General features: G+C 40.2%; 2 protein-coding genes and 1 pseudogene across 3 annotated transcripts; all 3 read right to left on the minus strand.

Annotated features, from left to right (window-relative positions):
• Positions 1–26,117: 26,117 nt before the first annotated feature.
• On the minus strand, positions 26,118–32,909 carry LOC143535140 (ADP-ribosylation factor GTPase-activating protein AGD4-like). Its single transcript, XM_077029484.1, has 18 exons — positions 32,781–32,909; positions 31,629–31,705; positions 31,448–31,548; positions 31,270–31,340; positions 31,121–31,183; positions 30,823–30,867; positions 30,617–30,682; positions 30,472–30,519; positions 30,275–30,370; positions 29,935–30,180; positions 29,735–29,866; positions 29,432–29,650; positions 28,894–28,977; positions 28,511–28,783; positions 28,313–28,428; positions 28,135–28,219; positions 26,815–27,251; positions 26,118–26,315 (listed from the first exon to the last, which is right to left on the minus strand). The coding sequence occupies exons 1-18, from the start codon at positions 32,907–32,909 to the stop codon at positions 26,201–26,203; spliced, it is 2,403 nt and encodes an 800-aa protein (XP_076885599.1). The 3' UTR covers positions 26,118–26,200.
• Positions 32,910–36,623: 3,714 nt separating this feature from the next.
• On the minus strand, positions 36,624–39,893 carry LOC143535120 (synaptotagmin-2-like; annotated as a pseudogene). The gene is made up of 7 exons (XR_013135659.1): positions 39,056–39,893; positions 38,453–38,694; positions 38,342–38,360; positions 38,043–38,248; positions 37,844–37,953; positions 37,525–37,623; positions 36,624–37,442 (listed from the first exon to the last, which is right to left on the minus strand). The product of XR_013135659.1 is annotated as a synaptotagmin-2-like (transcript).
• A 1,235-nt stretch (positions 39,894–41,128) lies between these two features.
• LOC143535122 (uncharacterized) lies at positions 41,129–46,210 on the minus strand. Its single transcript, XM_077029457.1, has 3 exons — positions 44,751–46,210; positions 43,440–43,879; positions 41,129–43,337 (listed from the first exon to the last, which is right to left on the minus strand). The coding sequence occupies exons 1-3, from the start codon at positions 45,447–45,449 to the stop codon at positions 42,155–42,157; spliced, it is 2,322 nt and encodes a 773-aa protein (XP_076885572.1). The 5' UTR covers positions 45,450–46,210; the 3' UTR covers positions 41,129–42,154.
• Between the last annotated feature and the right edge of the window lie 25,879 nt (positions 46,211–72,089).

Here is a 72,089-nt window from a genome sequence, read left to right on the forward strand (position 1 = left end):
ATCAGATGGTGAATTAGAGGCACTGTGAGGAGTGGTGGATTGGGTGGGTGGGGAGGATAGGCTTGGGGTTTCGTTTGAAGATGGATCAGATGTGGATAATTGGTTTGGTGGGGTGTGTTGGGTTATGGGAATATGTGGGCAGGTAGAGTTGGTTTGGTTTATTGTAGTAGTGTTGGAAGATAAATTTGGTAGAGGAGTAGAGGGGGTCTCATTTGAAGTTTGGGTGTTTGTGGAGGGGTATGTATTAGTGGGTTCAAGTTGAACAATTAGGGGTAACCAGGTGTCCGGATTGGGTGGTGGTGGTGTCGAAGAGCTAGATAAAGTTTCATAGGGAAATTGTGTTTCAACAAAATGAATATGTCGAGATACGTAAACCCGTTCGGTTTGAGGTTCAAGAATATAATAAGAACTTTGAGTAGACGAGTAGCCGACAAAAATGCATGGTTTAGATTTAGGTTGAAGTTTATGGGAATTGTAAGGCCGTAACCAGGGATAAGAAAGGCAACCAAAGCTACGAAGTTTAGTGTAGTTTGGTAATCTTTGGAATAAGCGAAAAAACGGGGAGTCGTTTTGAAGAGTAGAGGTTGGTAAGTGATTGATTAGGTACGTAGCAGTAGTGAAGGCAAAGGGCCAAAATTTAAGGGGCAATTTGGCATGAGATAGTAAGGTTAAACCCGTTTCAACTATGTGTCGATGTCGACGTTCAGCATTGCCATTATGTTCGGGTGTGTGGGGAGGGGAGGTGAGATAAGAAATGCCACAAGAAGCAAGATGAGAAGCAAGTTTGATATATTCTCCTCCGTTGTCTGAAAATAATTTTTTTATTTTACGTTGAAAAAAGTTTTCAACGAGATATTGGAAGCTAATAAAAGTGGTAAGAGAATCAGATTTCTTTTTAAGTGGGTAATCCATGTGTATTTGGTATAATGATCAACGAAGATAATGTAATATTTGTAACCATCGTAAGAAAGTACTGGAGAAGACCAAACATCCGAAAATAGAAGTTGTAACGATTCATTGGAAGTGATAGACGAAACATTAAAAGGAAGCTTGTGGCTTTTATTTGTGCAACAAGAATTGCACGACTCATTAGTATAAGAAATAGATGAAATATTGGAGGATAAATACTTCAATACTTGTGAATGCGGGTGTCCAAGCCGATGATGCCACAAGGATTATTTATGGGGTTGAGCGTGAAAAGCGAAAGGTGGCGATTTCAGACGAAGCTCGTAAATCCCATGTTTCGATGTTCCTCATAGGAGAGGGATGTGGGAATTGCGATCCTTGAGAATAAAATCAAGAGTAAAGAATTGGATTAGTATGTTATTATCAAGACATAAACGAGAGATAGATATGATATTGCGGGATATAGATGGAACACATAAAACATTATGTAAGATTAAAGTGACGGTGTCAAAAAGTGTTAAAGAACCGGTATGAGTGATTGCAAGAGACGAACCATCGCCAATAACTAGTTCTTGGGTACCATCGTATGGTGTGTGTAGAGATAAAGCGGAGAGGTCGTTGGTGATGTGGTGAGAAGCACCACTATCAAAAAGCCAAGGACGATTGCCACCTGTTGTAGTCCTTGATGTATGCATCATGTTTGTTTGTGGAGTAAAGTTTGTAGGACCTTTTGGCACAGAAGGCAAATTAATGTTTGGGTGCATTCTTTTAAAAGCATGGCACGAGGTAAGGGAATGCCCCTTGTTGAAGCAATATTGGCATTTGCCAAGAAATGGGCGGGTACTATTCGTGTTAGATGCGGTGGTCCGCTGTTTTGGTGGGGTTGGTAATAAGCCGGTGGCTTGGGAATTGTTACGGTTGTGCCAAGGATTTTGGGCTTGGCGAGTGTGGGCTGCAAACGCAGAAGTTTGCTGGTGAAGGCTTGAAGCGGTGAGAGAGGAGGGTATTTTGAGGGGAATAGTACCAATTGTAGAAGAAAAATCGGAGTTGGCAGTAGACATGAGTTTTTGTATGGTGGGAGTAGCCGGAATGTTTTGCGCCGGAGGTGTGGAGGATGGTGGCGGCTGTGGTTTATAAAACCTGCTTTGATACCATGTGAGAATATATGAGAATATCAACTTGATTGATTATTTCATTATACAATATGAATATAAATACAAGGTGATTGACTTATCTTACAAGAAACAATCACAACAAATATGAAAGTAATAAACAATACAATCTTATCTAAGAATAATGCATTAAGTCAAATATTGTGTCGGTCACAAATATATTAAGCTGGAAACCGGGCTATTGACCGATAAATCGCTCATAACCTAAGGATATTTTCATCGCAATTAACTTGCAGTCAATCTATAATAATCGCTCATAACCTAAGGATATTTTCATCGATGAAATAGGTGTAATCGCGATTAAGTATGCAATCTCAATCAATCAATCTGAATTGAATTGATGTAGAGGATAACGGACAGTGCGTCAGCCAGTAGCTCAGCATAAACTTGGAGACCACGGAGAGCATGGTTATCCATTGGAACAGAGAGAGTATTTCAAAAATATGTGGGATCGACGCCTTATATATGCATGCAAGTCAAGTCAAGTCAATTTGACCTTTTTTTTTAATTTATGAAATACACTCACCCGTCCTTATTTCATTTGTTTTTAAAACCGGAATGGTGCGCACATATAATATATTTATGTGAGGGCCTTCGGGTAGACAAAAGTGAAATTGCGCTGATTTTGACGTTATTTTACTAATTTTGTGAAAATAATGTTAAAAGTAGCGGAGGGTTAATCAGGCATCATGTGTTGGTGTTGATGGCCGAAAGACAAAGGTGCATGCACCAATCAGCCGGCGTCCGAATGGTTGAGTGTTATATGGCGTTGGGGTCTCCCGAAAACAGCCTCTCTATTCTGTCTACATCTTACCCTCCTTTGACTCTATCATAGCTTTGTTATTGGTGGAATTTACTGAGTGTAATGATGATATTGATGAAAAATTAAAATTAAAATACTATTCAACTTTTCATTTATACAAGAACAAGTGTTTAGTATAATGTCAAACAAATGAGCAATATCTATGGATATGAAACAAACACAAACCAAAAAATACATTAAAATAAGAGGAACAACTTTACCTTTGTAGACTGTACTGCAGTATAATTCCGAGACCGCCTATTCCATCATTTTAGACTAGATAAATGTTGTCATGGGTTTGTGAATCGAAACAAATATGTACAAACAAATAGAGCTCTTCCACCTTTGACATCGTAAAGTCGCACAAAACTAAGAAAAATATGAGCTATAATGGCAATTTGGGTTGTTTGGTAGAGATGGGATGTCAATGTGGAGTAGTATGGAACTTGGCAGGTGGGTAAATGAAGAAGATGATGGGTACTTTAAAAGGGCATATTATATTCTTTTGTCGTTTCCTCAACCAACTTGTTTTAAGGGAAAATTACTAAAATAGACAACTTTGAGCAAAAGTTTACCAAAATAGACATGCCAATATTAGCCTACATCTCTTCAATCATTGATTTTTTAACCAATAAACAACTGACACGTCACCGAAGCCGGCTAAGGCGGCTAAGCCTTAGCCGCCACTTTATGGACATGGAATTTTATGAAAGGTAAACGGGACCCACCTTTAGCCTATAAAAATTCGACACGTGCAAGGCGGCTAAACTTAGCCTACATATATGGTTATTTAGCCGACATCATTGACTTTTAGCCGGCTTCGGGATACGTGTCTATTCACTTAGCCGGCTCAAAATATTTCTTCTTAGCCGGCTCCAACCCGAAGGCTAAGGCTTCACTTAGCCGTCTTCTTTTTTTTTCATTTAACTACAAATTACTTAGCCAAACATGTTATGTAAATATTAAAAGACAATTTATTATATATCATTCAACTTTTCAATATAAATCATAATTCTATATAAGTGAAACAACATATGAAAGGGTCGAAAAAGAGAACGTTTAAAATTGCTAAAAAATATGGTGCAAGTCAAATAATATATCAAAAAAAATTCAAATAAAATGTATATTAGGTCGTATAGGCCTATACAACCCGTATAGGGCTATAGGCCTATACAACCCGTATAGGGCTATACGAGGCACTGTAAACTATGGCCGGCAACATCAGACACAAACCGACACGATTCAGGTGATATATGGTCAGCCCTATACGAGCCGTATAGGGAAAAAAAATGATGTGTGAGAATCACAAGTGGTGTAGGAGGATCCTAAGCCTTTCAGATTGACCCATTTTTTAAAAGATCGCAGCGGTTCGTTCTTTTTGGATTATATCATAGTTATATACTTATATTTAGGCTGATGTTTGTATGTATGAACATAATCACTTAGGTTTAGTGGGTCAAGTTTTATAAAGGATATATTTATTTATTTATTTAGAAATATATTATAGTTGTGTTTCGGTTGATGTTTGTGTGTATGATAAAAAATTACTTCACTTTATTTAATTTAGGTAACATGTATGTAAGTGTTAAGTGTTCTTAGAAATTGAGGAAATTTAATATACTTATTTGCTGCAGTTGAGCCATTGAGGATTAATTTAGTTAACAGGTATGCAATTGATAGTGTTTATTTTGAGAAAGCTTTATAGTTTATACTTCTTGGTTAGGTTTAATATTCTTAGTTTTGGGTTGGTTTAATGTAGATTTCATTGATGTATACACTTTTTTACTTTGTAACATATATTTACTGAGGAAATTCACGACAGAATTAACAAAATGCTTGCGGTTTTGGAAACCAATATTTTGTGGGTGAACCCTGACTGCGGGTTGAAGACCCGTAAGTATGCTGAGGTTAAGCCTGCACTCGAGAACATGGTTGCAGCCGCCAAGAAGCTTCGTGCTTCTCTTGCAAAGTGAGGGGATTTGATCCGACGATGAGGATGATATGACACGAGGAAAATATTTTATGTTACAGTGGCGGAATAATTGTGTTTGTTGATGACATGTGTTAGGTTTTGAATTGTGTTCATCTTGTTTTCTTTTTTTTTGTTATGGTTGTTATGTACCTTTTATGGAGGGCTTTTGCATACCCTCAATGGATCCATTTCTAAGGTGGTGTTTATCATTCTATTGATACTTGATCATCAGAATGCCAATGTTGTCCTTTCAGGTAAAAAACAAATTTTGATCTATGTGTGATTGTGTGAATCATTTAATAATGACAAATATTTCATTCATATATTTTTTAAAATTTTGTGTTTCTTACGAGGCACGACACTCCACCGATCGAGACCGGGGAAGTGATCACCAAAGGTAACAAGGGATGTATATTATATATGTTGTATAACCATATTCAAATATTAATAAGACTATATAAGCTAATTAAAATGAAAGACTTTACTCAGTTTGACTTTTGAAAGTCAAACCTTCAAGAACAAAGAAAATAACCTTGAAAGAACTTGATTTTGAGAGAGAAAATGAATTATAAGAAGGGATGGATGTAGGAGGAGGTCTTGTATTTATAGAAGGGGATTTAGAGGGTTTAACAAGTGATCTATAGTGTAAAAATCGGATTGGATAATAGGGTGTAAAGAAGAATTTTTTTTTTTTTCAATTTTCATAATCGTATAACACAAACCGAGCTACATCTGGATAATGGGTAAGCGAGCAACAAGTTGCGCCGCTATCCCCTTTTGAATCGCAAAGCCTATTCTACTAAATATAAATCCGTGGTTCCTCGGGCTCTGCGAGTCACTGTGGACCACCTTCTGCACCCGCTCCAAGAAGCGAACCACCTTGGGAGCTAGGGATCCAAATGTGTCGAAGGAAAATGGAATGAACACGTGCTGATTCTCCAAACACGCGATGGCTAGAGGGCTCCCCCATCGCGTATCGCGATGGGGTGGGCGGCCAAAATATTCAAAGTTTCAAAAATGACAATTATGGCCCATGAAGTTCGTTTTAAGCGTTTTTAAGGCGTTTTAAGGAACGAATAGGATGTTTTCGAGACCCAACAAGTGTAAAACAATATTGTAACATAAAATCCATCATTTTGATTATATCATAGGTTTCGATTTACAAAACGGGTTGGTTTACATGATAAACAAATACATAAATGAATACAAATCGGACCCGAAATTAACGAATGTTACACGACCCGTATAGACCAGGTTTCAACTTTTCTTTCTCCAAGCATGTAAGATTTGTGTGTTGCTTTGTAAGATAATACCAAAAGTTGTACGGCTGATTGTAAAAGCTTAGACAACTCATATATAAATGATGCAAATGAATAAAAGCTTAGATAACTCATATATGTGTTAACCAAAATGGATTGCATTACCACATCTAAAAAGTCCCCGAAACGCTCATGTTGTACGTAGGTTGTTATGTATGGAGCAAAATATTTACTTTTGAATTATGTGTTTCTATTTTAAACTCGGGTGTTATTTTTAATATTTTGTAATTTTATAACTAAAAAAAAGCTATACGAGTCAAATAGACCCTATACGAGTCGTATAGCACTATACGGCTCGTATAGGGTCTATACGATACAAATGAATAAAACCTGACACTCCTGATTTAAAATGACTTGACTATGCACCTATACGTGTCGTATAGAGCCTATACGACTTGTATAGGCTCGTATAGGGGCTATACGGTACAAGTGAATAAAACATGACATTCCTAATTGAAAATGACTTGACTATGCACCTATACAATAAAATGAGAAGGGTGAGAAAGAATCTAATCTATTTATCTTAAATTTGGATTATGGAGATTAATTTAAAAATAAAAATCGATGAAAATGACATAAATGTAATAACTCACTTATGATTACTTTCTCTCTCTGCATGCAAGGCGCATGTCAATTCCCCAATTATTTTAAAACATCTATAACTCTTTCATATGACATTTTTTTGGAATTTTTTTAACCATAATAACAAACCTTTTTTTGTCTTTAATATGAATCTCATATTGTTATATAAAAATAAAAAAAAGTAAGTGGGTTTTTTTATATTGAGTTATTTGGTTGTTCATTGTGTTTTTTAATTGAGTTTTCTATGTATTGTTTTATAAATTTTGGTCATTGTGTTTTTCAATTTGTACTCATATTAAAAATACAAATTAAAACAAAGATTACATCATTGTGTCTTTATGCTCAACATTTGTCTTTCTACTTATCATGTGTTTTAGTCATTGTGATCAACGTTCACTTAAGTTGAGACAAACAATATTATGTTTATTGTGTATTACGTTCAAGTCATTGTGTAATATGTAGATTCTATTGTGTTTTACATTTCAGGTCATTGTGTTACATGTTTCAGGACATTGTGTTATATATATATATATATATATATATATATATATATATTTACCATTGTGTCTTATGTTCCAGGCCATTGTGTTATATATATTCATTATTGTGTTTTGCGTTTCAGTTTATTGTGTAATATGTATTCATCATTGTGTTTTATGTATTAGATAATTCGTAGGTATTTTTTATTATATTTACATATTATTACACAATGGTGTTATTAGTATTTAGAAAAGCACAATGATCAGTTGAAAGACACAATGGCGGAAAAAAACACATTGATAAACAGAAAGACACAATGACGAAAAAGACACAATAGTAAGAAAAAAAGACACAATGACGTAAATTTTTAGTTTATTTTTATATAACAAAATCATACTAATATTAAAGATAAAAAAAACGCTTGTTATTATGGCGAATCTTAATTTAAAAAAAATATCATATGAAAAAGTTATAGACATTTAAAAATGATTGAGGAATTAACATGTGACTTGCATGTGAAAAAAGAAAATGTGTAATATTACTTTTATACCTTTTTTCCTTAGGTGTCCTTACTTGACACATGCCAATTAACTATGGCTTCTCACACTTTTTATTTTTGTTGCATTTTGTAGAATAACTCAACCCATACATCTTATAGGTGAAAATATATATTACAATGCTAATAAATAAAAAATTCAATTTATCATTTATAAATTCCTAAATACCCTCTTTGTACATGACAATTTGTTTGCATAGAAATTGGATTTGTTTAAAATTTAAATAGACATACACACTTAGAATACATAATAAATAGTGATAAGAATACACTTATGGTGATAAGAATCTAAATACAGAATACGTACATACATATAAATAGTGTCACATAAAGGGGGTGTTTGGGATTGCTTATTTTCACCAACTTATAACTTATAAACTTTTTAAGAAGTAATAAGGTGTTTGAGATTGCTTATATTGTGAGAGAAAAAGTTCTATAAGTTACACTTTTGTAACTTATTAACTTAATGAAAAGTTATAAGGAAGTAAAATAAGGAATCCCAAACACCCCAAAATATATATTACTCAGTTTTGTTTGATAATAACTACAATTTTGAAAAACGATAAACTAAACTGACTGGGTTGTTTTAGTTAACGAAAAACAAAAAATTAATTGCCTAAATAAAACTAAGGTTGTAACCAATGTTGTTAAAACCGGACCGGACCGGCCGGTCGAACCGGTCCGACCGGGATTCTGTCCACCGACCGGTCCGGTTCACATAGTTCGCTCGTCTGCCAGGGAACCGGCCGGTCTGAACCGGTTCGGCCGGTCGGACCGGAAAACCGGACCGGTTGAACCGGTTTTCTAAGGAAAAAGATATTTTTTTTTGAAAAATCATTTTTTAAGCTTGATCCGGCATTTTTTGACCAAATTTGTTCGACCGGTCCAACCGGTAGGTCAATTTGTTCGGCCGGTCCAACCGGTTCAACCGGTCGAACCGGTGAACCGGTAGGCCGTCCGGTTCGGTGTCCGGTCCGGTTATGAAAACGTTGGTTGTAACCACAAAGTTGATTCATAGTTGTCAGCCAAACTTTTATGAAGTAACATCATACTTAAGAAAAACTTTGCTATCATTTTTTGGTTTTACAAAATTAGAGTTAAAAAAATGTGTCTCTAAATAAATATAAACAAAATGTAACATCCCGAATTTTGAAAACCCTATTAATATTAATTATTGAAATATATTGCCGGGTTTAAACGAGCTACCACCGGTAAAAGGCGACACAAACACAATGTATGCGTTGTTTTTGCAAGCAAACATGATGAAAGAATTTAGTGGCTCAAGACTCACATTTAAAATCAACAACAAAACTTGCATTCTTGTGATTGGTTCAATAGTAAAAACAAGTGAACAAAAATATGTTTTGTTTGCCATTCAATCTTGCATTCTTGAACTTTTGCTACTACTGTAATGATCTCCATAAATATTGAACATTTAAAATCCAAAAGAAATGAACAAAACAAAATAAGTAAGTATCAATCACTATCTTGTCATCTCCACTAGAATCTGACCCTGAAAACAAAATTGTAAGGAAAGCTGAAATTAGGCATGCCAAAATGGGTCAGGTTCAGTGTATGGTACGTCAAACCCCGGCACAACCTTTTATTTATTATATTATGTATTATATTATTATTGTCTACTAATTAGACTCATTGGGCCGGGGTTTGTGGAGGTAACCTCTAACCGGGCCTGATAAAGGTTAGAGTTTCATGATGGTGGCCATGGGATTCATATATAAGGAGCCTTCATTATTCATTTGAAGGAACTTCTCGGGGACCCTTAGCCTCCAACATATTTTTGTGTCTGTAAATAAGAGGAAAACTCTTAGCAGTCACCTACACTCCCCCACTTTTCAATGGTTGATCTCGAGCAACCGGAGAAGAAGATCAAGGCGTCGGTTCGTTCATCTCGAAGACTGGGAAACATCGGCATGGATTCGACCGGGATTCATTCCATGTCTCTTCATTGCCACCATCCGTGGGACACGACAACAAATTACTCTTTGATTTTCATCTCGGTTCTCAGATCTGTGCATCAAATATTCTAGATCTATGATTTCTTCTTCCAGATAGTTCCATGAAGGCTAAAACAAATCCAAATATGGAAAATACTTTCAGATCTGTTCCAAGGAACCTAAAAGAGTCCATAGATTTGAAAAATTCTTTCAGGTCTATTGGATTAGAGCTAAAAAGAAAAATAATAAAAATAAAAAGAAAATTCATATATTTGTTTTAAATTATCGTATATGGATTTATTCTAGATATACATCAACACAATGGGTAAGAAAGGTGGATTCAAAGAATAAGGTCAAAACATTGGCAGTCACAGCCCAACAGAATTACAATATTTATGTTTTTATAAAAAGCACATATCTCCATATCTGGTTTGGGTGGAATAGAAAAATATCGAATACTTTAGTCTCTAGTGGATACATATCTTATTCAAAGAGACAATTTCTGAAGCAATGACAGAGGGAAAGATGGATAACACCAGCACGCGCCACGGTTGGAGAATGATGGTCGAAAAAACGAATATCATTTCAACAAAAGTTCAACGTCCACTCTGTCAGCTATCGTGTCGCCGCATAACAAACGATCTGTCACCATGCTACGGGTCAAAAATCATTCAGGTCAAAACGTGTTCGGTCAGCCTGAAATGCACAACAAATTAAAAAAAACCATTTCTTAAACCAAATTGTTCTGACCTCAACCCAGCCCGAATTAAAATACCTACCCATTTCCTGTTAACTCACCTTAGTCACAGCGTGCACATTTAGCAGGGGCGGGGGTAGAAACGTGTTCGGTCAGCTAATACACAATTACTTTTGCTCAAATGCAGTGAACACTTTCTTGATCTACCAGATGAGTCCTTGGAAGCTAGAATAAAACCGTATGACCTCAGTTATTACATTACAGAAACAATCACAGAACTCTTTTTGGTAATTCACATCGGCATCCTTCCAGTTCCCCTCACGTGTTTCTGTATACGCAATTACAGTTTTTATGTTTGCTCTGCAATTGTTATATTTGCAGCTAAGGTGGACGCTTATCATCATAGCGAACCAGAAAGTGACGGTACTGTTGGTAATTACAGTTTTTATCGTAACAAAACAGAAAGTGACAGTAGTACTGATGAGCTATGTACGCGTTCGTACAGAATGATTCCCGAACGTATTATTGGTAATTCACATTGGCATCCTTCCAGTTCTCCTCATGTGTTTCTATATATGCAACTACAATTCTTAAGTTTACTTTACAGTAGTGGAGGCTTATGATCATACCGAAACAGAAAGTGACAGTACTAATGCTGTGACATTCGTCAAATTCGGGTCTCGTTTTGTATTTGTTTTGTAACCTTTTATTATGTAAACCGACCCGTTTTGCAAACCAAAGCTTATGATATACATAAAATATTGGATTTTTATGTTACTAAATCATTTTCATTTGTTTAATTTTGAAAAACCCCTTTTACGGATTCGAAAACGCATTTAAAACAATCAAATTACATCAAAATTGAACTTCCAGGACGCGTAACGAACCACACAAGACGAGCTGGGCCAACCCACCCCCCTGGGCACGCCGCTCCCAGGGCAAGGGGTGAGGTCGTGCGGCGCCTAGGGACCCCTGCAACATATTACGGATTTCTTTGTTGTTTTGTGCTTTGCTTGTTTGTTTAACCAATCTATTTACATGCAAACATGAAAGAGAACCTTGCAAAGAAGCCTTGACCCTTACCCTATATATAAACACCCATCTCCTTCATTTTTACACTTGCTCTTACTCCAAATTCTCTCTCAAACTTCAAAGATTCAAGGTTGTTATTTTAGTGTTCTTGAAGGTTTGACTTCCAAAAGTCAAACTGAGTTAAATCTTTCATTCTATTTAGCTTATGTGGTCTTATTAATACTTGAATATGGTGGAACAACATATATATAATATACACCCCTTGTTACCTTTGGTAGTTACTTCCCCGATCCCGGTCGGTGAGGTTTCGAACCTTGTAAGGCAAGGCTTCATGGAGGACTTCGTGTCCTTGATATATATATATATATATATATATATATATATATATACTTATATAACTTGTTTATACATATTAATCATGCTTAACTTCTGCTCATTTTAGTTTGTTTGTCATATTTACAAGTTCCATGGTTATGGGTTCTAAGAGTCTAGCATCGGTTTAACCGTAAATAGCTCTAGACCGTAAACCGAACAATATTTGATTTGCTATATTTTGTTATATTTTGTTGTGACTATCTTATGAATATTGTTATGTGACATTTTCGATGTTGTGAAATGAAATGAGTTTGTTAAATATTGTCGCTTTAAATAGTGTCATGCGTTTATGGGCAATTGTTACACCTCGGCATGTTCCGCCGCCTTTGGTCGGGGTATGACAAATGCTTCCGAAGACGGTGATGGTACTGGCTACTTCAGTGATGGTAGTGATGAATCCAAAGACAGTGATGGTATTGATAACTCCAAAGACAGTAATGGTACTAATGACTCTCCTGCTGCCAAAGTGTAAGGCCCCGTTACCGGTAGCCCTACTTTCGTGTTGGATTTACTCATAAACGCAGTTTTAAATATCAGAGTTAATTAAAACATTCGCGGAATATAAAAGCTTTCATAAAACATTTCATAACAAAACACATTTTGTCTTAAAACAACATCTTGTCTTTCAAAATAAACAAAACATTAAACTTAAACGTCTTGAGTCTTCCGATGCCAGCCTCTTATTCAGTGCCACGTGTCTCCTCAAGCGAGCTGCCTCATCCTACTCACCTGCGTGCATACTAAAAGTCAGCTACGCTGAGTGATTTCTAGTTAATCATACATTATACAATACACACAAACTTATACTCTTTCATTCATACTTTCATACTTTCTTTTGTACTAACTTGCTTTCATATCTTACGTTATAAAGAGCATTACACCCTACATTCCTCGAGTATTATTAGGGCTCGGTACCCTCCTTCCTCGAGTATTATTAGGGCTCGGTACCCTCCTTCCTCGAGTATTATTAGGGCTCGGTACCCTCTTTCCTCGAATATTAGTAGGGTTCGGTTCCCTAGTTCTCGAATATTAGTAGGGTTCGATTCCCTCTTCGTTACCATACAACCATACATCATACCTCGAGTATTATTAGAGCTCGGTACCCTTTTCGTAACCATACAACCATACAACCATCATTTCCTTCTTTTATTAACTTTATCACGTTCATACACATAAGCATACATATCATACTTACCTTATACATAGCGTTACAACCTGACCGTACATGCAATATCCGAAGATCGTTCACGTACCATCAAGTAATCATTCATACATTTCACATTTTTCACATAAGGCATACACTTATCTCTTAGGATAAGCGTATTAACAAACATATTGAGTATGCACACAGCCCCGAAAACATAACACATAAATGGGGCTAGAAACTCACCTGAATCCTGTTACGCTCTCCGTTAATCGTTATTTCCTTCTTGAGCTGTGCACGGCTAACTGTATAATATTTACATGTATCAATTAACTACTACTACTCATGTTGTATTTCTATCTTTATATAACCCACAACGAACGGGGGTCCGGGGGCAGCGCCCATGGCAACGGGGTTCTAGGGGCGGCAGCCCCTAGCAGGGTCCAAGGGGCAGAGCCCCTGGCTGGGGTCGAGCTAACTCCTTAACACATTTTTCATTAGGTTTTTAACTGCCTTAACACATTTTTCATTAGGTTTTTAATTTACTTTCTAATTTGCTAACTCCAGCGAACTTATCATTAAGCGAACTTAACAATAAGCGAACTTACTGTAAGCGAACTTACTGTAAGCGAACTTAGTGTTAAGCGAACTTAACATTAAGCGAACTTATTATCTAAGCGAACTTATCTTTCAGCGAAGTTAAGCATTAGCGAACTTAGCCTTAGGCGAAGTTATCATGGGCGAACTTGTCACCAGGCGAAGTTACAGTTTGGCGAACTTGGCCTTAGGCGTGTGACATCTGCCCCATCCGACCCGACCCAGGTACCCGTTTCTCTTATCCGATCTCTTCCTGTTATGACTTAATATTTATTTATACTTATATTTTACTTTTTAATAATAATAATATATTTTCCTTTCCGCCGTCCCGTCCCTCTTCTTCTGTTTCTTTCCGCCTTCTTTTCTCTCTTGTCGCCGTCCCGCCCTAGTCTTGAACCCCTCTTTAACTCCTTGTCCTTTGTTTCTTCCCGCCTAAGGTTGTCTGCGCAGTTCCACGCGCCAGACTCCTTACAAGGAAGCCTGCGTGAAGACCATCTGTTACTGCGATACGCGAGGCGAACTGTCCCCGCAGCGCGCTAAGGATATAGTTCTTCCCGCGAGGCGCTAAGAAATATAGTTCTTCCCGCAGCGCGCTTAGAATTGTAGTTCTTTCCGCGGCACGCTAAGGTTGGTTCTGTCTGCCTTCGCGCTCGCGCACTCTTGCCTTCTGTGTCTGCCTTCTCGCGCTAAACCCTTGAGTCTTTCTGTTTAATCTAGCCGTTTACTTTTGTGTTGTCTTATCTTCTGTGCTGTTGACCTGACCTATCTTGTCCGAAAAGCCACTTTCGGCGCAGCATGCGCACCAACCCCATTGGTTGACAGAAAAAGTGACTGACATTATCTTTTGAGATCTGCTTTTCCATGCTTGACCAGTACCTTTATCTGACCCGCCCATGCCTGTTTACTGTTCCCTGTCAGCTTTTCCTTTGTCCCCTGCAGCTGCCATATCTTTTGATATCTTTTGCTTTTGGAATCTTTTACTTTTTGAGATCTTTTCCCCTTTTCTAGGGATTGTGTTCCCTAGGGTTTCCCTATAAATAATAATGCTATTTTCTTAACACTACACACACAAACACTTATTATCCTTCTTTGCTCTCTGCCGTTGTTCTCAGCCGCCTCCTCTCTCTGCCTCCGTCTTCCTCCCTGTTCTGCCCTGCTTTTCCGGTAATATATATAATATATATAATAATTTGTTTAAGTTACTTATTAATAATGCTAACATATATTCAAGACTTAAAACCAATCATTAAACCAATAATACCTTATTTATAGGTTAACTTTGCTTGTTTAAGAGTTGAATCTTGCATTATCTTTCATCGCATCTTTATCAAGTGAGTAATCTCGTACCTAATCCCTTTTTATTTTTAATGTTTTGGGATGTTCATGTGTTCGTACAAACTTGAGTCTTAAACTTGTTTATGAACTTTAGTCGCGCAGTATCCCATGTGTTGAGGACGTTTACTTGGCTGTTTATTTGTATGTGTGTATCATTAACCGCTTTGTTCGGCCTATTCCGAAGTTTTCATGGATCCATTAGATGAACACGGGAGACCTATCGTTTACGGTTTTCTTTGTTTACACTTGCACAGATGTTTTCTTGTTTTTGTGCTCATTTGGGAGCACGGATTGAACTATGAACTATGATCTATTTAGGCTTGATCACAATCTGATTACACCCTTGTTAAACACCAGACATACACGTGTTGCGCGCAGTGATTATTGTTATCTATTATTATCTATTAAACTTGATTTCTCACAAACACGCAAGTGTTTGACGTTTATTTTAACACATGTTCAGGTTTGCTGTAGCTGTTTTTGGAGCTTGTGGACACGTAGGACGTTTTTACTTTTAGACCTAGATTAAAATGTATCAAGACAAGTTATTGTTGTTCGAATGTTTTGCCTTATAATATATTGATTTATGTTGATTTATGTTATCTTGTGTTTACGTTGCGCGTGCGTGAATGAATATATTTATTAAATATTGACACCCAATAGTGTCACGAGTAATGAAACAATATGTGGCGCCCCGATGTATAATCCGCCTTTGGTTGGGGTGTTACAGATTGGTATCAGAGCTCGTTGACTTTAGGATAGGTGGTTAGACGTAACGGCCTAGAATACCTAAGAGTCCCCTCTCGCGCATGAGAGAAATCTCATGTTTACGCGCTTATTGTTAATTACTCATTATTTATAAATATGCTTGCGCAGACGCAGCGTATGGTTTTATGTTTTATTTCGCGATATTTCGATTTTTGCTGAATTTCGATTTTTATTGGTTTTACTTACATATTCGTTTGTTGGGATTGAAAATCCGAAAAGTCATGGTGATACATGAATAGTTGATTTTCAAATTCCATTTACGACTATGTTCTGAGGTTGGAGACTTGAAAAGTCATGGTGATACATGAATTGTCAACCTCCAATACTCATTTTCTTGTATATTTTATATTGAGGATTGAAAAGTCATGGTGATACCTGAATCGTCAATCTCCAATACTCGTTTACTCGTCATTTTAAATTGAGAATTCGGAAGGTCATGGTGATACATGAATTGTCGATTTTCAATTCGAATTCATTACCTTTATTAAGTTTGCATTTAAATTCATATTTTGCATTTGATAGCATTTAACTTCGCGAAACCAAGCTTTATAAGGTTATACTTTGCGATAAAACCAAGATATTAACTAAAATTAAAAATTTTATAGAATGCCTCCGCTATCAGCTCGCCATCTCAAGAAGAAAGAAGCCGCGCGCAGACGTTCGCTGCAACGTTCCCAGGAAATGGCCGCCGCAATAGCCCAAGCTTTGAGCCAAAACAATACCAACACCTCCGGTTACAACATTAAGTCCTTTAATGCGGGTAACCCTCCGAAATTCACCGGACTTGAAGAAGCCACCGTGATGCTCCAATGGCTCGAAAAGATTGAAAACACTTTCCTCCACACCCAATGCCCTCCAGACCGACGAACCCTATATGCCTCCTGTGTCCTGGAAGCAAGGGCGTTTACATGGTGGAATGGAGTAGCTCATGCGCGTGGCGCAGAAGCTGCTTCCAGCATGCTCTGGGAGGAATTTAAGGATCTCTTGACGCGAGAATTCTGCCCTCCCAACGAAGTTAAGCGCCTGGAGGAAGAATTTTTGAACTTGAAGCAATACAGTGGCGAAGCGCGCGAGTACGCGACGCGCTTCCATGAACTAACCCTGCTTGTCCCGCATCTAGTTACCCCTTCCCGCCGAGCCATCGAGAAATTCCTTGGGGGTCTCCCCATGGAAATTCAAGATTCTGTATGGGCCAGAAACCCAGTAACCCTCTCTGACGCCATCGAGTTGGCCGCTGTGCTCAGCGACAACCATGTCAGAGCAGGAACCCTGTTCCTGCGGGGAGCTGAGAAGACCAAACCTACCAAATCTGCCCCTGAACCAACAGAAACCAAACCTGAACCCTCACACCATAACAACCCGAAGCGTAGGCGCAGACAAGTTTACGCGCTTACCAACCCGCCCATAGTCCAGCAACCCACCTACCAACCTCCAGTTTACGCGCCTAACCCACTGTCAACCTACCCAACTCCCCCTATAGTCCACAGCTATGCCTTAACCAATCCAGCACTCCCTGCCCCGCCAATCAAGAAACCTTACACAGGAACCCAACCCTTTTGCCCAACCTGTAGACTTCACCATCCAACTCAAGTCCCGTGTCGACAATGTAACCGATGTGGCCGTATTGGCCACTCTGCTGAGTTCTGTAGAGTCCCTCCCGCTAACCCAATCGCGCAAACACCACCAACCTACCCGCAAAACCCTCAACCAACTTACCATACTCCACGACCCAGGTCGTGCTTTAACTGCGGTGATCCCAGTCATTTCCGGAACGCGTGCCCGAGGCTACAAGTGCAGATTACGCAAGCAAATCCGGTTAACCAAATTTCCAACCAAGCGACGCGCGGACGAGCTTTTAATATAACCGCGCACCAAGCGCAAGCAAACAATGACGTAGTTAATTGTACATTTTTACTTAACGGACAATATGCATCTATACTTTTTGATACTGGCGCCGATAGAAGTTTTATCTCTCGCGCTTTTGAGCAGAAGCTTGCGCGACCGCGCATTAACTTAAGTGAAAACTTTTCAGTTGAATTGGCTAATGGTGAAACTGTTTTAATAAACTCTGTGATCAAGGATTGCACGCTTAACCTTAATGAAAACGATTTTCTAATCGACCTCATCCCCATGCCTCTTGGAAGTTTTGATGTTATTATTGGAATGGACTGGCTCTCGAAGAATCGCGCCGAAGTTATTTGCGCCAAGAAGTTGATTCGCACTCCTCGAGAAAATGGTGATCTTCACATCTACGGCGAGAAACCCTCCAACGGTCTTAAGCTTATGTCCTGCGCTGAAGCCCAAAGACTTATGCGGAAGAAATGTGTTGCATTCTTAGCCCATGTGGTCAAACCCGATGAAGGAAAGAAGAAACTTCGCGATATCCCTGTTGTGCGTGACTTCCCTGAAGTTTTTCCCGATGATCTCCCTGGTATCCCTCCCGCTCGTGAAGTCGAGTTTCGTGTTGATCTTGTCCCTGGTGCTTCCCCCGTAGCCAAATCTCCTTATCGTCTTGCACCCGCCGAAATGCAAGAATTGGCAAGCCAACTTCAAGAGTTGACCGCTAAAGGATTCATTCGCCCTAGCTCTTCGCCCTGGGGTGCTCCGGTGTTGTTCGTTAAAAAGAAAGATGGTACGTTTCGCATGTGTATTGATTACCGCGAGTTGAACAAACTCACCATTAAAAACCGGTATCCCTTACCGCGTATTGACGACCTCTTTGATCAACTCCAAGGTGCCTCTTGTTTCTCCAAGATCGATCTCCGTTCTGGTTATCACCAGTTGCGTATCCGCGAAGAGGATATTCCCAATACTGCTTTTCGAACTCGTTATGGCCACTTTGAATTCTTGGTCATGTCCTTCGGTTTAACCAACGCACCCGCCGTTTTCATGGATCTAATGAACCGGGTGTGTAGGCCTTTCTTGGATAAATTTGTGATCGTGTTTATCGATGATGTTCTGGTGTATTCTAAGACCAAGGCCGAGCATGAGCAACATATTCGGTTGGTGTTGCAAAAGCTTTGAACTGAGCAACTCTATGCTAAGCTTTCCAAGTGTGAATTTTGGTCTGATGAAGTACAGTTTCTTGGTCATGTTGTAAACAAGATGGGTATTCATGTCGACCCATCCAAGATTGAAGCAATCAAGAACTGGATTACGCCATCTACTCCTACCGAAATCCGTTCCTTCTTGGGCTTAGCTGGTTACTACCGGCGATTTATTTCGAACTTCTCAAAGATCGCGTTGCCTTTAACAGCATTGACGCACAAAGGCAAACCGTATATTTGGGGCTCGAAGCAAGAAGAAGCCTTTCTGACGCTCAAGCGTTTGTTGTGTGAAGCTCCTGTTCTTGCGCTACCTGAGGGTAATGATGATTTTTTCGTGTATTGCGATGCATCCAACCAAGGTCTCGGTTGTGTTCTTATACAACGAGGCAAGGTTATCACTTACGCATCAAGGCAACTCAAGGTTCATGAAAAGAATTATACAACTCACGATCTTGAACTTGGTGCAGTTGTATTTGCCTTGAAGATCTGGAGACACTACCTTTACGGTACTAAGTGTATCCTTTACACTGACCATAAAAGCCTTCAGCATATTTTTGATCAAAAGGAACTTAACATGAGACAACGCCGATGGAACGAACTCATCAGCGATTACGATTGTGAGATCCGATATCACCCTGGAAAGGCTAATGTGGTAGCCGATGCGCTCAGCCGTAAACCCTGCCAGCTTAACTGTATCTTGCCGCGCACGCAGCTTCATTTTGCGCCGATTCAGAGCAATCTGGAATCACGCATTCGCGACGCGCAGCGCGCATCCATCAGCAATGGCAACCTTCGCGCCGAGTTAGCGTGTGGCGCGAAAGCGCACTTTGTCCCTAATCTGAGTGGAATTCTCTGCTATCTCAATCGCATCTGGATTCCCTTTGATGAGAATCTTCGCGCTGATATCCTGAGTGAAGCGCATAAATCTCGATATTCTATTCATCCTGGCGCTGATAAGATGTACAAGGATTTGCGCATTACTTATTGGTGGCCCGGTATGAAAAAGGATATTGCTGTGTTCGTAGCTAAATGCCTGACTTGTTCTAAGGTAAAAGCTGAACACCAACGCCCATCTGGTTTGCTCGAACAACCAGAAATTCCTGCGTGGAAATGGGAAAGTATAGCGATGGACTTTATTACCAAGTTACCTTTGACAGCAAGCAAACATGATAGCATTTGGGTAATAGTGGATCGTTTGACTAAGTCTGCTCACTTTCTGCCCATTCGTGAAAACTACCGTGTTGAGCAACTCGCGCAGCTTTATGTCAAGGAAATTGTCTGCCGCCATGGTACTCCTTTGAGCATCATATCCGATCGCGATGGCCGTTTTATATCTCGCTTTTGGAAATCTCTCCAATCTGCGCTAGGAACTCGCTTGGACATGAGTACTGCATATCATCCTCAGACTGACGGACAGTCTGAGCGAACCATTCAAACTCTTGAGGATATGCTACGATCTTGTGTTCTTGATTTTGGAGGTAATTGGGATTCGCACCTGCCTTTGATCGAGTTCTCTTATAATAACAGCTATCATTCCAGTATCGGTATGGCCCCATTTGAAGCACTTTACGGTCGTAAGTGCCGCTCCCCGATTTGTTGGAGCGAAGTGGGTGAAGTTCAAATCACAGGACCCGAACTTGTTCAAGAGACAACCGATAAAATCGCCAAGATCCGTGATCATCTGCTGACTGCCAGAAGCCGACAGAAGAGTTACGCAGATCGTAGGCGGAAGCCTCTCGAATTTCAAGTTGGTGATCATGTTCTCCTCAAAGTGTCGCCCTGGAAGGGTGTTGTCCGCTTTGGGAAGAAAGGTAAGCTTGCTCCTCGTTATGTTGGTCCATTCAAGATTCTCGCGCGTGTGGGAAAAGTTGCCTACAGACTAGACCTGCCGCCCGCGCTCAGCAATGTGCATCCAACGTTCCATGTATCCAATCTCAAGAAGTGTTTAGCCGACGAGAACCTTCACATTCCACTTGATGAAGTTCAAGTTGATGAATCCATGCATTTCGTTGAGAAGCCTGTTGAGATTATGGATCGCGAGGTTAAGCAAACCAAGCGCAGTCGTATCCCTATTGTTAAAGTTCGCTGGGAGTCCAAGCGCGGAGCCGAGTTCACATGGGAAAGGGAAGATCAAATGAAGATCAAGTACCCGCACCTGTTCTCTGCGCAGCCTACTTCGAGATAAATTTCGGGACGAAATTTCTTAAAGTAGGGGAGACTGTGACATCTGCCCCATCCGACCCGACCCAGGTACCCGTTTCTCTTATCCGATCTCTTCCTGTTATGACTTAATATTTATTTATACTTATATTTTACTTTTTAATAATAATAATATATTTTCCTTTCCGCCGTCCCGTCCCTCTTCTTCTGTTTCTTTCCGCCTTCTTTTCTCTCTTGTCGCCGTCCCACCCTAGTCTTAAACCCCTCTTTAACTCCTTGTCCTTTGTTTCTTCCCGCCTAAGGTTGTCTGCGCAGTTCCACGCGCCAGACTCCTTACAAGGAAGCCTGCGTGAAGACCATCTGTTACTGCGATACGCGAGGCGAACTGTCCCCGCAGCGCGCTAAGGATATAGTTCTTCCCGCGAGGCGCTAAGAAATATAGTTCTTCCCGCAGCGCGCTTAGAATTGTAGTTCTTTCCGCGGCACGCTAAGGTTGGTTCTGTCTGCCTTCGCGCTCGCGCACTCTTGCCTTCTGTGTCTGCCTTCTCGCGCTAAACCCTTGAGTCTTTCTGTTTAATCTAGCCGTTTACTTTTGTGTTGTCTTATCTTCTGTGCTGTTGACCTGACCTATCTTGTCCGAAAAGCCACTTTCGGCGCAGCATGCGCACCAACCCCATTGGTTGACAGAAAAAGTGACTGACATTATCTTTTGAGATCTGCTTTTCCATGCTTGACCAGTACCTTTATCTGACCCGCCCATGCCTGTTTACTGTTCCCTGTCAGCTTTTCCTTTGTCCCCTGCAGCTGCCATATCTTTTGATATCTTTTGCTTTTGGAATCTTTTACTTTTTGAGATCTTTTCCCCTTTTCTAGGGATTGTGTTCCCTAGGGTTTCCCTATAAATAATAATGCTATTTTCTTAACACTACACACACAAACACTTATTATCCTTCTTTGCTCTCTGCCGTTGTTCTCAGCCGCCTCCTCTCTCTGCCTCCGTCTTCCTCCCTGTTCTGCCCTGCTTTTCCGGTAATATATATAATATATATAATAATTTGTTTAAGTTACTTATTAATAATGCTAACATATATTCAAGACTTAAAACCAATCATTAAACCAATAATACCTTATTTATAGGTTAACTTTGCTTGTTTAAGAGTTGAATCTTGCATTATCTTTCATCGCATCTTTATCAAGTGAGTAATCTCGTACCTAATCCCTTTTTATTTTTAATGTTTTGGGATGTTCATGTGTTCGTACAAACTTGAGTCTTAAACTTGTTTATGAACTTTAGTCGCGCAGTATCCCATGTGTTGAGGACGTTTACTTGGCTGTTTATTTGTATGTGTGTATCATTAACCGCTTTGTTCGGCCTATTCCGAAGTTTTCATGGATCCATTAGATGAACACGGGAGACCTATCGTTTACGGTTTTCTTTGTTTACACTTGCACAGATGTTTTCTTGTTTTTGTGCTCATTTGGGAGCACGGATTGAACTATGAACTATGATCTATTTAGGCTTGATCACAATCTGATTACACCCTTGTTAAACACCAGACATACACGTGTTGCGCGCAGTGATTATTGTTATCTATTATTATCTATTAAACTTGATTTCTCACCAACACGCAAGTGTTTGACGTTTATTTTAACACATGTTCAGGTTTGCTGTAGCTGTTTTTGGAGCTTGTGGACACGTAGGACGTTTTTACTTTTGGACCTAGATTAAAATGTATCAAGACAAGTTATTGTTGTTCGAATGTTTTGCCTTATAATATATTGATTTATGTTGATTTATGTTATCTTGTGTTTACGTTGCGCGTGCGTGAATGAATATATTTATTAAATATAGACACCCAATAGTGTCACGAGTAATGAAACAATATGTGGCGCCCCGATGTATAATCCGCCTTTGGTCGGGGTGTTACAAGGCGAAGTTAACCTTGCAGGCGAAGTTGCCCAGCTGCCGTCTCTGTTCAATCTTAATCCCCCACAATCATATCTGTTTTAACGTGAAACTCTTGGATACGATATTTAACCAACTCGCGATCAATCCTATGGCCGTTTTTGGATATGGTTTGACCCGAAAACACGTAAAGTTTGGACCTTTAAGCTCGAAACGTTCAATACTAGTTTAAGGGTTCATTTAATCGAGCCATTTCCATTTCCGGGTTCATTACACTCATATTTACTATCAAGTTTACAACTTTATCTCTCGTTTATACTTGATCTATTCTAGGTTCAAGTTTCAAGATTAAACATGTATAAAAATGTAAACTTTAAAGGGTCAAGAACATACCTTTAGTGCTCGTTTGGATCTCGTTTAACTTGTTTATGCCCTCTAGATCTCGTGTAATAAAGATCTAATACCAACTAACGTTTAATCTCTCTCGGATCTTTCTCGTTTCTCTCTCTCGGCCGCCGGCCGTATATGGTGGTGTGTGGTGTGTGTTTTGGATGTATAGAGAATAAGATGGAAATGAATGATGGTTTAGGGTTTAAGGGTGATTTAAGGAGGTATTTATATCCCTTAAGGCTCATGGACCTAAGGCCCATTACCCTTAACCCATCTTAATTAAATCCAAGTCCATGATCTTTTCCATATTAGACGTTAGTTAATATTATTAACGTACGACAATTTAACGCAACTTTCTTTATTTATATTAGAATATTTTAGGATGTTACATAAAGAAGAGGCTATCCCACCTCTGCCCAAGTAAGCACACAGTGGAAAATATATATATATGATCACCTTAGGCTATCTCACTCACTTTTTTTCACTTTTGAGTAATGGTTTAACTTATAAATTAAATGAAAATAAAATAAAAAACAAGTGTGTGCATGTGATTGGTGAAACACAAGTGGATCCCATGCTCGATCAAGCGCCCTCTCACCGTTAACAATGTAGCGACCAAAGAGGCTCACTGCCCTTGGCGCCCACCCCATTTGATCTGCAGAGATTAGAATGGTGAAGTGGCTTGGGGCACCACCACACTACACCCGCTCTTAGGACCAATATATGTTTAATAGCTGTGAAAACCACATAAGACATGTTCACATTTTCGTTAGATGTTGGATAATCATTAACCTCGCTCATATTAAACTTTTCCTTTTTCATATTAGTGGTGACTTTATTTGAGAGGGGGTAACTGTGAGCTTTTGTTACTCTTCCTTTTCTCAAAACTTAGACCTCTTCCATTGATTTATGAAAAGGTTTTTCAGTTAGTTTTTATAAACCATAATCTTTTTAATCTGTTTTTTAGTTCGTTGCTAACACCTTTTAAACGAAAATAATTTTGAAATGTATTAATGTTTTTTCATAAATATATGAAGTGCATATGCTGTGTTATGCCTTTAGCGTAATAATACATATTGGTAACATGCCAAATCCAACCCAGTTTCCTAATTTATCGTCGCATTAACGTTTTAATTTTGTAATTTTCTGTTTTATAATATCTGTTTGGCATGAGACGGTCTATTGTAAAATCATCCTTAACTTTCTTTATGTTGAGGAGATAATGCCAGAGTTATCGACAACCCCAAGGGATAATTGAAAGGTAAATTTTATTAACTGCTGCATTTGCCTGTCAATTTTCGTTATGATTTTTCTCTAATATATCAAATGGATTGTCAATACGTTTATTGCTAAGTACCTCGAGTGTATATTTCTTGCCCGTGGCTTCTTTAGCTGTCATTTATATCTTTAACTGATCAAATGGGTATAATAAAGAAATAGCTAAATTTTTGCTATGTTCAAAATTAGCGAAAAGCATGATGAATGTACCCGTACATTTGTGAAATAGGCGATTTGGGTAATTAGATCGAAAACAGGTTAAAAGGAATAATAAGAGGTGGCTAAAGTTAAACGACTCAAAATGGACTAGTTCATGTAGTGTCAACCTCAACCTCAACCTCATAAGGTTGACATGTTTTCATATGTATTCGTTAAAATGGATGCACCTTTACGGATCTTGTACCATACTTAAAAGTCATAAGTTGCATCACCACGATAAGTATAAGCTATTGATATTTCACTGTATATAATAACTTGGCCAACATCTATGTATTTGAAATTAGATGGCATTGTTAACATACTAACTTTTCGAAATTGAGAACTTTGAGAACCATTTTAGATCACAAAAATCCTTTAAAAAATTTATAAAACAAAAATAAAAATTTTTAAAAAGTAAAAAACCAAAACGCTTATCTAGCATCCATGTTTCATAAAAAAATAAATAAATAAGTAATAAAAATAAAAATTATCGGTGTTGCTAAATTATAATATATGTATATTATCATTTAATCTCCAATTACACAATATACACATGTGTACATTATCATGTATCTTATTTGTTTTGTTGTAGTATATTGTTTGTGTATGGTATTATTAAAATAATGTGTAGGGTATACAATTGTGTAAGCCATATGTGTAGGCTATTTTGTGGATGGATAACAATCTAAGTTCATTTGTATAGGTTATTTTGTGTAAGGTTTATGTTTTTTTCGAATGAAAACCTATATAAAAAAGCAATTGTGTAAAATTGTTTTCAGCTGTGTATGTTATTTTGTGTAGAGTTTCATCAACTTTGTGTAGGTTATTTAAGTAACATTCATGAAACTTTGATAAAATTAAAATTTTTTCTTCCTTGATTTTTTTTGTTTTAATGTCATGGATATGATTGACTAAAAAAATAGTCTATACAATTTAGTACAAAGAAAAACGATTATCTAGGTTGGTATAAAATACTTAAATAAACAAATAAAAAAATTCCAGCAACAAAAATAAAACTTTCCATATAAAAAAGTTATGGGATTTTACCATCCCACCTCTCCATTTAAATAAAAGAAAAAACAATAGGAAATTTTCTATTGGCTGGATCCAATTCTCGCATTTCTCGCAAAAAATTGATTTTCCTCATGAACTTAAACATATATATATACATATATATATATATATATATATGTGTGTGTGTGTGATAATAATAATAATAACAATAATTCATTCACATCTAAATTTTATATAAATATAAAACCTGAACTAGAATTCTCATGGGTCACTTTGATATACTTGTACTACAATAAGTTCAAGCATAACTAATATCAGTGCTAGTCGATATAAGACGGAAACACCATCCATATTATTAGTAAGCGAGCGTATAACATAAAAGCATCGATCGCTTCATGCACTAATCAAATATACAGGATCAAACTCTAACTAACATAACCATAACAGACATCAAGTATACCAAATACAATAAAAAGATCAAAAATATGGTGGGCCCACTTCGGCATTTCCTCCTGTTACTTGCAATCAGAAAGCAAGATCAATAACTCATCATCAGTAATCGCTCCCATCTCCATAGCGCGTTCTAACGCACCCCGCCCACCACCATCTTTTATCGACGCAACCGCCCCTCTGAAACCAGACAACAAGAATCTTACAAGTTAAAACCACATTGAAAAGAGCATGTTTGGGATTGAGTTTCAAGACAACTTATTGACTCATTGGCTTTTTCAAAAGCTATTTTGAATTTGAAAAGCCAGGATTTGTGGCTTTTAGAAAACAGTTTTTTTACCATTTCAAAAAGCTAAATAAGAAAGATTTTCGTGATTGCCATACACCTTTTTAACTTAATGCTTTTTTTAAACAATAAGCATGGTTGGGATTGAGTTTGAAAACAACTTATTGGCTTATTGTTTTTTTTAAAGCAATAAGTTAAAAAGGTGTATGGCAATCACAAAAGTCTTTCTTATTTAGCCTTTTGAAACGGTTAAAAAACTGTTTTCTAAAATCCACAAATCCTGGCTTTTCAAATTCAAAAATAGCTTTTTGAAAAAGCCAATAAGTCAATAAGTTGTTTTGAAACTCAATCTCGAACATGCTCTAAATATCATTTTTAACCAACTGTAACTACCTTCTGATCATATACTTAGCGAGTTTGTTATTTCCAGAAAATATACAATGATGAAGTGGGGTCCGGCCATGATAATCCGACATGTTCACATCAGCACCAAACTGTAACAACAGTTCAAGCATCACCTTGTAACCCAAGTCGCATGCTAAATGCAGTAACGTGCAGCCTTGCAGACAGCTTTCTGGTTTGGTGGAATCCTTCATGTTTTTGCAGGTTAACGGGCTGGGCTTTTCAGAGCCTTTGGATGAATCGTGTTCTTGAATGTTATGAGATAAATCAGCTCCAGAAACCTCGTCGTATGTCGAGTTGATGATGTTTGTGTTTGATGTGACAATTAGGCGGTATACCTCTCGTATATTGTTACTTTCGGTTGCTTTCCAGATTTTGGTGGCGTCATTGGTGGTTTGATCTTGAGAGATTAACCGTTTCTCCACATACTGGATTGAAACAAAGTTTAACCATTTTGACCCATTTTGACTCGCACTTACATTTAACCATTTGACCTGTTTTGACTCGCACTTACATTTAACCATTTGACCTGTTTTTACTCATACTTAAATTTAACCATTTGACCTGTTTTGCCTCATACTTAGTGTTATATTTAACCATTTTGACCTGTTTTACCTCATACTTCAATTTAACCATTTTGACCCATCTCGACTCATACTTAAACCTTTTATTTATTTATCAGAACGGCTGACTCATACTTAGCTATAGCTATTTTGACCCACTGTTTTAACTCGTACTTAAATTTAACCATTTTGACGTGTTTGCCTCATACATAAATTCAACATTATCCCGTTACGACTCATACTTAAATTTAACCATTTTGACCCGTTCTGACTCGTACTTAAAATTAACCATTTTGACCCATCCTGACTCATGCTTAACTTTAACCCAATTTGACCCGTTTTGACTCGTACTTAAATTTAACCATTTTGACCCGTGTCCGCACATACTTAAATTAACCATTTTGACCCATCCTAACTCATACTAAACTTTAACCATTTTGACCTGTTTTGACTCATACTTAAATTTAACCATTTTGACTCATTTTAACTCGTACTTAATTTAACCATTTTGACCCGTTTCCGCACATACTTAAATTAACCATTTTGACCCATCCTAACTCATACTAAACTTTAACAGTTTAACCATTTTGACCTGTTTTGACTTATACTTAAATTTAACCATTTTGACCCATTACGACTCGTTCTTATTTAACCATTTCGACCTGCTTTGACTCATACTTAAATTTAACCATTTTGACCCGTTACTTGACCAACCCATTTGACCTCAAAATTGCATACTTAAATATACCTTCGCAATAATATACTTCTCCCTATGTTGATTTGCATCTCCAGGACTCGGCTTGGTAACATCTAAAGCATTTGGCCCGTCCTTACTATACATAATTTATTTCAAACAGTTTAGTGAGATAATCGGCCATTTAGCTTCATAACACCGCATTCCTTTTTAAAATGTAGCTTATACTCACCTATTCTTTTGAAGTAAACCTTCCCATACGGAATTGCAATATGAATTCCCTAAATTCCTAAACAAATCCATCACAGTCGGTTCCCAAACCTTAACATCAAGATTAATTGATCGAACCTACAATAATTAAAAGTTAAAACTTAAAACAAAATCACATTAGCTAGATATAAAGAATGCATGTCTTATTATATAAGGGTACCTTTGATATGTGAACGCCGAGATTTCGGTGGACCCCGGAGCATTCAATGCACATTAATATGCCTAAATTAAGAGACGCCCAATCAGGGTCCGGTGCACCGCATTCTGCACACGAATCATTTCCAGGAATCTCTTGAAGAATGCTAGAAACAGAATCTTCTTGATTAATAACCATGTCATCATGGATAAATCCCGTGTTGTCAGCTTGTGAATATGAAAAATCTTCACCAAGTGCTTCAAGTGCACTTCCCAAACTATTTCTGTTAAAAGGTGTCTGCAATATATACACTAGTATAAGAACTTAAGAAGACAAGTTGTGCTTAATATAATCCGTTTACTTAAACGAACTGGTTCGGGTTATATTTTTTATTTAATGATTTTTACTTGTTTAAGGTGGTTGTTCAGAAGAGAGGAAATCACTCCTGTGGTTTTGTTCATCCAGTCAATCCTATCACCTTCATTTTCAGCCTGCATAAACAAAAGAATATGCATTAAAGGGTAAATAGGTAATTTTATTATCGTAAAAAGATACCCTTTATAAATTAATATTTAGATATATACGCTTTATGTTAACTATTTAAAGGTGATGTTATACATATTACATAAACCACCCCAAATCTTCATACCGACATGCCTGCCACATCATACGGGCCATATGAGGTTATACTTCCCGTATGACTTTTGCAGACCACAGACCTATTGGTTATCGCATCATACGGGCCATATAAAGCAAACTTTTACAGCATACGGCCCGTATGACTTCTAACATAACACACCACTGTCACATCAGTCAGTTTCATTAAAGTAATACGAGCCCATATAACAGCTCGTATGATGCCTTACACGGGTCCATATATGATATATGCATTTTCGCCAATATCATACGGCCTGTTTGAAGTAATGCATATGACACCATTCTCACCTGCAATGTGTAAGTCTTAACGGGTGAAATAATCCTGAAACACAAACGCAAATCTGAATCCTCAGCATCAACTTTAATTGTTGAAGTACGAAGATCGACAGTATGACATTCTGAGGTTTCATCATCATGTGATGCTGCCCTGTTGTGCCTTGCTCTAAACCTCCCAAACACACGACTATGTTGTTCGGTAGACGTAAGCGAATTCGTCGATTGCGAACCCTTAAACAATATTTAACACGATCACAATTATAAAAAACTAAAAAAAAATTATATGTCATAAAATAAAACTGCAACTAAACCTACCACAGGTTTGTTAGGCAAAACCCTGTGATAATATAAGTTCCCACGGCTATCAAGTATAAAGAACCGTCTTTTCCAGTCGGCTCGTAAACTTGAAGATCGTTTTAGAAGATAGCCTTGCTTGATGGTTTGTACCTGAACAAAAAATATATGTTTTAATTATGTGACTTTAAATAATCCGATAATCAAGATTTTGCGCTTACTGCTCCTTTTGTAGTGGACTGCATTATTGCATCTATATTTTTATCAGAGCCCATTCCAACACCATTAGCATTATTAACATGTCCTGAATTAGTAGGCAATGCTTCTTTAATTTCTGGTTGTGTCCAAAATTCTTGAATTCTTTTTTCAAGTTTATCTTGTTCGAGAGTCGCCTGCTCTCTAGATTGTTGCGCATACGTCAATACCTGATGAAAGAACGGTTCCATTTGACTCAACAAATCATAGCCCTGGAAAGTCAAAGTCAAAGTGGATAGTACAAAGTCAACACATACTATACAAGAAAAAAGATTCATAATATTACAATTTACAAAGGAAACGCACCAGTTTAAAGTATCGCAAATGAGCATCCATTATCGCACTCATAGATTCCAAAAACGTGTACTTCTTTTTCGATTCTATATTCATAAGAGAATGTAACTGCAATCCTTAAAAACACCAAGGAGAAAATCTTAAATTATGAATAGTATTTACTATTTAGAACAAATATATAGAAGGGAGTGCATATTAATTAGACATACTAGATCGAAACGGCTCGTTTCAAATGCAGATTTTGCGTTTTGTAAGGCCTACAAAAAGGGTATAAATAAACTGCATCACATGTATTTTATACAGCAAGATGCACAACATGAAATATTATTATATATTTATATTATACATTTATACCTCTTCCATATCAGTAACAACTTCATCCCGTGTACTCTTTTTCAAAGATGCAACCTTTTCACGAGCCTGCAGTAGTATCTTTTTTGTTAGCTAATAAAAAGTAGAAATTTTCTGTATACACAAGATTTACATAGAATCAAACTGAAACAAAATAAGTTATTATTTTCTGTATACACAAGATTTACATAGAATCAAAGCGGATATACCTGGTCATATGCATATGTAGCTTTGTCCAATCGTTTACGTGCGTCCTGATATTGGATAAATGATTATAATAGGAACTATGATAATTATCTTAAGTGATAATAAAAGTACAAAACTAGTTTTTCTTGATAAAAATAACCTTCTGTGCCTTTGATAATTCTACGCATGCAACTAAAATTAACGAAAAGATGCGACATTGAATTATTTATTAACAACTAAATTTACAGTGATCGTTAAGGATATTAGCCTTTAAAATTTATAGCACATAAAATAAAAATTAAGATCAGTTAAAATGATCACCTTTGTGGCTTGAAGATCATCAGACAAAAACTGATTCAAACCATCAACAAGCACATGTTCAACCTGCAATTATAAAACAATGTTACTATTTAAATTCAAGAGACTTAAATATGTGATTATTATCTTTAAAACACAATTTGTTCACTTACTTGGGTACGAAGAAGCTCCTTAAACGATTCAATCTCGCGAAAAGCACTAACAAACTTTGACATCATTGGACCTTTCAAGATACAAACAAAAAATAAGTAACTTTTCATATGCATTTTGAAAGTGAAACTGAATAATCAGGTTAAAATAATCAGTTGTAATAAAACAGTTATAAGTAACCTCCAATAGATGAACTGACAGGGTCATCTTGACCGCCACCAAATGCCTCTAATGCATCTGCAAATACAAAATCTATATTGCATGCTTCTCCAAGACCATCCCTGTTGTCAATAATATTAATGCATCAAACCTTAAGTTATATCAAAATATTTAAACCAAGATGTATTGGCTCATAACTTACCTATATTTTTTGCTACCTTTGTGTAGTTTCTCACACCGCATTTTTAACTCGTCTGTGTTCTGTTCAATATAACGCACCTGTCCATAAATGGCAACATATGAGACAACAAAGCAGCCAGCATATAAATATAAGAAAATATAATTTAAAATAAGGAAAATCACTAAAATAACCATGGGCCAGTAAACAGAATAAACATGGGAAGTCTCTGATACTTAGGGGCTTCACGAAAACTAAGGACTTCAGAAGTTGACACATGGGTGACATGTCTAGGCTTTAGGGGCTTTGTCTAATAGCTGGACCTACAAACGGACCACTTATTTAATGACACGTGACATATAACCGAGGAAACGTCTACGCATGCGTCTTCTAAGGGAATATGTTTGGTCCCTAGACGTTTTCTCTTAAACGTCTAAACATGGCGTCTAGGATCAGAAAAAAACGTCTAACCCCTAGACGTTTTCTTCAGCAAACTTTTATAGACATTTTCATACGTAGATAGACGTTTCCTTTCATTTTTAGACACTTCCGTACGAATTTAGGCACTACAGTATGATTTTTAGACGTTCTGTAGAAATTTAGTCGTTTCAATAAGACTTTTAGAAGCTTCTGTACGATTTTTAGACACTAGTGTACAAATTTAGACGCTTCCATGCGATTTTTAGACGCTCTAGTGCATTTTTAGAATGTTTCCGTACATTTTTAGACGCTTCCGTACATTTTTGGAGCTTCTCTAGACGTATCTCCTTAGAAGACATCTGCATAGACGTTTCCTCTTAAAATATGCCACGTGTCAGCAAGTAAGTGGTCCGTTTGTAGGTCCGGCTACCAAATAAAGCTCCTGAAGCCTAGACGTTTCACCCATGTGTCACCTAATGAAGTCCTTAATATTTGTGAAACCCATTTTCATGTCAGTGCTTATTTTTGGTTTTGGTCTTGGTCAATGATCCATGGTTATGATGAATTTTTCACTAATATATAAGTAACTTGGGTGACGCATGTCTACTTATCATATAAATTGCGTAATTATTTTTATAATAAGTTGGGTAATTATAACAGTTTTGTTTATTTTCACATTGTGTCACATATATTCAACCCGAGTAATACACGTAAAAAAAGAAAAAAAAAAAAGAAAAAAGAAAAAAAAAGTGTTACCTGTTTTTGGAGCATGGGAGAATCATCTAGGTTGTTTAATTCTGTTCTTGAAGGAGGAAGAAACTTGGCTAAATCTGGGAAATCAGAATATTTTATTCCTTTGCGTTGTTCTTCAACAAGGATGGTCATTTTTAATGTTTTACAGGTAATTATTATTAGTAAATAAATATCAAAATCAGAAAAACAACAAATTATTTTTTATGAAATTAGGGTTGATAATTAATGGCATGTTTGATGGTAATATTTCCCCTTTTTGCATGTTTAATCTTGGTTTTGGAGATCTTGAGGTGAAAGGTTAAAATTTGTTAGGGTAAATCATTAAACTAAACTATTTTTTTGGTGATATATCTTTATGAAAACATAAAAATTTTAAGACTTAACAAATTTGTAATAAAATTAAATTTTATTTAATTTAATTATATAACCATTAGATTAAACTAATTTCAGAAATATAGTTATACAAGATTAATACTTAAAATTTATATAATCTAAGAATAAAAAAAGAGGATGCAAGAGCTCGGGGTTCAATTATGTCAAAAGCTCATAAAATACGAATTAAAAAATAGATATGTCAAAGTTATATTTAAAATATATTCCCAGTCGTGACCATTCGACTCCATGAAACAAATGTGGGTTAATTGTCATCAAATTTTAGTAGTATTATCTTATATTTATTGTTTGATATTCATTTTCAACACATCTTATTAGTTTAGTTGATCAGACGGACGTCTATTTTATGTTTAATGTCAATGTTTATAAAGCCATGTATGAAAAGTAGACAACTTTTTCCGGCCATTTTGTAATCTTTTGGTAAGGTCTTTAAATTAAAACTGAACTTTGTTGCTAATAGTTACAAAAGCTTGTTTTAATCGTGCTGTAGTAACCCGAATTTTATATATTAAAATAAAATATGAACTTTGTAGTAACCCGAATTTTAAGGAATTGGCGAGGCGGAGAGCATCTCGTGCAGTTGATCATATGAAACTCTTACATTGCCTTAGGGATCCCCAGATCGAACTCCTCCTGCTTAGGTCTTGCATGGGGGTTGCTAAGTTGCTTTTTGGGTTACGAACATGCCACCCCCATATGATGGATGATGCGGTATCCTGTTTTGATAAGGGGCTTCGAGAAGCCATCGAAGACATAGTTGTAGGTGGAGGCCCGTTCTTTGGTGATCTTCGGTGGCAACTTGCATCTTTACCGATGCGTTTGGGGGGTTTAGGCCTTCTTTCGGCTCATGATGTTGGGGTTTACGCGTTTGTAGCGTCGAGGGCTCAGTCTTGGAAGCTACAGAATCACATTTTAAAGAATAGCGGAGTTGTCGACCTGGACTCAGACTACGTGCAGGCCCTGGAACACCTAAATGGCGCTCTCCCAGACTTTGACATTGACGGTTTCTCTAATAAGGACACCGCCCCACCAAAGCCTCAAAAAACTTTGGCGAATGCCCTTTTTGGCAAAATCGCTCAGAGCCTGAGAGAAGTTTTTGGATTGTCCCCCCGACAGAAGGCGGTTATTGAATGCTTACAAGGTCCTCATGCCCAAGATTTTCTGACCGTTATCCCGATTGATGGCTTGGGCCAAAGCATGTCTGCGGTCGAGTATAGGGCCATTCTTAAGTACCGTTTGATGGTCCCAATGTACCCAGAAGACGAAACATGTCCGATCTGTCGTAAGGCTTGCCTGGATAAATTCGGAGAGCATGCGGTTCATTGCAAGGAGATGCCTGGGTTCAAATACCGACATGATTGGGTGCGGGACGTTCTTTGGGACATCTTAAGTCGAGCTGGGATATCAGCTAAAAAGGAAGCCCCCGTAAACTTCCTTACAGACCCAACGGAAGGGAGATCCACTCTACGACCGGCAGATTTGCTCGTCTTTGGTTGGGCTGGGGGAAAACACGCTTGTGTTGACCTCACAGGGGTATCTCCTTTAGCTGGTTTGAGGGATAATGGGTTTGTAGCTGGGCAAACAATGAAAATGGCTGAAACGAAGAAGGTGGAGAAACATGCTAAAGCCTGCGAAGAGAACCAACATGTTTTTGTCCCTCTGGCTTTTGATACCTTTGGCTCCTTGGCACCGGAAGCTATTCGTTTCCTAACCAGGGTCCAACGGGTTGTGTATAGCAATGTGTCGACTCCAAAGGGGCAGGGGTATGTCTTTAACAGGTTAGAGTTTGCAATTCAGAAAGGGGTGGCGGCGCAGCTTGTTGCCCGCCTACCTGCTATGTTGATGTAATATCTATGTTTTTAAAATGATATGAATTTTGGTTAAAAAAATAAAATAATAAAATAAAATAATTAAATTTAAAATATAAATAAAACCATGTTTGACATGTACGCAAATTTAGAAGTTTTATAAATAGTTTGGTAGTTAGTGTGAATGTTTCTAAAACCATGCCTTTTTATTCTTTATAAATGTTTCAATAATCATAGCCAGTCTTTAACCAAAAGCATGTTATATTTCTTATAATTTCTGTCGTTTGGTCCATTAAAGCAGGGAAAATTTCTTAAAATGACTCAAAACAAGAGAGAGAAAAAAAAAATGATACAAAATGAATCCAAATTCCCAAAATAACCCATGGAATTTGTATTGGGGTGACATTGGTAGTATAACCGACGAGATTTTCCAACCAATGAAAATTTGCCACTTGTAAAGTTTCTGACATTTCCGACCATATTTTTGAAAATATGGGGGTTTTCGTCCAAATCTGATATTTAAATCATTTTGAAAAAAATAGTCTCTCCAGACGGTTTTTTTATGTTTCTTATCTGGTCCGTTCAAATTATATTTTTCTTGAAACCCGAGACTGGACATCGCCCAACAAACATCACCTCCATTTACCGTTTTTCTTTTTTCTTTTCGACAATGATCCGAAGCTTCTCCTGTCACAAAGCTGATGAACTCGGACACACATTCTTGCATAGTTTCTTTAGCTTCTTTCGAGATCTTTGCATTTGGTGGGAGGATTTGCTTCATGATACGCCCTACATTCACGATGGGTAGCAATCGATCTTGTTCCTTGATCACTTCAGGAACTTGTTGAGATGCACTAGTGCTAACATCATATGTGAAGTTTAACACCTCAGGATTAGATCCTATACTGTGAACCATGTTGGTTAAGTAATCTTGATCCTCTAAAATACAGACACGTTGCTGTTTTATTTATATCAATTGGTCTCCAATGTTATATGCAAAGGTTACTATAGTTATATATATATATATATATATATATATATATATCATCTATAGTGTTGAGTCTTTATCATTACTTTAAAACTATAATTTGTTGATGTTATGAAGTGCGGACCTGGCCACACCACTAGTTAAAACCTAATCTATTACCACCAATATCGATCGTTAACGACATCTTGAAATCAACTGTTGATATTCAACATAAAACATAACTTACCAAACAAGAACCATGAAAATATGAACTTGGAAGACGAAATTCATTTAAAATGCGTCTTGGAAGACGAAATTCAAAAAACTCTTTTTTCAAGAAAAAATTGATTTGAACGGACCAGATAAAAAAATAAAAAAACGTCTGGAGAGACTGTTTTTTACCAAATGATTTAAAGTAGAAATGTGGACGAAAACCCCAAGATTTTTAAAAATATCGTCTGAAACTTTACAAGTGTCAAGTTTTCATTGGTTGGAAAATCTCGTCGGTTATACTACCAATGTGTCACCCCAGTATAAATTCCATGGGTTATTTTGAGAATTTTGATTTATTTTAGATCATTTTTTTTTCTCTCTCTTAGTTTGGGTTATTTTGAGAATTTTCCTTTAAAACAGCCTAATCTAATTATGTCCACCTCAAGATATGCATACACAAACAAAGAACAAAGATAGTTTCTGTCATGCTTTCATTTTCGCATTACTTCTCTACCAAATACCACATATGTATAAGAAAAGTAACACAACACAAATAATGCAAAAATACACGCTTTACGCTCTCAAGATATTACATAAAATTCAAGCCGCCAGACTAACATCCTCTTCCTGACGAGGTGACTAAATAACAATACCCGTCGCACCGCATCAGGGATTGAAAATACTCGAGACACCAACATCAAACGTGATAAGTATAGATATACTCGTAATCACAGCAAGCCAAAACAACACTTGCCCTGCAAACAAATAAACACTTGGTCAACCAAAAATAATAAAAGTTGACTAAATCTTGCAATATACTCCAATACCTCTAGAAATACCACTCTCGGAAGTTGACATGTCGGGCGCTGACGTGGCACTACCAAGCGACGTCTCCGTTGACTCTGAGTTCTTAACATCGTTAGAATTAGAATATTTAACGTTACTTGTTTCGGAAGCAACAATGCCTTGAAACTCTTCACTAACAAGTAAAGCTGCTAAAACATCCATGAAAGCTTCTTTGTTGGTCCCACTTGAGAAATCATTTACACGCTCCCCGTACGTAACAGCAGCTTGTTCCAAGTCATAAGATAGCTCATCGTCCGATAGATCAGTATCTGTAGTAACCGTGTCTGTTTTTTCATCTTCTTCATCTTCAACATACGCTTTATACGTGAGCCGAAGAAGTATCTCTCCCGCGTTTCGTTTTCTAAATAATCCCTAACCGCCTCGTAGCGCTACAATTTTGTCGGTTGGCACCGTGTCTTTCAATGACAGTAAATCAACCTGGAAAAAAAATTATCTTAGTGTATTTTAAAATTTTTAATTATACTTCTTTTTTTGTTGAAGCTTAAAGTTATCGACTTACCTCCCCTGTGCCGATAGTTGTATATGCGAATCCAAGATTATCTTTCACTTGAATCGACAATTTCTGTTTTCTAGGGTTTGTAACCAACATGTAAAAATCCTGAAAGAAACATAAACGAACGTAAATGAACGAACGTTCACACACATAAATGAACAATTTTTTTTTGTTCATGTTTGTTCGTTTATTATATAAGCATATAAACAAACTTCACGTCGAACGGTTCATGAACTGTTCACTGAGCGTTCGGTTTGTTTACAGCCTATCGGTTATTAAATTTTCAACCATTTAAAAAATTACAGATTAAAATTCAAGACCTCACCTGATTCCATATTGGCTCACTGGGAGGCCCGATAACTGTCGTCTGACTGTTCTTTTTGCTTCGTATTACTTGATCTCCGAGTCTTAATATCACATACGGATCCGTTTTTGCTAAATAAAAACGAGGCAAATTTTTAAATAATGAAATATTTTGGAGATTTAAATAATTAACTTTGAATGTTCTAAGGCACGATACACACCAAAGAACGCGTAAGAGAGCTTGCGGGCATCAACAAGAGTGACCGATAATTCACCGACAAAATCTTTGTTTCCTTCTTGCATTTCTCCCGTCTTGAAATCATTTCTGACCGGACCGACCAATTTTCCCTTTTGAAAGTCTAATACGATCTTCTTTGGTCGAACAAATAACCGTGGTAAATCCTCCGTCAAAAGTTTCGTCAAAAACCTTAAATTTCATGCAACATTTAATTAAAAACTGTAATAAATAACTAAGTTACAAAATATTTATATAGAAATTAGAACAAGAAACATTACTTACATGGAGAGAACAGGAATGGCTGATGTTCCATTAATACATGCATTCAAGAAACATGTTATAATAATTATTTATATAATCTACAAATATTAAAGGCATAAATAAAAGACATACCCATCAAGTTAAAAAAGCGAAACGGTGACAATTCAAATTTTATTTTTGGAAGTGACACAAAAGCCCATGAAACCGCTCCCACATACGGCTCGGTTGAAATTAACCGCAGTTTAACCCAAAGTTCTCCATCAATGTCAAAATCTCTAACGCCCACCGGCACCCTAATTGGAATGATGCCAAATTTTAGTGACAACATTAGAAGCATACGCGCACCACCAGTGTATCGGAGTCCTATTTGGTACCTTCATAATAACATCAAAAGATGTCAAATAGATTAGTCTAATATCAAAATAATAAAAGAAATAGTTTTTCTTCATAGTAAATTACACTTTTCATAAATTACACTTTTCGTCCATTAACTAAGAAAATAAAAGGAATTGTCCGTTATGTTTTAAAACGATTGCACGTTTTATCTTTTCCACTAACTACCGTTAAAATTGTCTTTTTGAGTTCGGGCATGTGAATGCACACAAGGGCAATTTAGTCATTTTACCAAAATTCTAAGTTCATAATATGATCTAGATGTTAAGTTTTAATGTTAAACATTAACAAAGCGCTATATTAATGAAAAAAAAATATTAACATAATGAGAAAAAAACATACTGTAAATCATTAACGCGACGAGAAGTTCTACGTTCAACATTCCTAACCGAAAGCGGCTCGTTTCCCAACGAGAACTGCTAAATCTCAACTCTCTCAACATAATCCGGTTTCTGCAAGTTATCAATAACCGGCTGCAGCAACCCAATAACCCAATTCTCGAGCCCACCCCGATAAACCTTCCACAACTTCCCTAACACCATATTAACCCACTCAACCGACTCCTTCCTCTGCAAATCCTTCTCAAGAAACAACGAAAAACTCGTGGGAACTTGCGGCCACGTCCCGGGCGCCCCGTCATTTCTCGACTTATCCCTTTTCCTCGACGTCCACAACTTATCAAACACAACTCCAACAAAAAAGAAAAACACAAACAACCCGACAATGTTTCGGTTTATCGGAGGCGAGGGGATCGGGTGTATCACTCCGAGCTGAGTCCTGAGCTTATCGACAATCGGGTCTTCGATAAAGTTATTAAATTTATTCAAAGATTCAGACAATGAATAATCAGTTTCCACCACTTTGGTTGAATTTTGTTTTCTTACATTATTGGGACCCACACAGGCCCAAATTAGGGCAAATCTTCTTCTACAAACCCTAATTGTACTAAATTGGGGGTTTTTATTACATGGGCAATTGGATGATGATAGGTACAGAATCTGTGAGAATTTACACGTGGCAGACGATGGTGATCGAATAATCATTAATATGTGTCCAGTAATTGACACATATGGAGATTGGGATAATATGCATACGTTAAATGAGCCCTAATTGAACTACCCAGATGATGTAATTGAATAAAAATTAGTAATTTGATGTGGGTATTGAAGAAAGATTGATAAAAACAAAACCTGGATAATTTTCGGAGCAGATAAAAGGTGTACTGTGGAAATTAAAATTAATTTTCTTGAGAAATTGAAGAGATTGGTGGACTGTGAATAATAATAATATTACAGTAAGTTGGCGATGAATCGTCATCACGAATTGGGATTCAGGAGGATCATGTTACTGTTACCCACACGTATTAAAATAATATTTTTCTTATTTTATTTTTTTATGGGAAAAACTAGTGGTTACCGTATTTTAACTATTCAAAGATGACAACAGTTCTTGAATGTTTTTTCTTTCTTTATTCTCTGGTATATACTTTATGATGATGATGATGATAGATTGATAGATTGTTTGGTTTGAGGCTCTCTCAGTGTAAATAATGTAATCTCTAGGCGAATTTGACATCGGTCATAAACGTGATGGATTATTAGTTTATAGAAAACTGTCTCGTCTCTTAAATAACCAACACGTTTTTATTATACAAGCTTAAAATATGAAGTTTCATTTTTAAAAATATACTTTTTGCAATGTCTGCACAGAGTTGAAATTAAACCCGAATATAACCGAACCGAAACCGAAAATAACCGGATAACCTAAAACCGAACGGTTTGTATATTCAAATAACCGATTATTTCGGTTTGGGTTTGGGTTCGCCTAATAACCGAACCGAATCAAACCGTGCTCAGCCCTATCTCCAATTAGACAACTAAAAACAAATTTGTGAGTTTTCCGTGAACAAAATGGATAATATTTGTGGTAGGAGGTCCCGGATGTTATAGTTAAATGACCGGGAATTTTGAAATTTATCACAACTATACTTGGAAAAACGTTGTTATTTGGATGTTCATGGCAACATGTGGCTTGAACTAAATACTATTGAATCAACCCATCGAGTATTGATAAACACATGGTAAAAACGCAGTTCAATTGCAAAGTGTTATGTACGCTGATTAAATACTTGGAAGGGCACGCTAAATATGTAGTGTCAACATTGTCGTACCATAAATAAAAGCGGTCTACAAAGGGTAGCACATATGTAATCAAACGAAGCTCGGGCTATTTGTAATGGCAAAAACCTCTAGTCAACTCAACAGGAAAACACCCGGCACATTGCTCCCCGGGGCGCTTTTGGGCAAAGGGGTGAAGCAGACGAGTGTGGGTGCGTCTTGTGAGTGTGTCTATTTGTTCTATTCCATGCAGCAATCTGATGTTCAAACATCACATTTTCTATATAAAAAATTAATTATTTTTCATGTAAAACCATTACACACTTTCAAAACTTTAGTGAAAGTGATTAGTGAGGCTTTTTTTGTCAACATGACAAAGACGTAACGGAACATTACTATTATGGATGCCCTCAAAAGGGGCGTGAGCAAAAGCAGAATACAATAATGAAATATGCCTTAATTTGTACAAGAAAATTTGTTACAAACCAAAAAGTTGTTTCTCTTGAATCTAAACCTGGAAAGTTTGGCATGGAAAGTTTAGTATCAAGCATAATTTCTAGATACGTAAAGTCCATAGGTAAGTAAGTTCAATCAACTTCAACACTCCGAAAGTGATATGCACAAATTTACACATTGTTCGGTAGGACAATTTCGCTTTAACCATAAAGATCACCAGTCTGGAAGCAATAACTTTAAGTTTCAATTGTCATTTTCAGCCTACTTTAGCTATTACTTAAAACCAATCTCAAGTCTCATCAATAACAACAGGTAATGACAACAATATGCAACAAGAAAAAAAAATGGCTGTACTTAAAGTTCAAAGTTTGTCAAAACTTACAAGTCTCATGCAAAAGCCCCAAAGAAGACTCTATTTGCAAAACAAAACAACAATCTGTAACGATAGCGTTTTTCCACATGCTTATCAAGCTTTAAATCCTACCAACAAAAGCTTTCGTACCCATCCCGCGCCTGTTTTGACCCAATACCCAACTTGCTCATCTTGTAAATACTAAAAAAGGTACCTCTAATCAAGAAACAAAGCTTCCAAATAGTCATCAACATAAGCAAGGCACGGCCAATGATCTGTTCGGATCCTAACTAGGGTTGAGTTAACCCCAACTTCCATTTGGAAAAGAAGATGAGACGTTGGAGGAAGAAATATCAAAATATGAAACCGACCCATGTTTCTTTTATTAATATTAAGATTACTCCCATTTTCATCATCTTCTTCATCATACTTAAGATAAAGCGGGCCCTCAATCGAACTCGAATCAACAGCAACAACATCAAGACCAGAACCAGAAGCATCATCAACATCATCGTTCTAAGTAGCATCACTTATGATCCCTCCATCCTTAACAATATTAACAAGCTCTTCACCAATTACATTGACAACAAAAGCCGATAAATTCTTCACAACCGCCTGAATCAAAGAAGTTGCTGAAACTTCTAGAAACTTGACGGATCGTGTTCCGTTGACAGCTGTAAATCCTTTACCTCCTTTTAAAAGAAATGTCTCTCTTGCAGTGCTGGATGAACTACTACACGCTTCCCATAAAGCATTAAACAAACTTACATAATATCTAGGTACTTCATCATCATGAATGCCGTCTGGAACTAAGGCTTTAAGAAACATGTCCTCGGTGCCTACAGTAATACTCTGGAGGTGACCACTTATGATCTGACCATTTTCTGCATTTGCTTCTATGGACACATCAACAAGTCCCGGTGTCGGTTCTCTCGGTTGTAGTTTAATCAATACACGGGCACTAAAGTTTTCTTCTTCCTTTTCTTCTACAATACCATTGCTTACAGGAACAATATCTAGTGAATCAGTTTGACTTTGCCCAGAAGGTATGTCGTATTTGGTGGGTCCCCCAAGAAGAAACGGTATGCGGTACGGTTTAATTGACCCGAATGGTGCTGAAGAAGAAAACTTGAGCACAGTAGCATGCAATGCAAGATGAAGAGCATCCACCTCAGCAGATCCATTACTTCCCCATACCCGATTGAACGGTTCAGATTCAAACCTCAAGGTACACGGTATTCCAATTTTGATGCCCGGCATGTATCTAAAGTCAGGAATCAATGAAAAATGTTTCCTCAATACTTCAACAATTTCTGAACATTTAGAATCGGTTACACACAGGGGTTGATTGGGTCCTTCAAGTGCAGGGATGATCGGGCTTTCGGTACTGTTATCAGGTGTTTCCGGTTGCCACGATGGGGTGTTATTGTCTGTGATAACTTCCATATAATATGGCTTTTCACCATTAATGTTTAAGGAAGTCAAAGACAAGGACCATGATTGTTTGACCAATAATGGTATAACTCGTTCAAGGTGGAAATAGGATGAAATATTTTTTGATTTTTTAGAATCATAAGAAACCCTATGAGATTGAACAGTGAAGAACGGGGTGGAGTGAGAAGATGGAAGCTGATCCTCAGCGCTAAGTAAGTGTATGAGCTTCTTTCCTGGTACACAAAGCAGCATTCGCAAGTATATTCTGCAAAAATGAAAATTCAAATCAGTTTTGGAAAACGATGGATAAATAATAATGTTTGTGTAATATTAACTATCACGTTGATTATTTTAAAGATTTGGGTACCTTGCATTGTCGCTGACCTCAAGATCTGGAAAATGAAGGCAAGTGAATGCAAGGAGACGAGATAGTCCAAGGAAGATTTTAGAACTCTGGTGGTGCATCAATAACGTTCGACACAAAACGAGAACCTTACTTCCCTGAGACCATGATCTTAATCCTGAATCAAGCCCGTGTTTTTCGATTAGAATACTCATGTATTTACCAAGTAGATTTAGCAGTCCACCTGGCGGAACCATTTCATTTTCAGCAATTTTTCCGAAAAGTGGGAAGTAAAAGCCCAGTCGATAGTCAACTTTGACTTTTGGAAGCAAGTGATTGTCGAATGTCTGAAGCAGTTGCTCTCCTAAAAAGTGGTGATTGTGACACTTTAGCAAGCGGTTAATGAAACCAGCCATAACAGGAATTAATCCCTGAGACTCTAATGTCATAGTCACTAGCATCCTCTGGCATAATGAAAGATAAATGCATAATAAGAATACAATACCAATACATATAATCTTCCATAATCCATATAATATGAAATGACTTGAAAACACCACAAGCTGCCTCTTTAATAATTCATATGACCACTTTTCAGATATTTATATCAAAAGCAGATTAAATGTTTTTGAAGTAAATTTCCTCATAAACAATATAGAACTGGTCGCAAATCGCAACAGAGTTTTATAACTGGTGGAACCAGCTTTGCATTGTTTATAAATAAATCCAGATCAAAAGGGTAAATTAATCAATATGCATTACAAACATCAATACAGAAACAAACTAGATATATATAATCCTTCATCTATTTTGTATTAGTTCAATGTTTAGTCCTCTTGCAAACATTCAGATGACAGGTGGTTTGATCAGCATGGCCTTTGCATGCACTGATCGGTAGTGTGTGTGTGTATGCGTGCGCGCATATATAACAAGAAGGTTGTCAAAAGATGTAACTAATGAGATCAATTAGTGAAGCATACACCAGTAGTCTAGCACAACCAGGGGGTTGGTAAACATCATTTGTCTATTTTATTACTTTGCTGCTTTGTTTAAGTTCATCGTCCAATATACTTTATTCAAATTTAACTATCTGGCAATGTACAATAAAAAGATGGTACTTAATATTATTAAATTATCAACATACGGAGTTGCTAATAATTTAAGAGCAGTACTAATCCTAGGCTTTCTAACTTACAAGAGTACTTTCCTTCAGTATAAAAAGTGGAAGAATGTGGCAACGAAAGATCTTACATTGTACAATAGTCGATTTACATATATATTACATTATTACCTAATAAAAAGGGAAACATAGCTATGAAAGGTCTTACATTGTACCTCTGTAGCATGAAATATTGTAGACTCCACAAGACCTCTAGTGGAAGAACCATTATCAGAATGAGAAGATTCACCAATCAAAAGTTTATGAAAAGTGCGAAAAGCAACAGACGTTTCAGTACTCCACGGTGGCAACCATTTGAAACCAGATACAGACTCAAGACCATCTTCAAACAGCTTCACAACAGACCCTTCATAACCGCCTACATTTGAAACCGCTTCACCATTTGCATCCGCCACACTAGACTTATCAAGTAAAATCGAGCAATACACAATTAAATCAAGCTTCAATGCTTTCAAAGCAAGCGGATCAAACACAGTCGGGTAAAACCGTAGCGCAGTTCCATAGATTTTCTCTTTATTTACCTTCCTCTTCGACACCACCAGCCCCATGAAACCTAACAACCAGTGAAGCGCAAGCAATCTAAAAACTAAAGCATTCTGCGTCTCTCTCGAAGCCAACGACAAGCGTTTGATAACCTCATCTTCATGTCCACTAAACGCCTCCGGAAACTGTGAATAAATCCCTAAATACGCATGACAAAGCAACATATCACTCGTATAAAGCAACCCCGAAAACTGCACCTTCAACAAACTCGCCTGCAACTCCAACGCCACCGCCACCGGCATCACAACCGAAATAAACTCAAACAACCCGAACGGCGTCAAATACTGCGGCCACTCAAGCAAAAACGACATCACTCTCCTCAACTCCTTAACCCCTAACCCAAACCCTTCCTCCCCACACTCCCCTCAATCAAAAACTGTGGCACGTTAAACGGCACCAATGGAACTGAATTACTACCAACCGAAACATTCACCTTCGTAACCACTATCCCGTGCACCACATTCGCCAACATCAACACGTAACTTTGCGCCACGTGACTCTTCTCACTCTGACACAACTCCCATAAATTCCCAACCGTTTCCGACAACAACCCGGGGCACTCCTTTTCCAGCTCTCGCAAACACTCGCACGCCACACCGCGTAACTGCCGGTCCACCCCGTGGTTCGGTCGGTTAATCAACATCAACAATACCTCAACCAAACCCTCAAGTTGACTTACAAAAGTCAAACTACTCGTATTATTATTATTATCATCGATACAAACTAATATGAAAACAGAAGTAACGGAAACAACTAACTGTTCTTTAAGTGAGTAACTGAACGAAACGGTGTCGTTTGGGGAATTGATGACGTGGCGGAGGGTATCGAGGATGCGAATTAGGGTTTGTTCGGTGGTGGTGGTGACGTGTTCTTCAAGGAATATTATTATTAGGAGTTTGAGGTTGACTGAGAGGTCTTTACGGAGGATGGAGGTGAGAATGAGATCGAGTAAAGGTTGACCGGTGTAGTTTAAAGTGATCCAACGGTCACTGCGGGATCCGCCGTACTGATAGTCGTCGATTAGGATCTACATTCCTGTGGTGTTAGGGGTTTTAACGGCGCCGGTGCCGGAGTGGTGTCCATTTTGGGTGTGGTTAGTTGGTTGGATAGAGAGGACGCTACAAAATATTGTTTGACGGAAAGTTCGTTAATTTAATAAACGAATGAACATCGACAAAAATTTGTGTTCATTTTAATTAAACAAACAAACAAACATGAACACATGTTATGTTTGTTAATTTATGTTCATTAGGGGTGTTCATAGTTCGATTTTAAATCGTGAAACCGTTCAAACCGGTCTTTGGTTTGGTTTCGCGGTTGATTTTCTTCTTTGAATTTCGGTCGGTTTCAAAGTTTTCAAACCGTATCGAACGTTTTGGTTTTTGGTTTGTACCAAAACCGGACCGGATAGTAAAGTCTAACAATATATTTTTGTTTTTAATATATTTCTTATGTTATGAGTAATAAATTAGGAATAGGAAATACGTCTACAAGTTAATTGTCTAATTCAAAACTAAAGATAGGCTCCTAAAGCCTTAGACTGAGATAGTACCACAAAGCAGGGGTTAACATAAACCTTAATACTCTAGATTAAACTAAATGAACTCTAATAGACATTGAAATAGGATAAAGAGAAAGCTGTATTTTAGTTCAAAATTACTTAAATAAACATTTTAGTTTTAAAACATTTTATATAGTCTTAGATGTTGTGTAGAAGTGTAGAACTTTTAAAATATAACAGAAACTAACAAAACTAGATGGAACTAACAATAACTTGGATTAACACTAAGTTTCGTGTCTAAACGTTAATTTATTTATCGGTTGATTGTTTCAAAACGGTTGATATTTAATGCGTTTTCCGTAAAGGCCTAGCAAAATCAAACCGTGAAACCAAACCGAACTGTTAGTAACGGTTTGGTTTGGTTCGGTTTTAGTTTTCAACAGTACGATTTTGGTTTACGATGTTAAAAAACCGTTACTAACGGTTTGGGTCCGCTTTGACCTAAAACCGTCAAAACCATACCGTAAACACCCCTAGTGTTCATGAGCGTTTGTTTATGTATTAATAAAAAATAATTAAATTTTATTTGGATGAGTCTACTTAAACGTTTTATATTTGTTAATATGTGTTCAATTATGTTTGTTTGTGTTCATTTATATATGTTCATATACATTCATTTGTGTTCGTTTATATTTGTTCAGTTATGTTCGTTTAGAGTTTAAACAAACGAACATAAACGAACACAAATGTTCATTTTTAAAATAAACGAACATGAACATAAATATTTGTTTGGTTAAGTGTTCGTGTTCATTTGAAGTTAAATGAACAAACATGAACATGTCCTTGTTCGTGTTCGTTCGATTTGTTTGCAGGCTTTCATTATTCACATTGACGAATACATTGGTCTTAATCTCAAGGCTATGCCGATTTTATTTGTGGGTGTTTATGTTCGTGAACGCATTTATTTCCTTAATGAACAAACACAAACATAAAATCTCATTTGATAAATGTTCGCAAACCAATCTTGAACATATTCAAATTTTATTATTCGTGGTTGTTATTGGGTGGTATAGATCAAGTGGTGAAAGATTTGTGGGCTGAGGATGCAAGTGGAAACGGGTTGGTTTGGTTTAAAGTTAAAGAGGTATGTACCCGCCTCAACACCGAGCGAGGCGGGTCAACCCACAAGATATGGACAAGAGGCTTGAAATCAAGACATTATGAAGGCACAAAGCCAAAACCTACGCGCATGGCGCATATCACATATGCTCACGCATATCACATATGCTCATGCATCACATGCTCAGGCATCATATGCTCAGGCACCACAGATGCTCAGGCATCACATATGCTCAAGCATCACATGCTCAGGCATCATATGCTCAGGCACCACAGATGCTCAGGCATCACATATGCTCACGCATCACATATGCTCACGCATATCACATATGCGCGTGGCGCATATCACATCTGCGCATGAAACATCTGCGCGTGAGAATAAAGAGAAGACCTCGCGCATCCTCAGGATAGGCGCGTATCACACAGGCACATAATCAACCTCGTCCTTATCCAAATCAGGATTAGGGCAACCTTGATTGTGCACGTCAGACAACCTTTCAGAAGGTATCTTTTTAAGGAATAAGAATATGCTGATGTTGACAACTGCCAATGAAAGGTGGACAACTCAGCATAACTCATGTGCTACCACGTGATTATAACCAATGAAAAAGCACCAGGTGTCCCCAAGGACACGTGGCGCAGAGCAATTGGAGGAGGCCAGCAAGGCCCTGATTAGGTCTGAGCCCAATCATTGGAATCCCTAGCACTATAAATACAACATCAACTCCACAAGGAGTGGAAGATCATAACATACAGTCACATCCAATCATATCCAATTACAGAGTATTCAGCTATTAAGCAATACACTCCAAATTCCTTACTATCATATCATTATCTTCTCCCACAAATACTTATTCTCACACCGGAGGGTTACCCCAAAGAGGACCCCTCTGTCCCTTTCTGAGGGGTAAGTTTACGGTGCTGTTCATTTTGTAGGTGGAAGAACCCAGATCTAGAGAACCATCGGTGAAATAGCATAATCACACCCGAGGAAAGTAGATCGTCTACCAGTGAGTCGATCCACGTTTCTTCATTGGCGCCATCCACTGTTACAAAGGCAACAAGATCTCATCAGATCTCTAAACAAAAAACAAAATTTTCACCATGGTTTCTGGCGTTCGTAACGTTGATCAAGTTCTGGAGGATATTGAACGTGAAGATGTTAATGAGGGACAACAGTTTCTGAGGGTGCCGCGTGATTCTACGCGCGCCACCAGTAACCGTCCCTTCATCACAACTCCTCATGGCCAGACTGAAACTCCTCCAGACGATCTTACGTTACAAAATCTTTCCGGCGCGAAACAAAAAGGACCAATGGGTCCAGAAGATGAAACCAATGACCCCAAAGAATGGCTCATAAACGAGCAACGACGTCTAATGGACAAGTACAATGAGCTGGTCAAACAAAAAAAGTCAGCCGACTTAACACAAAGGCTAGCGTTTGACAAGCAAAACGTTCATGGAACAAAGAGGGCGCACGCGCCGGAAGAGGGTCATTCTGTTCACACTGCACACACTGAGTTTAGTGATGAAGAAGTGCACAGCATGAGGAAGACGCGAGATACTCATGCAGGAGGCTCACAGCTCCGCGCGCACGTGAACATGGCTCCTGGAGCCAGAGCCGATCTGGATCTGCACGCGCCATACAGCCCACCAGTAAGAGGGCAAGTGGACGTAACCACACCATACAGGCCAGCCATCTTGGTGAAACATTCAAAGTTCACTGAGCGCATCGCGAAGGCCCCCATTCAGCACAAAACCAAGATGCCAAGTGGTTTGGGCAAATATGACGGCACAACAGATCCAGACGATTTCTTACAAGGGTTTTACAACACAGGAAACCTAGAAAGCTGGACGATGCCAACATGGTGTCACATGTTTGCTCGCTGCCTCACGGGCGCGGCGCATGTTTGGTTCGAGAGCTTGCCGACTGGGCAAATCGATGGGTTCGAGGAGCTATTGGAAAAGTTCCAAGCCCACTTCGTACAGCAGCGCAGACACACGCGCGACCCTGATGACATCATGCACTGCGTGCGCAAGAATGATGAAACGATTGAAGATTACATAACTCGTTTCAATCAGGAGTCTCTGGCAATCGGAGGTATCACTGAGCAACTCTTGCGCGTGGCCTTTATTCAAGGCGCGCGCAGTGATCAACTCAGCCGAGCTCTCGTAAGCAGAGATGGCATGCCAACCACTTGGGCCAAACTAATGGAAGCATCGCGAGTCTTCGCGAGAAATGAAAAACAAATTGCCCAAGATAGGGCAAGAGAAAGAGCGCATCAAGCTGAGTCACCGCGCAGCAACGAAAAAAGGGGCAAACAGAACTCTGTATGGTCCAGGTTGCAACCAACCAGTTTTTCTTCCGCAGAAAAACAGGCGCAACCAAGCTCACCCCAGCCCCAAAAAGACGTTCGTAATCGCGGGGAGGGTGACAAGAGGGAAGGCGGCAGAGATCCTAACAGACCTCTGCCAAGAATATGGACTCCCCTCACTAAAACGCCTTCACAGGTGTTAAGCACTGAGAATGTCCAATTCAAAAGCCCCAAGCCACTACACTACAAGGGACCATCAGACAGTGGCAAGTACTGTGAGTTTCACAAGTCCACAAGACACAACACTGATGCATGCCACCACTTGAAGGATGCAATTGAAAAAGATGTGAAATCAGGCAAGCTGGCTCACCTGGTGAAAAACTCAAGACCAGAAAATGAACAATCAGGAGCCTCAGCCAGCAAAAAGTACAAAAGAATCTGTGTAGCCGAGGGAGGAAGGCAAGGGCAAATATCAAGAAAGAGAAGCGCGCAAATCCAAGGAGATTGGCGCGAGCAACAAGTCATCTTCCCAAGAATCAGGGGAGGCCCTTCCATCAGCAGTCCTCTTGTCATCACTACACACATTGCTCATTATGAAGTGTCAAAAGTCCTGGTGGACACTGGCAGCGAATCAGACATCATGTATGAGCAATGTTTCAGGAAACTGGATCCGGCAGATCAAGCAAGGCTTGAGATTGTGAATGCACCAATCTCTGGTGTTTCAAATGAAATCATTCATCCCCTAGGTCAAATACAATTTGAACTAACCATGGGGGATGAAAAACACAAGCGAGCCGAAGTTGTCAACTTCTTGGTCTTGCCCACCACTTCATGCCACAATATGATCTTGGGTAGGGAAACGATTGCCCAATTCAACGCCATACCGTCGCCAGCGCACGGCGCATTGGGGTTCCCAACACCAACAGGTGTAACTTTTGTATACCGAGATCATTTGTGTGCAGTGACAAGTACTCCGCGGGAGGGGAGAATGAAACTTCCAATGGCAGACAACGCGCCAAAGGAATGGATTCTCAACCCAAAATTCCCAGAGCAAACAGTCACAATTGGCGCTACGATTTCAGACGACACGAGGTTGAGAATGAAAAGATTGCTCACAGCATATATGTCGGTCTTCGTGTGGCAACACTCTGATATGACTGGGGTTCCGCTAGACCTGGCGCAACATTCTCTCAACACGTTCAAGTCTGTAGAGCCAATTGCTCAAAAGAAGAGAGTCATGGGGGATGAGAAGGCGAGGGCCATGAATGAGCAGGTTGAGGATCTATTGCGCGCAAACATCATCCGCCCGATACGATACCAGACATGGGTAGCCTATCCTGTGATGGTAAAGAAAAGTAACGGGTCGTGGAGGATGTGCATTGACTTCAAGGACCTCAACAAAGCGTGCCCAAAAGATTGTTACCCCCTCCCAAACATCGACGCAAAGGTGGACTCCGTGGCGCCATTCAAGCTAAAATGTTTCCTGGATGCCTACAAGGGCTATCACCAGATTCAAATGGCACCACAAGACGAGGACAAGACCGCTTTCAGAACCGACAAGGGTGTTTTTTGTTACACAAAAATGCCCTTTGGTTTGAAGAATGCGGGAGCCACCTACCAAAGACTTATGGATGCTGTTTTCAGCGAGCAGATTGGAAGAAACCTAGAAGTCTATGTGGATGATTTGGTGATCAAAAGCAGGGAGGAAAAACAAATGCTCAAAGACATCGAAGAAACCCTTGGGCGCCTAAAGGAAGTTAACATGAAGCTCAATCCGAGCAAATGCACTTTCGGCGTACAAGAGGGAAAATTTCTAGGAGTAATGGTCACCAAGGATGGTTTCAAGGTGAACCCTGAGAAGGTGGAGGCCATCCTTGACATGCCCTCGCCATCCACCATGAAAGAAGTCCAGAAGCTGAATGGTAGATTGGTTTCAATCAACAGGTTCCTAACGAACCATGCAAGCAAATCTACCCCATTTGTCAACACATTGAGGAATTGCTTAAAGAAAAGCCAATTCAAATGGACTCCTGAGGCCGAGCAAGCTTTCAGTGAGATAAAAGAATGTTTGATAAATTTGCCCGCGCTCACAGCTCCACTTCCTGGTGAAACTTTGACATTATACCTATCAGCAGGAGAGCGCGCCATCGGCGCAGTATTATTGGTGGATCGCAAGGGAATCCAAACGCCACTATACTATGTGAGTCGGGTGCTGACAGATCCTGAGACGCGCTACTCCATTATGGAAAAGTTAGTTTTATCACTAACACACGCGTCGCGCAAGCTTCATAGATATTTCAATGGTCATCCCATTGAAGTTCTGACTGGTTACAACATCCAGCAAGTCTTGCGGCGCCCCGCGCTCTCGGGAAGGCTAACAAAATGGGCGCTGGAATTAGGAGAGCACACGATCGCCTATAAGCCCCGTACAGCAATCAAGGGACAAGTCTTGGCTGATTTCATTGCCGAAGTCCCCGAAGGAAAAATTGAAGAGGCTCAGCGCGAGGCAGACCCTCCGCGAGCTAATGATGAAGAAAATGGTTGGAGACTGTTCACTGACGGAGCTTCAAACAACGAAGGGTCCGGCGCAGGCCTAAAACTGGTGGATCCAGAGAATCATGAATATACTTACGCCATCAGGTTGGACTTCAAAAGCACCAACAATGAAGCTGAGTATGAAGCCCTGCTGGCTGGCCTGCGCATCGCGCACAAATTCGGAGTTAAAAAGCTGGAGGCCCATGTTGATTCATACTTGGTAGCAGCACAGGTCAATGACCTTTATGATGCCAAGGAGAACACCATGCCTCTGTATCTAGAGCAGGCGAAAAAGCTCATCGAGCAATTTGACTGCTTCAGAATCATTCATATTCCGCGCAGTGAAAACAAATCTGCTGACGCGCTGAGCAAGATGGCATCAACCAGCTTCGATCACTTTGGCAAAGATGTCAGAGTAGAAGTAATGAGCAACCCGTCGGTGGGAGCGAAGTCTGTCCTTGTAACTCATACAACCCCTTCATCATGGATAACTCCAATAATGGAATTCTTGAAGGAGGGAAGAGTACCAGACGATCGCGCACAGGCGAGGAAGATAAGACACAAGTCGCAGAATTATGAACTGCTTGATGGTACACTATATCGACGCTCTTATCTTGGACCGCTCATGAAATGCCTTGATGCTGAGGAAGCAAGCTATGTGATCAGAGAAATACATGAAGGAATTTGTGGAATACATGCTGGCCCGCGCATGGTGGTCACTAAGGCAATGAGCGCAGGTTATTATTGGCCAGGCATGTACTTGGACGCTTTAAAAGAGATCCAAAAATGCAAAGCATGTCAGAGCTATGCGCCAAACACCATGCGGCCAAAGAACAACTTGATTCCGGTGACCTCTGCATGGCCTTTCCACAAATGGGCAATCGATATTGTGGGTCCCCTACCGCAAGCGCAAGGGCGAGTAAAATTTTTGGTAGTGGCAGTAGACTATTTTACAAAATGGGTTGAAGCCAAGCCACTAGCAAAAATCACAGCTGAAGCGATGAAGCAGTTTGTCTGGAGCCACATCATATGACATTTTGGCTTGCCCATGGAAATTGTGAGTGATAATGGCAAACAATTCACTGACAAGAAGTTATCAAACTGGCTCAAGGAATTGCGCATCAACCAAATCTTCACTTCGGTATACCACCCTCAGGGGAATGGCCAAGTGGAGCGCGCGAATCAAAGCTTGTTAAATGGGCTGAAGAAAAGGTTGGAGGGAGAATCCCATTCTTGGGTTGAAGAGCTACCTAATGTCCTGTGGGCACACAGGACATTAAGCAAAACCAGCAATGGCGAATCCCCGTTCAGCCTAACCTATGGAACGGAGGCAATGATTCCAGCAGAAATTGGATGCCCATCCCATAGAGTGCTCATGATGAACAAGATTGATAACGAGCGCGAAAGGAGGTTGGACCTCAACTTACTTGAAGGGCGCAGAGAGGCAGCTATCATCAGTGAAGCCAAATACAAGAAAAAACTGGAAAAATATTACAACCAGCGTGTGAAAGAATGCCACTTCAAGAAAAATGATTTTGTCCTTCGAAACAATGAAGCTAGCCGCGCGATACCCCCTGGAAAAATGTCCCCCAATTGGGAGGGACCTTATCAAGTCTCGGAAGAATTGGGAAAAGGCGCATACGCTTTAAAAGATTTGAATGGAAAGAAGATCCCGCGCGCATGGAACGCGGCACAGCTTAGAAAATGTTTCATGTAAAAAATGTCAAGTTTGTAATCAAGGCTTTTTAAGCCATTATGAATAATGATACGCGCTATCTTCTCTTAATGTGGATTCTATTACCTTTTGCATACATGTTTCACACTTCCCTTTATTAATTTTGAGCAATATGACAACATTGTATTGACATCAAAACGAAATACAAACGAAGTAAAACATACATGCGCGAGCTTCAAGCTCAAACGCGTTAACGAGTCTTAACTCTAAAACGTCAGGGCCTTAGCCCAATTCTATTACCTTTTGCATACATGTTTCACACTTCCCTTTATTAATTTTGAGCAATATGACAACATTGTATTGACATCAAAACGAAATAAAACGAAGTAAAACATACATGCGCGAGCTTCAAGCTCAAACGCGTTAACGAGTCTTAACTCTAAAACGTCAGGGCCTTAGCCCAATAATGTGAGCCTTAGCTCAAATCACTCACAACATCCATCCTACATACTGCGCAGCCTGACCATAAAAATACCTAAACACAACTAAGGCAAAACAAATGCCAAAACATAGTTGTTAAGGTCTCAGGTCGAGGTCGCGCATGCAATTGTAATGGATATCTGAGCAACACATATTGATACGTAAAGGCTAAAAAACTCATAATTCCATTTAATAAATGCGCGATAACGTCGCGCAAAAGAGGAATAATGAAAACGCCTAGGCGCGTGTCAACATAATCAAGATATGGCAAAATCACTTACAATATGACAAGGATTAAGTATAATAATTTCCTTACAACCTTGTTCTTATTTCAACGTGCTAGCATATCTTATATTCAACAAGCAAACATACAATATAAAGAGATGAATGGGGAATGGGCAAGATGCGAAGAAGGGAAAAACAAAATTTCATTCCAAAGCATTGAAATTTACAAGTTTACAAGATGATAAGATACAAACTACAAATAAAAATAAAAAACATGAAGGGCTTCTCAAGTCTCCACGTCGACGTCAGCCTCTTCATAGTCATCATCATCGCCCTCAGCACCTGGCGCAGCACGCTCCTCGTCATCTCCAAACTGACCATAGTCAAGTTCTTCGTCTTGAATGGATTCTTCTATCACAATAGTGTCAGGAGCGGATCCTTTGGCCACGCCAGAGCCGCTAGCAACGCCAGCATTCCCCGCGCCATCATCACCGCCACCAGCCCCTTCGCACTCGTCAAGTAATTTCTTTAGCGCGGCGAGATCGGGCTGGTCAGCAAGCGCGGATATCTGCAAATCATAAGGAAAAATATGAGTACAAAAAGACTTGGAAAATAAGTCAAGGTAATCTCATTAAGGTTAAAATACCTGCGCAAGGATGGGAATGGGAGTATTCATATACTTCTCCCCCATCGCGGCCATGTCCGCGCAGGCAACGTCGCTCTGATAAGGGTACTCGGATGGGTTCTTCTTCAACATGCCATATTCATAGCCATCCGTAAACCCTTCAGCTCGACCCACCAAGCGCGCGGCAGCGTTGCAGTCCATCACAAGGGCCTGGAACTCGTCTGAGTATTTCATCGCGTAAGCGCAACGAGTCATGCCCTGTGAGATTAGCCATTGGCGATCCTGCGCGAGGGAAGCAACAGACGTCTCGAGGGCAGGAATCTGAGAGTTTAATAACTCAACAGTTTCCTTAGTCTGTTTCAGCTCCTCTTTGTCGGACGCTGCTGCCGCTAAGGTTTCTTCTTTTTCCGCTCGAGCAAGGTCGAGTGCTTCCTGGCTAGACGCTGCCGTCGCCAAGGCTTCTTCTTTTTCGGCCTGCGCGGCCGCCAGCTCCCTCTTCAGGCGCGCAACCTCACTCTCCAGCGATGATTTGTCAGTTATAGACTGGACAAGAGCTTGGTCACGCGCCTCCGCGTCCAGCTCCAAGTCGCGCACTCTACGCGCGTACTTGGCCGCGTCCGCCTCGGCTGCCTGAAGCTTCTCCCGCGCAGCCTGGAGCTCATGCCCGCGCTTCACAAAGGCGGTGTTGGCACTTGCCCTGTTCTCACTGAGCTCTGCTTGGAGCTTCTCAGCTCTCTCTCGAGCATCAGAAAGATGCCAAGCAGATACTTTAGCCTCTTGCTTGGCTTCCGCAAGAGCATCACGTACCTTTACGTAATCATAGCGAAGCTCTTGGGAGGCAGCAAAGAAAGCCGACCCAGCAAACAGATGGTCTTTGAGCAAGTCATCGCGAGCGCGGGCCTCCTGAAACCTCCTTTCAGCTGGAGGCACAGAATGAGCCCAGAAGTCCTCACACACACCCATGGACTGAAATGAGCTGTCCTCAGTAATGTTCCATCTCGGGCGGTAGATGTGATCGGCTTCCTGCAAACACAAAGTAATGATCTAAGTCATCAAAACACTAATATGAAAGTCCGCGCCGCGGAGCAAAAACGAAGTTATACCTGCGGGGACGAAGCAGAAAAGTCAGCGGCAGGCCCACGAGAAGACGGCGCCGCGAAACCTCGTGGCGCTGCAGGGCTGGCGCGGCCGCCGTCGGAGCCTTCAGCTTGAACCTCCTCATCCTCCTCAGAAACAGGCCTTTTCTCCTGCGACCTAGAATCAAAATCAGCCTCGCGAGGAGGGCTGTGCGCAGGAGGAGGTGAGGGAGGTCTCGACGCAGCCAGATCGGCGCGTAAAACGGCCTCCTGCTCCTTAGTAATCCCGATGAAGGGAGATTCATCGCTTGCAGGAGCAGGAGCAGAGCCAACGGCGCTGGCCTCCGGCGCCAGGAGTGCCGCTAGCAGCTTGTACGCCAGCTACGACTCCTATGAAAAATCAACAAAAAGAAATGGTTCATGACTTGATCTAAAAGAAAAAAGTCAGAAAATAAAAGCACAATACGTACCTTGGCGCAACTCCGTTCGCGAGGCAAACATCGCCATGAAGTCCATTCTACCCTTTTTCGAGGGTAAAACAGGGGACTTCGAAGCGACCTCCGACGCAGCCTCGGCATCTTGTTGCGCTTGAGGTTGATCCACCAAGGTCGCCGGCTCTACAAACATTTGAGTAAGCAAAGATTCATTAGTAATTCAATCAGAATCGCGCTCATAGACCAATAAAAGATAAGCAAAGTATACCTGTCGAAGGCGCAACGCCGCTTCCCTTTTCCACCGCGCGAAGGGAGGAGGTAGTCGCACCATACCTCGTGTGGACAGGAGGTCTGCTCACTTTTTGAGGCAGGGAAGACAAGGGAAACTTGGAGGGAAACTCCTGGGTTTTCTCAAATCCCCCCGCCTGAGTAGGAGGATCCTGAACAACAGGGGCAACATCTTTCTTCTGTTTCTTACTGGCCCCTGCGCCAGTTTTCCCCTTAGCTTTACGCTTTAGTTGGGGCGCCTCCTCCTCCTCCTCCTCTTCCGCGAGCTCCAGCTCGTAGTTCTCAAGCGCGTCTACAATACACGCAACAGAAGTGTTAGCAAAATTTGGTATTATAAAGGCAAATGTATAAGTACAAAGGCTTACCAGGCGCATCGCTGTCAAAGAGAAATCCCAGATCAACAGGGATGAACATGTCATTGAAGCGATCGGGGAAGCCAACCTCCCCAGCGCCCAGCGCGACGGAGCCACCCTCCATATGCTCATCATAGGCGGCGTGGACATACTCCTTGCTGACTGCACAAAACAAGTCAAATGATATCAGCAAAAAGATAAGTATTCGCGCAGAAGTAATGCAATGAGATTAACTTACACAACCCGTCAACTTGGATAACGGGCTCAGTCGCGCTGTCAGCCCACCACCTGCTCATACCGACCCCCACCAGCGCCTCCTCACAAATTTTCTTGGCGTGGGATGGTTCGGCGGTCAACTTTTTAACCCAGGCGCCAGTTGGGTTCTTGAAGACACCCACATCCGCAGGCGCAGAAGAGATCGCGCGCATCGTCATGCGGATGGGGATCACACCAGCCCTGATGTAAAAAAACCTCTCAGACCAGTCATGAAGGCTCTTGAATGAAACAGTGGAGCACTTGACCTTCTGACTGCGAGGAATAAATGAGAACCAAGAATCTTGGATCTTGGGCTTATAAAAAAACTGAAAGCGCCGAGGGGTGGGCTCCTCGCGCTGAGATTTGCACATGAACTCAAAATGAGTCATGCGCACGAGTCCAAACGGATGGACTTGGGATATATGAATCCCATAAAACCTAAGCACCGCACCCACAAACCTTGTCATCGGAAGACGAAGGTTGCAGTGGGTGAAAAAATGGCAGTAAAGGGATATATGACCGGTAGGCGGGTCCGCCGCCGTTTGCCCGGCCCCAGGCAACATGCAGCCAAACTCAGGGAGAAAACCCTGAGAGGCGATAAGGCTGTCAAGATCGGCCTGCCTCAGTTTGCAGGGGATCTCATTCCACTTCTTCACGGCCTTGGTCCTCCCTACCTCCTCCGATGAGGCCTCAGCAGCCCTCTTCCCCTTGCCGGTCTTCTTCAATGTAGACATCACTAACGATTTCACACGGCGATGGATAGGGGAGGTTGTGTTGTCTGAGCTATCAGACATACAACTGTAAAACGGATAAAGGATGATCTGAAGAACAGAGACCTGGAAGCAGAAGACAGCTAATCAAAATAGAATGAAAGAAAGAAAAGCTCTGATTAAACAAGAAGATGAAGAATAAAAACTCTAAGGGCTGGCTTTTATAGGCCCAGGAGAGAGAAAAATTGGTGCTGATCGGACTTCACGCGCCCCCACTCGCAGGTGTAAGCCAACGCGAGCGCGACACGTGTCATTGACACTGTGTGAGGGGACACGAAAAGAAACTGTACAGCTGCTGCCAGAGTTCACGCGCCACCACTCGCACGAACAGACCAACGCGACCGCGACACGTGTCCCTGACACTATTTGAGGGGACACGAAAGGCAACTGTAGCACCTCGAGCACACGAAAGGTCTGACACGTCTCCATCACTGACGCATGTCAGCAACAACCAACCACGTACAGGGACGATTCGTTTTCAACCAAAAGGATAGAATTTTGCGCAACGATGAATAATAAGAAGAAAAAGACAAACCCCTACTAAAAGAGAAAACTGTTAAGTCTAATATCTATCTTGCCTCGCTCGCGCGAGACAAGACACACATTAGACTGGGGGGGCTTAAAGAGGTATGTACCCGCCTCAACACCGAGCGAGGCGGGTCAACCCACAAGATATGGACAAGAGGCTTGAAATCAAGACATTATGAAGGCACAAAGCCAAAACCTAAGCGCATGGCGCATATCACATATGCTCACGCATATCACATATGCTCATGCATCACATGCTCAGGCATCATATGCTCAGGCACCACAGATGCTCAGGCATCACATATGCTCATGCATCACATACTCAGGCATCATATGCTCAGGCACCACAGATGCTCAGGCATCACATATGCTCACGCATATCACATATGCGCGTGGCGCATATCACATCTGCGCATGAAACATCTGCGCGTGAGAATAAAGAGAAGACCTCGCGCATCCTCAGGATAGGCGCGTATCACACAGGCACATAATCAACCTCGTCCTTATCCAAATCAGGATTAGGGCAACCTTGATTGTGCACGTCAGACAACCTTCCAGAAGGTATCTTTTTAAGGAATAAGAATTTTTAAAGTTCACATTCAAGAGGTTTGTGTGCTGCTTCGGACAGATGTAATCGGGAGATCGAGCAAGGGGTGGTATCGGACTAGATTATTGTCACGACCGGCCCATGAGCCAGCAAAATAAAGATAGAGCTTTAGGCCCGCACTTAGCTAAAACCTCCAAATTAGAAAAAAAAAATAGTATATGTAGCCCGCACTTAGTTATGGCCTCCAAATTAAAAAAAAGAGTATATGCATATATATAACTAATCGACCGGTTAGAAACAAATATGTCTATTGGTCTAGTGATAAACTTGTGTGGCGCTAACTGTTATAAAATAACCACAAAATCTTATTTTAATTTAGGCCTCCAAAATCAGCCTGTCCTGATTATTGCATATAGGAGACAAGCTAAATATGGGCTTGGCGTGATAAAAAAAGATGCATTAAAAGATTAGAGTTCGAGATTGAAAGTTAAACGGGGAGGGGATGAAAATAATTAACGATTCAATGTGATGTTAAACAAAAACACACTGAAAGAAAATAAGTTGAAAGTTGAAACTATTCTGGTACATTACTACACTTAGAAAGTTAGGATTAGCGTTGGTCCATAACTCAAAGTTAATTGATAGGTTTTGAACAAAATCCCAATGTATGTAAGCATTTTACGTTTGTATGCTTTAAATGCATATTAGAGGAGGCGGAGTCAGGGAGAGCCGTGAAGAAGCCAACACCGGCTGGAAAAACTGGCAACACCACCCTCGGATCCGAGGTTTTTTTCTTTCAAAAATTTCATATATAATCTAGATGAAACAAGCATTTTCAAAACCATCAAAAATTCAACAATACATGTGAGTTTTTGTTTTCCTTGGACCTTATAAAAATTATTGTATGTGGGTGAGGATGTTCCATTCATCCATCAACTTTAAAACCCATTTTTCAACTAATGCCAATAAGTGTACGATTTCAAAATGATGAAGTCCACATGACTTATGTCTTTAATAAAGCAAAACATATTGCCATGTAAAAAGCCACGAAGACCGGAACACATGAGAGAAAGTTGATGGTGATATACATGTCATGACCAACAATAATACTAACATAAAACTTATATTTTACCAATTATAAGAATTTGTTTTATAAAATTCTTGTAAATGTTTTATAAACTGACACAATGTATACAATATTATAATAAAGATGAAATAAAATTAATGTCGCAATAACATTAATTATATCGCAAAGAATCTATAAAACATGTCGCAACATACTCGTTACTTGCAATAAACCAATAATATAAATACAATTTATATATTTTACATTATATAATAATAGTTTTTATCCCCCCGTATTACGGGAGTTTATATTGTTTGTTCTAATATTTATTTATTTTTTGAATTTATATTTTTTTATTGTATGAAAGTTAATAATATACTTCTCGCCGTTTGTCACCCAAGCTCGCGCCCACTACGTTTAGCCTAATAGTTAACTGAAACTTTTTAAATCATTAATAATGTATTTAGTGGTTGTGAGCTTGACACGTGTCTTTTGTGAGGAGTGGATTCCGACATTGTTTTAATTGTTCTCGACTTTTTTTTTTTACTGATATTGGTATTATGCACCATCATGTTTTTTTTCTTTTTCTTTTTTTTAAAAAAGATGTACCCTTGATGTTTCTTTACGCCTTGTTCTAAAGTTTTTTAACCAAGAAAAGAAAAGGAAAGGAGATGGAAGGATAAGAAAGGGAAGGGAAGGGAAGGGAATGAAATATTTTTTAATTAGGTATGTTCTTAAGTTTGAAGGAAATTAGAGGAAAGGAAAGGATAACTATGTTAAAAAATAGTTATCCTTAGTAATCATCCCATTTTTGGGAGGATAACTTATTGGGAAAATACATTTGAAGAGGTAGGTCCCAGCAGAGCCCAGTTGGACCCGCAAGACTCACCTCAAAGAGGGACGTCTGAACAGTTGAACCCGCAAGACTCACCTTCAAGAGGGACGTCTGCGCAAAGACTAAACTCGCAACTCACCTTGAAGAGAGACGTCTGCGCAAAAACCAACTGGATCCGCAGGACCCACCATGCTCAGAGACGTGACGTCCTTACGCGCAGTACGCAAGCTGTTCCCGCAGGAAAAGCCTCCCAATGGTTGACGTACTCCGCCTGTTCCCGCAGCAACGGATACTAGCCATCAGGGAAGGCTACCCGCGCAGCAAGGCTACACACACAAGGCACTAACTCTTAAATAATTCAGCAATGTCACCTGAAGAAGGAGTGAGCAAGCCGGGAATACTCCCGCCCAAAGCCGGGAAAACTCCCGCCCAAATGAGTCAGTCCGTACGCTACTAGAGGATCTTTTGTACTGTACCTGCCAAGGTATGGACAAAAGATCTGACCAAAGCTGCGACAGCTCACTGACAACAGTACGACGAGCAGCACGCTCTACTACTTAATGTCACTATCAGCCGCTGCCTACTCACCAACCTGTCGTAGCACGTGCATAGCCTGCAGTTGGTGGAAAAGGAATAGTACACAGCCGGCCTGGTCACTATCTGCCGCTGCCTACCCCCAACCATCAGCATGGCACGTGCGTAGCCCATAGTTGGTAGAACAGGAATACTATTCAGCCGGCTGTACCTGCTTGGAAACCTACCTTCGGCTATAAATACTCCAACACCTTGGAACGGTATCATCATCTTATATCTTCATATATTATCTGATATCTGCTCTAGTCATTTCTCTTAATATACACTTATATTCAAGAGCAATCTAGTCTGATTCTCACGCCGGAGGATGGTCACAAGGAGGTACCCCCCTTCTCAGTGACGAGCTCACGGTGTCTGCTTTGCAGGTCATCAGAAGAATAACCATCTTGCCGGACCTAACCCTCTTGGGAAACATCTATTTAACCCCCAGATTATCCGTAATCTGCCCGGGGTCGATTAGTGTTTCTTCATTGGCGCAATCCGTGCATAAAAGCTAGAACTTATACTTTTTCAGTTTTTTCAAAACTTCTGGAAAGATGGTTAAGGTTACTTCGTCGCCAAGGCCAACGAGTGACCAAGAAACCCTGGTAACCACAACCCCAGCTACTGGGGGGAACGCCGGCGAGTACACATATTTTACGAACACTACCCCGGTTACCAAAGCCGTAGCAAGTGCAGTAAATTTTACGAATACTACCCCGGTCACCCGAGTCGGGGCAAGTGCAGTAAACAATCATCCCCTGGGATTCATTGATACCCAGGCGGAAAGAGGACAGACTAGGTTCCCCCGCCAAACACTTGATCAAGTTAAAGCGTGGGCGGAAGCACGTCAGAAAGAATTCCAAGCTGAGTTGGACGAACGCTTACGTTCCATCCAACAAGCTGACGAATTCGGAAGCACTCGACAACAGATCAACATGAGCAATGAGTGCGAGTCCTCGGAAGATGATCGGGAGGAATCCGACAGTGACGCAAACCCTCGCCATAAGGCGAAAGGGAAGCGTAACGAAACGGACTTCCAACCAACAAGGAATTTTGGAAAAACCTTCAAACAAAGGAACGCGGGGGGAAACCCACGTGACTTCTCCAAAACCTTTAGACCAACTGCTGCAAATGCGGGAACGTCCAAATTTGCAAGGGACATTGCGGAAGCAATCGCCCCGAAGAGTGCCAAGCAGATGCCCAACATCGGCACTTATGATGGTATATCCGACCCAGACGATCACCTGAACAGATTCATAGCGGGGGCAACCGTCAGCAACTGGACGGAACCCACGTGGTGTTTTATGTTCCAGATGACGCTGGTTGGAGCAGCTAGAGCGTGGTTTGACCGTCTACCGGTCCACCACATCTACGATTGGGCGGACTTCCAACACAAGTTCAGCCAACACTTCAGTCAACAGCGGAAATATACTGAAGAGCGGTGGACGATCCTCAACTGTGTTAGAGAGGAGGATGAATCTTTACTAGACTTCATCACTCGCTTCAACTCGAAAAAGCTGAGTCTGGGCGCTATAAGCGAAGATCTTGTTCGCGCCGCTTTCATCCAGGGCGCCGAATACCCAGAGCTTATCCGCACGTTGACGGGTAAAGACGGCATGCCATCCACGTGGGATGCCATCATGACGGCGGCCAAGCGCTTTGCCGAAACAGAGAAGCAACTGGGTGAGGATCCGCCCCAGAGTACAAACCTCTACGCGCAGAGGACCAGAGAAAACAACGTCCGGACCACCCGGCAAAACAAAAAGAGGAAGCTAGGCATTTGGCAGTCAAGGGTAAACTTTGACACCTCATCCAGCTCTCGCTCTTTAGTAGGCGGAAGGGATAACACGCACACATCAAGCCGACACCCCCGGTGGACGCCGCTCACCGAAAGCGTCACGGAGATATTTGCCACTGAGAAACTCCCATGGCCAAAAGCTCCAACGGTCCGGCACCGACCTGACACGGATCAGAGCAAATACTGTGACTTCCACGGGACAAAGGGTCACACCACTGAGAAGTGTACATCCTTGAGGGATATTGTTGAATCATTCGTCAAGGATGGAAAACTTACACACCTTGTGGCATCAATCAAGAATGGAAGGAAGAATGACAACCGATACAAAAGCAACGGACGAAAGCCCGTTGACATCAGCATCCACATGGTTCATAGTAACATCAGAGGAAGAAAAAGACGGACGACAGAACCATGCGCATGGAAGGAAGCTGAGGTGCGCTTCCCGCGAGTGCCAGGAGGACCCAGCAAAGAAGGCCCTATCGTCATCAAAAGCCAGCTGGGGAACTACATCACTTCCCGCACTCTTGTTGACAACGGCGCCTCGTCAACAGTTATGTACAGGCAGTTCTTCGACAAGCTAGACGACGAAGACAAAGAACGCCTGGAAACGGTCTACGCCTCGATGGAAGGGTTTGACGGCAGCACAAACACCCTCTGGGTATCCTATCCTTCCCCGTCATTCTCACAGACGGGAAACACTCCCGCACAGAAGACGTGGACTTTGTCGTAATGAGGAAGCCACACCACACATACGACATTCTCTTCGGGAGAGACGGGATGGCAAGATTCAATGCCGTGGTATCTTCAGTCCACGGCATGATGGGATGGCCAACAGCTGAGGGCGTAGCGATGGTCACCGGTATTCCCCAGGTATGCATCGCATCTGTCTCATCAACACCCAAACCAAAGATGGCTAAACCGACCATCACCGAACCAGAAGAATGGGCCTTCAATGGCAAATACCCCGACCAGGCGGTTACCATTGGCCCAACAGTCACTGATCCTACGCGCACCTTACTCAAACGCTTACTATAGAAAAACGCTGACATCTTCGCATGGAAACCAGCTGACATGACTAGGGTACTTCGAAGTAAGGCAGAGCATAAGCTCAAGTGTGACCCGGCTTTTACGCCGGTCATACAAAAGCGCAGAGTAATGGGGGCGGAATAAGCTAACGCGTGTAGAACCCAAGTCAAGGAACTCCTTGACGCGGGCATCGTACGCGTCAGCAGATATCAAACATGGGTTGCAAATCCCGTCATGGTACCGAAGTCTAACAAACAATGGCGCATGTGCATAGATTTCAAAGACTTGAACAAAGCATGCCCCAAAGATTGTTATCGGGTTACCCGAAATTGATCTTAAGGTAGATTCGCTAGCACCGTTTCGCCTTGAATGCTTCTTTGATGCGTATAAAGGGTACCATCAAATCCACATGGCCGTTGACGATCAGGACAAAACCGCATTTCGGACGCCCGATGGCACATTTTGTTATCAAATGATGCCATTCGGACTTAAGAATGCCGGGTCCACATACCAACGCCTGATGGACAAAGAGTTTCATGCCCAAATTGGGAGGAACTTGGAAGTCTACATGGATGACCTGGTCATCAAAAGCCTTGACCCAGAAACGATGTTGAAAGACATCGAAGAAACATTCAACACACTCAGAAAGATAAACATGAAGCTCAACCCGAGCAAGTGTTCCTTTGGGATGGAAGAAGTGAAGTTCTTAGGAGTCATTGTTACTAAAGATGGCTTCAGAGCGAACCCTGAAAAGGTCGAAGCCATTATCAAAATGGAATCACCTACCACCATCAAGCAAGCTCAGACACTGAATGGACGCCTAGTCGCACTTAACCGCTTTTTGGCAAACCATGCGGATAGGTCGTTCCCATTCGTGTCAACGCTGAGAAACTGTTTAAAGAAAACGCATTTCCGCTGGACACCAGAAGCGGAAGCAGCTTTTCAGGAAATTCGGTCACGTTTGATCGAACTCCCAACGCTCACAGCACCAGAAGCGGGAGAGGAATTAATCCTATACCTCTCCGCCACAGATAGAGCAACCGGGGCCGTCCTGCTAGTCGAGCGAAAAGGCATCCAGATGCCAATCTACTATGTTAGCCGTCTCCTAACAGACGTTGAAACCCGGTACTCTACCCTGGAAAAATTAGTCTTAGCACTTGTACAGGCTTCACGCAGGCTAAGACGATATTTCCAAGGTCACCCAATCACCATTCTCACCAACTTCAAACTTGCAAACGTTTTAGGCAAACCCGAACTGTCGGGACGCCTAGCCAAATGGGCAATAGAATTGGGAGAATACGCGATAAAGTATAAGCCGAGGCCAGCCATAAAAGGCAAGGTCTTGGCCGACTTTATTGCAGAAGTCCCCGCCTCGCGGGAGAAAGTGCCAGGACGAGGCTCAACCCTCTCCAGCACAGGACATCAATGATGTCTGGCGACTCTACACTGATGGAACAGCCAGCAACGAGGGCTCAGGCGCAGGGTTAAAACTAACCAACCAAGCGGGCCAAGAATACACTTACGCTATTCGACTGGATTTTCCAAGTACAAATAACGAAGCGGAGTATGAAGCATTCTTGGCCGGGCTGAGGATTGCGCGTAAGATGGGAGTAAAGAACTTGGAAGCCCACGTGGATTCCATGTTAGTAGCCAATCAGATAAACGGGACGTACACGGCCGTGAACGACACAATGGCCCTGTACCTCGCTCAAGCAAAAACCCTCATGCGCGATTTTAACGATTGTAAAGTCATACACGTCAAGCGTAGCGAAAACAAATCTGCGGATGCGTTAAGCAAGCTTGCGTCATTGGCTTTCACCCACTTGGGAAATGACATCCGCATTGAACTCCTTGGAGCACCATCAGTCCCACACAAGGAAGTCTGTGTCATCCAAACCGGCACGAAAACGTGGATGACACCAATAATAAATTACCTTGCGGCGGGTATACTACCAGAGTCGAAAAAAACAGGCAAGAAAACTACGCTGTAAAGCACTGAACTATCAACTCATCGATGATATCCTTTACAGACGTAACTTTCTTGGTCCACTCCTCAGATGCGTCGACGACCAAGATGCCGACTACCTCCTAAGGGAAGTACACGAAGGCATCTGTGGGATACACGTAGGTCCACGCGCAGTTGTAGCTAAGCGAAACAACGCGGGATACTTTTAGCCGGGGATGCATACGGATGCACTGGCATACATCAGAAAGTGTAGGTCTTGCCAACTCTACGCACCCAACACGCATCGCCCGAAGAATGAACTCGTTCCAGTCACCTCTTCATGGCCATTTCAGAAGTGGGCCATCGATGTGACAGGCCCATTTCCCATAGCAGCAGGGAACGTCCAGTTTCTAATGGTTGCCATCGACTACTTCACCAAGTGGATAGAAGCAAAACCCTTAGCCCAAGCAACCGCAAAACATATCAAAAAATTTATTTGGGAATTTATTATTTGTCGTTTCGGGCTTCCACAGAGTTTGGTGAGCAATAACGGCACCAACTTTGCCGACAAGAAGCTACAACAGTGGCTGAAAGAACTTCAAATCACCCACACCTTTACCTCAGTGGCGCACCCACAGGGTAATGGTGAGGTGGAAAGAGCAAATAGGAGCATCGTCGACGGCATAAAGAAAAGACTATTGGAACACAGATCCGGCTGGGTGGACGAACTTCCACACGTCCTTTGGGCACACAGAACGATGAAAAAGGCAAGTACGGGAGAAACCCCGTTCAGCCTCACTTATGGCACTGAAGCCATGGTCCCGGTCGAAATTGGTCTACCCTCACCAAGGGTCTTGATTCATCCAGAGGACAATGATGCGGAAAGACGGTTAGACCTTATGCTAACCGAAGAACGCAGAGACTTAGCCACAGTGCGTGAAGAGAACTACAAACGACAAATGCAAAAGTACTACAACACGCGGGTAAAACTCTGCAACTTCAATGTCGAAGACTACATACTGCGTAACAACGAGGCTTCGAACCAAGAACGCCCAGGAAAGCTGGCCCCCGTCTGGGAAGGGCCATACATTATCAAAGAAGTTTTGGGAAAGGGCGCATACCGGCTGGAAAGGCTCGATGGCACCCCCATCCCAAGAACATGGAATGCAGCTCAATTACGCAAATGTTACATGTAGATCAATTCCAAACTTATAAAGAAACGGTCTGGGGCCACTTCTAATGGAAATGATTCTCCTTTATCACATTGTGTTGATCGCTTTACATTTATAAACTTTCCGGACGGTATGCCGGTATTCACCGCATAAATATGGAAAGAAGTCGTTGCGTGTGGACGACGGCAAAACCCGCATAAACACAAAAAAACGACAAACCTCCACGCAAGTCAGTTATAGGTGAAGATTAGTCATCCCACTAAATGAAAGTGACGGTCCTACCCGCACAATCATGATAGAGGAAACTGAACACTAACTTATTGACAACCGCGCGTCGAACGGTTAACTTATTCAAAACACTGGGAAAATTGCTAAAATAAACTAAAATATGCATGCGCAAGTTATGTAACGTTTATAACGCAAGTCACAAAGATTCAAAAGTAAGCGGGACTATACCCCTTACCTTGGCAACCAAGTAACTATAAGACAGGTGCGGGTACAGTGTCAAGGCAAAACCCTTCACATACTTAGCACCTGCAGGGAATTGAAGCCAAGAATACCTTGGCAACCAAGTAACTATAAGACAGGTGCGGGTACAGTGTCAAGGCAAAACCCTTCACATACTTAGCACCTGCAGGGAATTGAAGCCAAGAATACCTCGGCAACCAAGTAACTATAAGACGGGTGCGGGTACAGTGTCAAGGGAAAACCCTTCACATACTTAGCACCCGCAGGGAATTGAAGCCAGGAATACCTTGGAAGTAAAGTAACTATAAGGCGAGTGCGGGTACAGTGTCAAGGCGAAACCCTTCACATAATTAGCACTCCGCAGGGAATTGAAACCTAGAAGGATCTTTTGGGCCATGCTTGCGGAAAGGGATATAACACCCCCGCATAGCGGGAACGTTGAGAACTAGATTGTTAGAAGCTCCAAGATGGAATTGGTTGTTTAACATAATTGATCACTATGTTTAAAACTACCAAAACCCCGTGGAGAATCTACACAAGTGAAACTCAACGCTCCCGACTTGCGAGGAGGTTACACACCTACCCGCATCATACCCAAAGATCAAGCAGAACAGTGGGAAATTCTGCACGTGACATTAGGAAACCCGCGGGAAGAACCCCCGCGGAGAACCTTAAAACTAAACCATTTTCAAAACCACTTGCTTAAGTCCAAAAGTTCACCTAACTTATTAACAATTCATGAGAAGAACATTGGACTGGGGGGACTTGAAGAGGTAGGTCCCAGCAGAGCCCAGTTGGACCCGCAAGACTCACCTCAAATAGGGACGTCTGCGCAGTTGAACCCGCAAGACTCACATTCAAGAGGGACGTCTGCGCAAAGACTAAACTCGCAACTCACCTTGAAGAGAGACGTCTGCGCAAAAACCAACTGGATCCGCAGGATCCACCATGCTCAGAGACGTGACGTCCTTACGCGCAGTACGCAAGCTGTTCCCGCAGGAAAAGCCTCCCAATGGTCGACGTACTCCGCCTGTTCCCGCAGCAACGGATACTAGCCATCAGGGAAGGCTACCCGCGCAGCAAGGCTACACGCACAAGGCACTAACTCTTAAATAATTCAGCAATGTCACCTGAAGAAGGAGTGAGCAAGCCGGGAATACTCCCGCCCAAAGCCGGGAAAACTCCCGCCCAAATGAGCCAGTCCGTACGCTACTGGAGGATCTTTTGTACTGTACCTGCCAAGGTATGGACAAAAGATCTGACCAAAGCTGCGACAGCTCACTGACAACAGTACGACGAGCAGCACGCTCTACTACTTAATGTCACTATCAGCCGTTGCCTACTCACCAACCTGTCGTAGCACGTGCATAGCCTGCAGTTGGTGGAAAAGGAATAGTACACAGCCGGCCTGGTCACTATCAGCCGCTGCCTACCCACCAACCATCAGCATGGCACGTGCGTAGCCCATAGTTGGTAGAACAGGAATACTATTCAGTCGGCTGTACCTTCTTGGAAACCTACCTTCGGCTATAAATATTCCAACACCTTGGAATGGTATCATCATCTTATATCTTCATATATTATCTGATATCTGCTCTAGTCATTTCTCTTAATATACACTTATATTCAAGAGCAATCTAGTCTGATTCTCACGCCGGAGGGTGGTCACAAGGAGGTACCCCCCCCCTTCTCAGTGACGAGCTCACGGTGTCTGTTTTGCAGGTCATCAGAAGAATAACCATCTTGCCGGACCTAACCCTCGTGGGAAACATCTATTTAACCCCCAGATTATCCGTAATCTGCCCAGGGTCGATTAGTGTTTCTTCAACATTAATTTAATCTCTCCTAACTCCTCCTACTCCTTTCCTTTCTATCATAAAAAAACTCAAAAACACCAATTTTTTAACTATCCTTAGTTTTCCTTTCTTTTCTCTCCTTTAAAAAAAACTCAAAAACAGGACGTTAGAGTGAAATCAACTTGATGTACGAATTCAAGGATATGTACAAATCAACTTTAGATGTGCACATGGCATTGGCAGTATGGCATTATTGTATGGAAAGTTAACTCCCGCCTTTTTTTTATGAAAGGTGGAAATGGAATTTATACGTTGCTTATTGTTTGAAAATTATGATCATCATTCTTTTACTTTGTATATTTAATAATAAGTGGAGTTCTTCATATATTTACTTTGTATATAATTACTTGCTACATTTATATTTTGAGAATTCGTTGTTTTACTTTGTATATGTTTTTGGAAATTTAACAAGTTTGGATAAGAATTAAAAGGCTTTTCAATTTACTTCAAATATAAACAAATTTCGCTAGATTTGTAATATCCAATTTAAAGGGTTATAAGTTAAAACTAGCATTTGGCCCGCGTTTTACATCGGTTTTTATATAATTACTAGCTTTTGAATATGTGTATTAAATGAGATTTGTCAAATAAAAAATAAAAAGATTTGTTATTTGAAAGACATGAACAAAATTAAAGGTTAAAAGAAAGTAATATAATGTAGTACAAACAATAAGAAGTCTAAAATCACAAATTTACAAATTCGATTTTGTTTTATATACAACATTTGCAAAATTGTTTTGACCAATTACACGTGGTCAACTACGATGAATGAGATGATAAATTAATTAGAAGGGAAATTATAACTCATTTCTCAAAATTATTCTGTCTCATGACCCATGAATATGTAGGATAAATAAGATGAGAAATTAGAGAATTAGAAATGAAATTAAAACCCATTTGCCAAAATTATGTTGACACATGACTAATAGAAAGTTATGATGAATGAGATGAGAAATTAGAAAATTAGAAATGAAATTATAGCCCATATGGCAATATGGTTTTGCTCCATAACCCATTAATATGTAAAATGAATGAGAAGAGAAATTATGCCAAGAATGAATATGAGATTGCCACATCATAATTATTTTCTTTTATTAGTATAGTTAGATTAGATTTTATATTATTTTCTTGTATAATTTTATAGGTGTGTATAAACATAATTAGTTTGTATCAAAATCACATGTTTTGTCACCACTTTGTGAAAAAGTCTTAGGTATGAATATCTTAAACATAATTAGTTCTTCATATTCAAACTCTTTCAGTTTAAAGATTTAACTAATGGGTATCACTTACTCGTGTCGTCTTTCATTATCACTCTGACCTCTTAAACTAAATGATCAGAGAAAAAATTAAACATGGATGCTAACTTTTTTTTTCAAGCATATTTTCCACTTTATAGTCCACCTCTTTTTGTTTTTGTAATTTCACATAACGTTTAATCAACTATTCAAAACTATAAACAAAAGAAAAAGATGACACATTT

Source organism: Bidens hawaiensis, unplaced genomic scaffold (assembly GCF_021521415.1).
Source record: "Bidens hawaiensis isolate Kalapana, Puna unplaced genomic scaffold, B.hawaiensis_p1.1 tig00010387_1, whole genome shotgun sequence".
NCBI classification, from domain to species: Eukaryota; Viridiplantae; Streptophyta; class Magnoliopsida; order Asterales; family Asteraceae; genus Bidens; species Bidens hawaiensis.

Excerpts from the sequence above, each read along its gene's own strand:
- LOC143535122 (XM_077029457.1), bottom strand. The coding sequence starts at position 45,449 with ATGTCGTTTTTGCTTGAGTGGCCGCAGTATTTGACGCCGTTCGGGTTG. Across the intron at positions 43,880-44,750 it reads CAATATTTCATGCTACAGAG|AGGATGCTAGTGACTATGAC; the intron begins GTACAATGTAAG and ends TCATTATGCCAG. Across the intron at positions 43,338-43,439 it reads GAGGTCAGCGACAATGCAAG|AATATACTTGCGAATGCTGC; the intron begins GTACCCAAATCT and ends TCATTTTTGCAG.
- LOC143535140 (XM_077029484.1), bottom strand. The coding sequence starts at position 32,909 with ATGACCATCCTTGTTGAAGAACAACGCAAAGGAATAAAATATTCTGAT. Across the intron at positions 30,683-30,822 it reads CTACATATGCATATGACCAG|GCTCGTGAAAAGGTTGCATC; the intron begins GTATATCCGCTT and ends ATACTACTGCAG. Across the intron at positions 30,520-30,616 it reads TTGTTACTGATATGGAAGAG|GCCTTACAAAACGCAAAATC; the intron begins GTATAAATGTAT and ends CCCTTTTTGTAG.